The sequence below is a fragment of the Manihot esculenta genome, chromosome 11 (assembly GCF_001659605.2).
Source record: "Manihot esculenta cultivar AM560-2 chromosome 11, M.esculenta_v8, whole genome shotgun sequence".
NCBI classification, from domain to species: Eukaryota; Viridiplantae; Streptophyta; class Magnoliopsida; order Malpighiales; family Euphorbiaceae; genus Manihot; species Manihot esculenta.
Genome location: NC_035171.2, coordinates 29355726 through 29427814, shown reverse-complemented (window position 1 = coordinate 29427814; position 72089 = coordinate 29355726). Strand labels below are relative to the sequence as shown.

General features: G+C 33.5%; 5 protein-coding genes across 7 annotated transcripts; 2 read left to right on the top strand and 3 right to left on the bottom strand.

Annotated features, from left to right (window-relative positions):
• The first annotated feature begins 13171 nt into the window (after positions 1-13171).
• Positions 13172-17821, top strand: LOC110625954 (selenoprotein F). The gene is made up of 4 exons (XM_021771665.2): positions 13172-13418; positions 16162-16220; positions 16624-16805; positions 17521-17821. Exons 1-4 carry the CDS (start codon positions 13214-13216, stop codon positions 17588-17590), a joined length of 516 nt encoding a protein of 171 aa, XP_021627357.1. The 5' UTR covers positions 13172-13213; the 3' UTR covers positions 17591-17821.
• Positions 17822-19874: 2053 nt separating this feature from the next.
• LOC110627210 (transcription factor bHLH153) lies at positions 19875-24683 on the bottom strand. 2 transcript variants are annotated; one of them, XM_021773493.2, is made up of 6 exons: positions 24156-24683; positions 22218-22343; positions 21478-21543; positions 21247-21306; positions 20785-20832; positions 19875-20408 (listed from the first exon to the last, which is right to left on the bottom strand). In XM_021773493.2, the coding sequence occupies exons 2-6, from the start codon at positions 22314-22316 to the stop codon at positions 20268-20270; spliced, it is 414 nt and encodes a 137-aa protein (XP_021629185.1). In that variant the 5' UTR covers positions 22317-22343; positions 24156-24683; the 3' UTR covers positions 19875-20267. The 2 variants fall into 2 exon arrangements, with proteins under 2 accessions (XP_021629185.1, XP_021629184.1); XM_021773492.2 differs by having other exon boundaries at positions 21241-21306; positions 24156-24680.
• Positions 24684-35469: 10786 nt separating this feature from the next.
• On the bottom strand, positions 35470-44208 carry LOC110625854 (transmembrane protein 230). Of its 2 annotated transcripts, XM_021771526.2 has the most exons (3): positions 43748-44208; positions 43428-43591; positions 35470-35964 (listed from the first exon to the last, which is right to left on the bottom strand). In XM_021771526.2, exons 1-2 carry the CDS (start codon positions 43935-43937, stop codon positions 43470-43472), a joined length of 312 nt encoding a protein of 103 aa, XP_021627218.1. In that variant the 5' UTR covers positions 43938-44208; the 3' UTR covers positions 35470-35964; positions 43428-43469. The 2 variants fall into 2 exon arrangements, with proteins under 2 accessions (XP_021627218.1, XP_021627217.1); XM_021771525.2 differs by lacking the exon at positions 35470-35964 and having other exon boundaries at positions 43226-43591; positions 43748-44207.
• Positions 44209-48998: 4790 nt separating this feature from the next.
• LOC122725038 lies at positions 48999-50052 on the top strand. The gene is made up of 2 exons (XM_043961458.1): positions 48999-49520; positions 49606-50052. The coding sequence occupies exons 1-2, from the start codon at positions 48999-49001 to the stop codon at positions 49798-49800; spliced, it is 717 nt and encodes a 238-aa protein (XP_043817393.1). The 3' UTR covers positions 49801-50052.
• A 1296-nt stretch (positions 50053-51348) lies between these two features.
• On the bottom strand, positions 51349-54324 carry LOC110625690 (F-box/FBD/LRR-repeat protein At4g26340). The gene is made up of 4 exons (XM_021771324.2): positions 54176-54324; positions 52943-53835; positions 52675-52818; positions 51349-52007 (listed from the first exon to the last, which is right to left on the bottom strand). Exons 2-4 carry the CDS (start codon positions 53810-53812, stop codon positions 51696-51698), a joined length of 1326 nt encoding a protein of 441 aa, XP_021627016.2. The 5' UTR covers positions 53813-53835; positions 54176-54324; the 3' UTR covers positions 51349-51695.
• Positions 54325-72089: the final 17765 nt, after the last annotated feature.

Sequence of the window (72089 nt, the reverse complement as noted above, 5' to 3'; positions counted from 1 at the left end):
TTAAGTTCTGCTGATTTTCCCATCAATTTGCGCAAATCGCCTCTGCTGGGTTGCCTCCCAGTAGCGCCCTAGTTTAAAGTCGCGGGCTGGACTTTTCTGACTTGATCAAGGCTCAAGTAATGGGGGGAGGAAAAAGGATTCCAACAGAATTAAGTAAGAAGTGCAGCACACCTTTCATTTTGGTTATAACCCATCTTATTTCTTTCATGTACTCATGAAGTAACATGATTAATTTCTCCTCTTTCAAGTGAGGTGAGCCTCTAGCCCCTATGTTTGAATTTTTTAGGTGATTGGGCAGCACTTTGAACTCCAATTCATATTTCTCCATAAAAGATGGCTGCAATCTGGTACTGATCTTGGGCAAATCGAATTCTGGTTGCACTGATGATTTGGGAAAATCAAAGTCTGTCTGCATTGTTGATTTGATTTCTATTTGTTTAAGTGATCTGGGCAAATCAAATTCTGCCTGTACAAGTGATTTGGGCAAATCGCCTCTGGACCAGTCTGTGTAGCATGTTGTCTCTTTCGTTTCTGTTTCTTTCAAAATTTTCCTGTTCTCCTCATCCTCTTGGCTGGTGTCCCTTGGTATTTGTTTGACAGCATCTAGGAGAGGTATATTGATCTCCACTTTGCGAAAGGTTGCAAGTATTTCTTTCTCTTCTTTTTCTTTTTGTGATCTTGCAAATCTCTTTGGGAAGGGAGGAGGTACCTTGAACTTTTCTGCTGGTTGCTGTACTATTTTTTGCCTCTGACTAGATTCTGCCTGGTCTGTTGATTTGGGCAAATCGATTTCTGCCCTTTCTGGTGATTTGGGCAAATCGATTTTTCCTGGCTGTCCTGTCTATCCACTGATTGGGTCTGCGATTTGAGCAAATCGATGCCCCTGATCACTTTCCGGCAGTTTCTCCTCAGCAACCTGTTTTTGTATTTGGGCAGATCGCGGCTCACCCTTGCTGTCTTGAATCTTTTTCCCACTCCTTAGTGTAATGGCATTAACATTCTGCCTTGGATTGATTTTAGTTTGGGAGGGTAGCTTTTCTTGTGATTCAAGCTTACTCATTGAAGTGGTCATTTGCTGCTCAAGGTTTTGCACCGAATTTGCTAAGGATTTCATGATCTCTTCAAGGGGAGTGTTGGATTTTTGAGGTGCTGCTTGGGCTGGATTTCTTTGTTGATAGCTTGGATATTGATTGGCCCTTACATAACTGAAGTTCGGATGGTGCCTCCAACCTGGGTTGTAGGTGTTAGAATAGGGATCATACCTCCTTTGCCCATTAAATCCTCATACTTGCTGGTCCTCTTCTTGAAGGGAGGGACATAGGTCAGTAGGGTGGCTCAAGTTTTCACATATTCCACATGGTTTGGGCTGCTGAATCTGCTGGACTTGTTGGGCTTGAACCACAACAAGGCTACGGACCACATTGGTGAGATCAGAAATTTGGGATGCTAAAGTAGATGTACTCACCTCATTCACCCTTCTTGGTGGCTGTTCTTGGTCTCCAAATTGCTGTGAGGCTGCTGCCATGGTAGAAATTAAATCCCTTATGGCTTGAGGTGACTTGTCTTCAATTGATCCTCCACATGCTGCATCTATGAACTTTCTTTCCGAAGGTAGCAAACCTCCATAGAAGTATTCAATGAGTGACTTATCAGAGATGTCATGTTGAGGGCAGCTTGTGCATAATCGATTGAATCTTTCTCAATATTTACATAGCTCTTCATAATTCTTTTGCTTGATGCAACTGATCTCTCTTCTGATGCCAATAGCTTTTGAGGTTGGGAAGTATTTGCTCAAGAAGACTCTCACCATCCCATCCCATGAAGTGATGGATCCAGGTGGTAAATAGAACAACCAATCTTTGGCAAAATCATCAAGAGAAAAGGGAAAAGCTCTTAATTTAACATGCTCTTCGAAAATACCTTGAGGCCTCATTGTTGAACAAACAATGTAAAATTCTTTAAGGTGCTTGTATGGATCTTCATTTTTCAGACCTCTAAATTTTGGAAGGAGATGAATTAATCCGGTTTTGAGCTCAAAAGAGGCTGCCAAAGGTGGGTAAGTGATGCACCATAGTGCTTGATCATCCAAGGGTGTTGCTAGTTCACGAAGAGTTCTTTCTTGTGCCATTGGAGCTCTTGTCTCAACGTTTTTAGTTTCAAATTCAGCAAGGACAGCAGCTGGTTCAAGAGCAGTAGCTGCTGCATTTTCTACCTCTTTAGGTGTTGTTGTGACTATCTTTATAGTAGCTGGTTCAGCTACTATTTTAGGGGCTGGTTCTGGGATTTTGTTAGCAAAAATTTCTGATTTTTGGGCTAATTCTGGTGCAGTTTTAAGGGCTGGTTTTGAGTGCAGCAGCTTGTGCAGCAACAGATTCAAGAAGTGCAGCAAGTACAGCAGTTTCAGTAATTGGTTCAACAACTTATTCAGCAGGTACAGCAGCGATTTGTGCAGCAGATACATCAGTGATTTGTGCAGTAGATATAGCAAGTGTAGTACGTTCAGCAGCAGGTGTAGCAGCAAGTTCCTCAGTAATCTGTGCAGTAGATTGTATGGCAGTCACCAGATTTGTTGCTATTGCTGATGAAGATGGTTTGGAGGCTTGATTCCTCAAGTTTGCTTGCTTTCTCAAGCTCTTGGCAATACGTTCAATTTCTGGATCGTAAAGAAGAGCTTCTTTACGGTCAGCCCTGGTCATAAAAGGAAGATTCGTTAGTTTAAATCAAATCCTCGGCAACGGCGCCAATTTTTGATAACGGTTGTCAAAGCCATCAAAAATAAATCTATTATTAATCAATAAAATAATTTATAGATAGTGGCAATAGGGTCGAACCACAGGGATTTGACATTACGGATTTTCCTAATAATGACTAAGGTAAATAAATAAAGTAAAAAGAGGGGGGTTTGATTTGATGAATTAAAACTAAATAGCAAAAGAAAGCAATAATTTAAAAAAGATGAGAATTCCAATGGGAGAAGGATTCTAGTTGAAGCATGGATCTATTTCAGTTTGTTTAGAATTGATCATTGACTCTTTAATACTCCTATTTATTTCAATAAATTAGTTTAGGATGTGGAAGACGCTTCTCACAATCCAAATTCCTCCTTAGTTCTAGTTTGATTAGAAAACGTTCACTAATCAAACACTAGTTCACAAGTTGCCAAGGAACGTTCTTGGGGATTTTTACTTTTCAACTGTTAACTGCCTTAAGACTTAGAGAAACCTAATTATATCCTTGCCAACCACGTGGTCAAGTTTAGATTATGCAACCGATTGTACTTGAGTTTAAACAACCTAAGCAATTACGGACCTAAATCATTCAAACAATATATTACTCATGCAATTAAAAGCAACAAGCCTTAATTGATTCTAAAAGCAAAGTAATAATAATAGAAAGATCAAGTTGCATAAATATTGAAAATAAAGAAGAGTTTAATAATAGAGATTTAAATCTCCCAATTCATCACAAACTGAATTTTTCCAACTTTAACTAGAAAAGAAAAGTGTTTAGCCACTCATGGTGGACAAAATACACAAAAAGAAATGAGAAAAAGTAGAAGAAGAGAAGCTGCTGGAATTCTGCAGTGTTGCCGATGAGATTCTGCAGAAGATTTGATGATTTTTTGCTGGTTTGGGGCTGTCTCCTTTTATAGGTGAAGAGTCCTAGTCCAATTAGGATTTGGAATCCTAATTTGACTTGGTCTTTTATAGTCTTTTATTCCTTCTTTGCTTTTGTATTTAATTATAAATGAATTCTTCTTTTTGAGAAAGTCTTTCTTGGGAGTAACTCTTGAAGATGTCCTAGAATTGATCTTGAAGTATTTGAAGTAGGATAGGACTTTAATGCTTTTGAAATTTGAAATTTGCCTCTTTCCCGCACTGCTGTCCGCCTTTGCTTCAGTTTGATTTGGGCAGTTGATTTGCCCAAATCACTTGCCCCAATCGCTCGCGCAAGTCAGTCCCAGTTTTCTGCTTCAGCTCCCTGTGAGTGATTTGGCCAAATCACTTTGACACAATCACTTTTTCAGCTTTTTCTGCACTTTTTCTTCAACTTTTCATTTTCTTTCTTTTCGGCAAAAACATGATAAAAACCATAAATTAAGCTGAAAAATGTGTAATTAAACAGTAATAAAGATAATAAAAATGTGGCTAAATTATGTTTGATCACTGCTCATGAAGCACATCTCGGTAGGGACGATAGAGTGAACTTAGCTTGTGAGCTGATTTATATATACTTATTTAACTAAAATTATTTAGTTTTAAACTTATTAATTTTAAATTAAAACGTATTATACATGTAAATAAATTGAATTGTTTATAAATTATTTGAGACTAAACTTAATAAAAACTTGACTCGTCTCGTCTAAACTTGGTTGCTAAACGAGTTAAGTTTGAATTTATTAATACTATGCACGAGTAAAGTTCGAGTTCGGTTCAAACTCAAAAAAATTTTAACAAATTAAATTTAAACTTTTTAAAATTCGGTTCGACTCGATTCGTTTATATCCCTATTCAAAAGTAACAACTATTGTGACGTCAATTGTATACTCATTATCAAAGGGAAGGGAAAAGGGTGGTGGCATCACCTTACACAAAGAAGCTTGCGAAAAGGTAGTAAATGGAGTTGGTGAGAGTCTTAGAGAATGGAACTATCGACAGAATTGTGGCTAAGGATGTTCAGGCTGCTATAATTGCTAGCTTAGGGCTTGCTAAAACTAATTTGGAACCATTAGTCCACCACCTGGAATTGAGTTGGGGATGATTGTGCCATTTATGACAATGCAGAGGCAATTTGTAGGAGAATATGGTGGAGAGTTTGGTGAGTTCCTTCTTTTAGAGTTGGTTATGCTATTACTCCTAATGCACTTTATGCTCTTTACAGAAGGTGTAAAGTCCTTAGGATCGTCATAAAGTCTTAATGATTTTTTTTTTTTTTTGAAAATGAAAGAAATATTATTAACTCAAAGCGATTAAGGAAACTATATAAGGAGGAGGGATATGAACCCAAACTCCTTGACCTGACTCAGAATGAGCCGATGTTGCTAGAACATGAGCGACATCATTCGCAGACCTGTGAATAAAAGCACATCTTGCTTCCTCATAACTGGATAGAAGCAATTTACAATCTTGAACCAAAAGACCAAAAGGTGATAAATCATCTAATGAAGCATTGTTAATGGACACAATAAGATTTACAAGGCCTTATGCTTAGATTACAAAATTCTTAATGTTGGCCATCGGCTTTAGGGAGCACTAGCATCTCTCATTAGAGTCATATAAGAGTGCGGTAAGAGTCCAAGAAGGATACATGAAAATTTCACTTCTCGTACCATATCGAGATGAATCAGAATAGTGCAAAATTAAAGGATACACAAAAATTTCACTTTTCATTAGTGTTAGTGATACGAAATAATTAATTTTGAATCTTACGATAAATTTAGATCGGATCTAATAAAATTTTTATTATTAACATTCAATGGAAATCCATGATAATTTTTTGGAAAGAAGATTTTTAAACGTATAATTTTTAAAAAATATGACGACAGCCGCAGGTCTGTCACAAAATTTAATATAATTTAGAGAGTTTTTACATTTTAATTATTATTTTAAATATTTTTATAATTTTACATATTAATTTTTTTTATTATAAATAGTCTGCCTTAATTATTTAAGAGCCACTTTTTAATTTTTAAAAAATTTTAATAAAATTTTTTAATTTTTAAATTACCTTTATCTTATATTATTTTAGCTAAATAATATTAATTAAAATATTTGACAAAATTTAAATAGTTTTTTATTAGTTACACAGTAATTTCTCTAAATAATATAAATTTAGCCTAACCAACCATTCTCCTTTGAGAACGATTATGACTCCATGGTCGGTTCCTTCTGCGGGCGGATTAAATCAGGAGCAATGAATCTGTCTAACCGCATATTTAAGTATAGGAGGCAATGACAGCTGCACCCGAGAGCTTCTTTACTTTCCATATTTAATAAAATAACCTACTTCTTTCATTGCTATTACTATTCATTGTTCCTTATTTAATTCATTGTCCCCAATTTCAAAAAAGGTCAATAAAATTATTTATGGGTGTAGGTGTAGAAAACTCAAACTCACATAAATAATATGAATTCCATAATGATTAAATTAAAATTTTATATATTCCATCCTTTAAAATTTTTATAAGAAATATTTCTATTATCTCATAATTTTTATTAATAAATAATTTTTTAATTAAAATTAATAAATAATTTTATATAAAAACTTTTATATTATAATTTATTTTACATATTACTTAATTTATAAGTAAATGAAGGCATTTATGTAATAAAAATATGATTTATCACTATAAGTTAAATTTTAACTTATAAAATTTTTATATAAGATGAAATAAAATTAATAAATAAAATTTAAAATTTTATTTAATCGATTAAATCACTAATATTTAATTCGATTAAAATTTAACAGTCTCCATGCCGAAACGTTACCATCTCCCTCAACCCCATCAGAAGCAACACTCAAGTCACCATAAACCGTTGAATCTTATTTGTGCGTCTGCCTGGAGGCGCGCAGAGAGTTTACCTTTCTTTCTTTCTTTCTTTTCTTTTCCTCAGCCACAAAGCAAAAGCCTTAATTTTATAATTTGCATGAATGGTCTCTGTCCCGTCCTTCTAATTGGGACCATGAGTTGCGAAATATCTCCTTCATTTATGCAATTTGGACTTCAATTTTCTTATTTAAATTATATTCTGATTTGTATTTTAAATAATCTTTACTTTATTAACTTTAATATATAAATTTATTTTAAGCAAAAGATTTATATAATCTTTAGAGTTTAGCTCTATAATAAAAAAATAATATATTGTTTCAATGTTTAAATAAAAAATTTAATAAAATATAATTTTTATTAAAATATATCAGGACGTGATTAGAATTATAAACTTATTATTTTAAAATTTTTTATTTTAATAAAAATTTTTTTACTGTAAATTAACATATTATTCTAATAATAACGACCATTTAGCAACAGACCAAACATTGACCTTTTGATTTTGACCGCTAAATGTTAACGATGAAATTCTTTCTTTAATCACTGTTTTTTTATAATGACATATTGCAGCAAATTATTGTTTTATTCTCATAAATTTAAATTTCATTTATTTGTAAAAAATAATTTATACATAAAAATATTTTTTATAATATTTTTAATAAAATTATAAATATTTTATAAATAAAAGTGTGGTTACTATTAAAAAATAGTTATTATTAATAATAAATATTACTATTAAAATAAATTTTTTTATTTATATTAACATTTTTATTGTTATTATATTTTTTTATATATCATAGTAACTATATATTATTTATATTATTATTGTATCTTAGTTTTCACAAGAGGAAATTTAATCTTGCTGTAAAATTTTTATTAATAGTAAAATTTTAATTTTCATAAGAGGGTTGCATTTGGAGATGAGATATTGATAGAGGAGATTACTGCAATGATCTTAAATGATGAGAAGTTTAAAAAGATAAGTTGTAACAATGAAGGTTCCATTTAAAAAAAAAATGAAGGTAAAACTTTTGTAGCTAATTCCAATTGTAGTAGAACAATTCACATAGAAATAATTCATATGGGTAATTTAAATTCTTTGCCTTACGATCTTTTTAATTATGATAAGAGGCTATAATATTTATTATCGAAAAGTCTTCACTAGAAATATTTTTGATATATTCATGATCATTATCTCTTACTTTAAAAATTTAAAGTCAGTCGTCTCAAACTCGAATAGCTAATTCTTTTTCTTTACATCATTGCTGGCACTGGCATCTATAGTTACGAGTGTTTCACAAAGTCCCATTCTCTCTCTTCAACCCAGCCGTTATATCCTCCGATCCTAGCAATGTTCGGTGTGCCTTGAATATTCTCCCACACAAAAAAGAAAATGATTCCTTGGCAAACTCTAGCTTCCTTTATGGGCTTTTAGTTCAATCGAATCACGATTTTCATATACGTCTCCACTTCCGTCATTAAAGTCTCGATGTCCTCGTCCTTTGAGAGTCAGTCCTCTAATCACGTGATTTCAACCACAAAATCAGATTTTGTGCAAACAAAATTGGCGATACAGAAACGCTCCTGGTCTTTACAGATTAAGAAGAAATGATCACATGCTTGACCATTTCGCTAATGTATTTAATTTCGGCTGTTTTAAAAGTAGTTTCAAAATAGATGACACTAAAATGTATATGGTATAAAAGTAAAATTAAATTTTAAAATTTTTATTTATTTTTAATAAAAAAATAAATAATTTAATTACTAACCGTTTAGTTATATAAAAATATTTTAATAAAATTTTGAAAATAAAAATATTAATTTGTAAATAATAATAATATTTAAAAATTAAATAATAATTTTTTTTTAATAATGATGGGAGGGGGATGAAGCACGTGGAGCGCATAAGAAGATGAAGAGCAAGGTATAGGAAGTTGGAAAATGGAGGGTCAAAGAGACAGCCCACACAAAGGTGAGGTTAGGTTGGGGTTGGGTCGGCATTTGGACATAAAAAAATTTAAAAACAAAGGCAATAAGTAAGTTAGCGTGCAAAGACACAAAAGGTAGTTTTGTCTGTTTATGACAAAAAAAGTAGCTTTTGAAAATTGAGCTCTTTCTTTTCTTTAAGACGCGCTTAGCCGTCTACCTAAAACTATTACCACAACTAGTTGCCTCTAGGGCCTTAGCTGTAAGCTGTGGTTTAGATAACGACACCCTTCACATCATTATAACTTCCCCAATCTCCATAACGCATAAAAGGTAACGCCGTCATTGCCCCCCGCATCTAAACACAGCCCGTTTTTAGAAATTCTCTTTCGTTTCTTCTCCTCTTTCGCCTTTTGATACTTTGAATTTCACCAGCACACTGACCAAATCACCTTCCTTGTTATTATTATTATTAATTTTTTATCATAATTTTTATTTATTTATTTATTTCAAATTATTATTTATTTATAATTAATATAAATCAACTATTACAATTTTATTTAATTTTAATTTATTTTTAAAATAAATTTTATTAATTATTAAAATATATTTAATATTTAATAAAATTTAATGTATTTAAAATGAGTATAAATTAAAAATTAAAAAATAATTATCTTTAAAAAAATAAAATAGATAAAAATTATAAAATAAATAGAGTATTATTATTATTAGGATAAATTATTATTAAATTTTTAAATTCTTATAAAATTAATTAGTTATTTTTATTTTTATTAAATTTTAAAGCACATTCAATATTTTGTCCACTCATCTTTGAATTTAAATTAGTTTTAAAATACTATAGATGATTCATGTCAGTTATCTGTTGAGATTGTAAAATTATTTTAATTTCACTTTTAAATAGTTCTCTGTAATAAAAAGTTTTTAAAATTTAAGGTGTACAAGATTTTTTTAATAAAATTAAGAGTGTGTATATATTTTTTACCTTATTATTATTAGGGTAATTTATGATTTAGTCATTGGATATTGCCATTATTAACAAGTCAGTCCCTGTATTTTCAGAAACCTATTAAAACGTCCTTATGTTTTCTCTCCGTCAACGAAATAGTCCTTCTGTCTATTTTTGCCGTTAAAAATATAGTAAAATACTAAATTGCCCCAAATTATTTTTCTCCTCCTCTTCCTTCCTTTTCTTCTTCATCAATTATTCTTCCTTTTGCTTCTTCTTCTTCTGCTTCTTCTCCTTTTTCTTCTTCTTCTTCTGTTTTTTCTCCTTCTTCTTCTGCTTCTTCTCCTTTTTCTTCTTTTGCTTCTTTTTCTTTTTTTTCTTCTTTATCTTCTTCTTCTTCTTCTCATTCTTCTCCTTCTTCTTCTTCTTTTTCTTCTTTTTCTTCTTTCTCTCCTTCTTTTTCTTCTTCTCCTTCTTCTTCTTCTTCTCCTTCTTCTTCTTTTTCTTCTTCTTCTTCTTCTTCTTTTTCGGAGGAGGAGGAGGAGGAGGAGGAAGAGGAAAGAAAATATAGGGATTATTTCGTTGATAAAAAAAAACAATAAGGATGTTTTAATAGATCTGAGAAAAGATAGAGACTATTTCGTTGACAAAAAGAAACAATAAGGATGTTTTAATAGATCTGAGAAAAGATAGAGACTATTTCGTTGACAAAAAGAAACAATAAGAACGTTTTAATATATTTCTAAAAATATAGGGAGAGACGATTTCGTCGACAGAAAGAAACGATGAGGATGGACTATTTCGTTGACTTAAATAAACGATAAGGATGTTTTAATAGATGTGAGAAAAGATAGGGACTATTTCATTGATGGAAAAAAATAATAAGGACGTTTTAATAGATATGAAAAAAGATAAAAATATTTTAATAGATTTTTGAAAATGTAAGGATTAACTTGTTAATAATTACAATATACAAGGACTAAATAAATGATTTTATTTGAGGGTAAAATTGGATTTTAAAAATTTTCTCTCTCCTCCTTTATCTAATTTTAATGGAAAATAGGACGGAATGACTATTTCGTTGACGGAAATAAAACATAAGGACGTTTTAATAGGTTTCTAAAAATACAGGAACTGACTTGTTAATAATGGCAATATCCAGGGACTAAATCGTAAATTACCCTTATTATTATTTTTATTATGTCATGTTAAATAAAAAAATATACAAAATACTATTAATTATATAAAAAGAATCTCTATTGAATACTTAATAATATGTATGCAAATCAACAAAATCTATTCAATGTCAATAATATTAAATAAAATAATAATATCATATTCTTTAATCTAATATATTTTATTTTATTAACTTTTTTATTTTTTATGGAAAATACAATTTTTCTTTGGTTTTTGATGAAAATAACTAAACTAAACTAAATAACTAAATTGCATACAATCTACCACTAAACTGTATCAATTAGACTGAACAATTTAATCAAGAAAATTTAATTTAGAGGATTTGATTAAAATATATTATAAAAGTAATATAAGGAACTAAAAATAAATTGATACGAGAATTTCTTGACGTAGCTAAAGTGAAATTGTGATACGATTGATTATTCTGCAAAAAAGAAAACGTGAAATAGTTGACGTTTATAGTCTGCAAGAAAGGAAATGTGAAGTAATTGGCGTTTATAGTAATCACTCTCAATTCAGTTAATTGAAGATAAAAGTGAATATAAGAAATCGCTTAGAATTTAAGAGTGTTTATGTAAAAATACATATATTGATCTCTGCTATCATTAATTTTTATACGGTAAGAAAATAGAGTTAATTATTGCATTTTTTAAAAATCTAGTTGATACTGAGATAAATAATTTCGTGATTGTAAGTGTAATGAAAATTTGTTAGATAGTATTTGGAGTCTTGATGAAGAATTGGTATTATGGTGTCTGAATTGTTTTTTAATGGGTGGGATCGTGTATCGACTTATTAGATTATTACCGTATGAGATAATATATTATCTCCTGGTGATACCGCATACTCATTTAGTGATTATTTAGCGATACAATTTAATCACAATAATCTTTTAATTAGTAAAAATTTTAAAGCAATTTCTAGTAAATCTCAGTAAAAATGTTGAATGTATTGCCTCACAATCCCAATCTACTGAAGTAGGACCCTCCACTCTCTCTCTTAAATTCACTTGTTTATTTTCTCATCTTAATATTAAGACTCAATTTGTTTTATAAAAAATATATTTTATATATTTTTTCTAGAAAAAATTTTAAAAATTAATTAACAAAAATTAATATATGTTTGTTTTTCAAATGAAAATAACTTATATTTGCATACTCCATAAAATAACTTAATTTTTTTATTATTTAATTTTAATTTAAAATATAAATGTGTTTATAAAATTCTTAAAATTGTAGAAAATAAAGAAAAGAGAAGGTTATTTTAAAAAATAATTTATTTTTTTAATTTAAAAAATATTTTATATTAATTTATTTTTCTAAATATTTGAAATGTTACTACATCATTTGATGAATGGTATTGGTTCCAATAGTTCGAAAATTTCCATATGAGTTGTAAATAGATGGGCCTTAAGATGCTTGCTAACTTTCAGCCATAGCTTTTCGGCTTTGATCTTCTGGGCCTGCGAGCCTATTAATGTTTCAGCCCTTAATGCAGTGGATTTTATCCTTCCATAAAAGTATTGCTAAAACTTGTAATTTTAAAAGGGACAAATAAGTTTTTATCGGAATTAGGTATATCTAATAAATTGGAGAAATTTTAAATATTAATTAAAAAATATAAAAAATATTATATAATTTTATTTATTTTTATTTTAAAATATATGATTTAATTTATATTAAATTAATTTTTTATTTATATAACTTTTATATTAATATTTTTGATATTTAAAAAATTATTATTATTTTAAATGATGCGATGATATATATATTATTTTAATTTAAATTAAATAATAAAATGAAAAAATAAAAAATCGATAAATTAATGGATTTTTTTTATACTTTTTGGTAATTGTAATTTTGTTACATCATTTTTAATCGGCTATATATTTGTTAGAAATATTTTCTGATTTATTTTTTTTTATCTAAATCAATATAAAACCTTTAGTTTAAGTTTAATTTAGTTTAAAAATAAATAATTGTTTAAATTAATTTTTTATTCTATTATTTAAATTCAATAAAAAGCTAAATGTTTAATTTTAGTCTTAGTTTTTCTTAAATCTTTTATTAAATTGAATTTTAATTATCTGAATTATTCTAAATAAATAAAGTAGATTCAATTAAATTTTAAAGTTAAATTAATAACCATTCATTTAAAATTAATGCCTATTTATTTACGAACAATAATATGTACATATATATATATTATAAAAAGTATTTTGTAAATAAAAACTTATTTTTCACTATTTAATTATAATATTAAAAGATAAAAGAAAAAAAAATATATATATATATATAAGATTATCAAAATTCAGACATGACTCTTTATAGAAAAGAAGAAATATTTTCTGTTAAAAATGATTTAATTTTTTAATTAATTAAAAATGTTTTTAATTAATTTTTTAAATATCCTACATCAACTAAAAAGGTCAACCAGCAGAAAAATGGCGTCGTTTTACATCTCTTAAAACGCAGCTTCTTAGAACCCAAACGGCAGCGTTTTGACCCTGTAAATACAAATAATCCTCTCTCCCCTCGAGAATTCTTCGAACCAGAGACCGAGTCCTGTAGTCGATGCCCGGTGCCTTCTGCGATCTTACGAGAGAGAGGAAGATGGATTGGCATAGATGTTTTTTGGTATTGTTTTGGATTGCTGTTATATTACCAATTGTTTCATCAAAAGAGCAACTGAGCTCAAGGGAATGTGAGGATCTGGGTTTTACAGGCCTTGCTCTTTGCTCTGATTGCAACACTTTAGCTGAGTATGTCAAAAATCTAGGTACCTATCAATCTTTTTTTCCCCTTTATTCTTTGATTGATTTATATTCTATTGAGTGTTCTGTTGATGTTAATTGTCTGTGTAGTATTGAGTTGGGAACTGCAGTTTTTCAAGGTAGCTGTTTTTGGATATGAGATGAGTAGTTGAAACGGATTTTAAGCTGTTAACTTTTTTGGAGAATTATCATCAACCCATGTGAAATCTAGTTTAAGATTATTGAACCAAACCCAAATGTCTAGATCAAGAAGGCAAGATCTATGGGATTCTCGAGTGAGTTTGTTTATTTAGGTTGAAAATAGAGAATTATGTGCTTCTTACATATGTATGAAGGGGTTTAAGATGTTGTTTTAGACTCTATGTGGTTTGATTCTCTGAGTATTTCATTTATAAAGGGAGATCATTTCATTTTAAGTGGGCTGGCATAACATTGCAGCAGTATAGACAAATATTCATGATTTTATATCAAAGGAGATGGATGGAGTTAATACATTAATAAGATGCACGCCTTAGTTTCAACATTCTTTCTTAATGCACTTTTTCAAAATTTTTTGTGCTTCGTAGTAGCCTGTTGATAAATAACCAAAATTTCTGGTGGATTCTTGGGTTGGTCCAACAAGGAGAATCCTTGCATGCCACTTACAGTTTCAATGGTTAGCATGTAGTTGGTAGAGACCAAGACATATAGAGAGGAGAGGCAAGATCTCTTTGCTTATGCTTAACATTATGAACATGATTGGAGTAGGTCGTATTTTCTAATATCATAAACAGGCCCTTTTTGGCCCTGTTCGACTCTATGGGGGCCTCAAGTGCACAAACTCCCCGGCCTCTGCATTCCCCAAACTCTCTCCATATCCGTAAAATATTTAAATTCATCATTTCTGATAAATTTTATTCCTGGAAATGACTTTGAAAGGATACATGTTCTGTCTTACCTATATTTAAGTTCAATGTTACAAACAAGGGCTTACCATTTGTTATGGATGTTGGGTTTGGAACAATCTGATTCTTCCCTGATGATGTCATGAAATTCCTTTTGACCAAACTAAAATGTATATTAACGTTTTGAACTTTAGCCAGAGGATGTAGGAAGAAGCAAACAGGAAAAAAAAAAGGTGATAAATCATAGGATGTCTACATTTGACAATTAGAAGACATTTTCTGTGATTTAAACTCATGACCTTTAGGTCACAGTGAAGGAACCTTACCATTGCTCCAAGGTCACCCTTTAATTGTGATTTCTGACCAATGACTAAGGATGAAAGAACTTAGGATTTTTACTTGATATTATTCTATTTAATCCCCATTTGAATGCTAGAAGTAATGTTAGTCTTCCCTATCTTTAATTCTTGTTGCCATAAGTTAAAAGAATGAAAGTATAACCTGGGACAAAATGCAAATAAAGAGTGAAGAGCACTTCTCTAACACTCTGGTTTCTCATAATAAATTGGTGGATGAAGTTTAAGTGTTTAACCTGCCCTAGTGTTTAGTTTTGGATATGAGACTAATACATTAAAGAGTTGATTTTGTATTAGTTTCTTTGAGGACTTGTTTTTTCAAGATGGCCCCTCTTAAATGTTCTATAACTAAATGTTTCTAACTTATAATTTTCTGTTATAAGCATTCAAATGGTTGTAACTTGGTTTTAGATGTTTCCTCCCAATATTAGAATTGGCAATATTACCAATGACTTCTAGTAGAATCAGTAGTGGGTCTAGAATTTTTTTTTTTAAAAAAAAATCTTCAGTCAATTTTGTGTTGATAGAAATGATTACCAAAAAAATTAATTCCACAGTTTCAATAAACCATGTAGAATAATTTTTAACTTTAACCTTGTTTAGACAAAAATTAAAAAAAAAAAATATTTTACTCCTATTTCATTTTTACTTTTACTAAAAGGTGGGTTCAATAATTCAATTTGTGAGAGCTCATTTTATACATACATACATACATATATATATATATATATATATATATATATATATAAATGGAATTATTTTAATAAAAATTGGGGTCAATTGACCCCTCGTTTTGTGTGGTGCATCCTCCATTGAACTTCATTAACATGATGCCTCAATTCACACTTGCAGACAGATAAACATCTTAATTTTCACGTGTTAACATGGTTTATTTTGGTTGGAAAACTGTAGAACCTTATGGATATGATATATACTCTTGACAAAAAATCTTGTTTGTATATGCATTAATGCTTGCACAAGATATTGAGATCTGTCAACCTTAAGGTTAAGGATGTATACTGCATTTTTAAATAGTATTACACTATGTATGCACAGTATTATCTGTCCTAGATTTGCGAAAAATACAGTGCTTGAGTGCATCCCTTCACATGGTTTATGCATGTTCTTGGACATAAGCACCAGCTAAAGGACAGGGTTGTAAAGACACTGAGATAAAGTAATTATGGGCCACAATCAAGTGTTCTGTTGAGTATCAACAAAATGGCTCTCTTTTCTATATTCTGATGTTTCATCTGTTGTCAGTTTGTCATTACTCTTAATTTGTTGAGTCCTACATGTTGGCTTGAAGTACTGCTACATCCATCAAAAAGGCTTCCTTCTTTTGATTATTTAGCCAGGTTGTAGGCTGTAACTACGCTGACAAAGTTTGAATGAAGTAATACTGGACTCAAACTCTTTGGTGGATATAATTGTTTAAGTAATGTACTTGTTTACCCGACTCATGTTTGATTGTGGACGAATTGTCTAAAAGAAAGTTTTGATTGCAGAGTTAGTATCTGACTGTTTGAAGTGCTGTACTGAGGATTCTGATGACTCCATGAGCAAGGTATTTGTAATGTTGCAGAATAACTTCGATTTTATGAAGCTCAAAATTATTTCTGACTTACATATCATCATTAGTTACACCATATTCCTTGCTTGCATTTCTGGTAACATATATTCTAATTTTCGAACCTGCCCAAAGTTGGACTTTGATGATCAAAAAAACTATTTCATAAACATTGTAATTTTGCATGCTGAATTTTATTCCATCTCTCTATATGTTGTTGCATCCACTATTGGATTGTGATCTGTATGCAGAATACATTTTTAGATATATTTATTTAATCTGTGAAAAGCATGTTTTCTTAATCACAAAATACTAATGAGTTTATATTAAGTTTGTAGATTGATATGAATAGTTTCTGCTCAACATTATCAATAAGGAATTTAAAATTGTGCAAGTGCAGATTACTTATTCTGGTGCAGTACTGGAGGTTTGCATGAGGAAATTAGTGTTCTATCCTGAAATTGTCGGTTTCATTGAAGAGGAGAAGGACAAGTTTCCTACGGTTAAAGTTAAATATGTGTTCAATTCACCACCAAAGTTGATCTTGCTGGATGATGAGGGTAAACAGAAAGAAGCCATCAGGTGGGCTGTGTTTCTGTTATATTTAACTTCTGCTCATGCATAACACTGATCAAGCAGACATGCATTAATTTGGATATAGATAGCATGTTAACCTTGGCTCCTAATATCTGGGTAGAAGCAGTAAACATTTTCTAGATCTAAGTGTCCCATCATATCTTGCTGCTTGCCTTATGCAACCTGAACGATGCTTTTCCCTAGTTGCTAGATTGATGAAAACAGTACACTTGTACATGTGCATCTACACCGTAACGCCACCCATCTTCAGGTTCTAATATGGAAGCCTGTGTTACTATCCCACATCACTAAGGAACAACCGTGGTGAGAGCTTAATAAGCCTGTAGCACCCTCCTCTTCTAAGCCCGTTTTAAGGATGAGTTTTATTACATGGCTTGATCCTCACCCTGCGCGACATTTTAAATCAAGTCGTGTAACCCTTTACCTAGCATGCAACAAAATAGACCTTGTCAATGATGTAGAACAGCTCCAATACCTGATAAACAGGAGATTGTGTTGCAGAGGTAGTTAAGATAAGATGGTCATATAACTGGTGTGCTTATGCTTGAATATAGTGCAATGACACTGCACTTGAGACTTGTTTCGTTTTCTGTAGGAAATAGCAGCTGTCATACTAGAATTGCATCTTTCATGTCTATTCAAGGGTGAATGTTTCATTTGTTTGAAGATGTATTTTAACTGTATTATTTTACCTGTGCAGAATTGACAACTGGAAACGCGAACACGTGTTGCAGTTCCTGCGCGAGAAGGTTAAGTCGGCTTCATCCTAACTGTGTTTTGGTTTTGTTATTCTCTCCTTGAGTTGTCTTTAATTAATTTTTACTCTGTGTTGAACAAACATCAAATTCAAAAAGAATGATGTAGTAGTAAACTCTTTAGACACCAATTACTCTCTTATTTTTCCTCTTCATTATATATGATGACTGAGTCAAGGTTGGGTTAGATTCGATTTAGTTCAAGACTTGAGAAACTCCAGAACTGAATCAAACCTTGGTTCGTTATTTTGTTTTGTTGGTTTTTTCAATTTTTTTTTGAATCGGAACTGAAAGTATTTATATCTAACTTGATTTGGTTCTTAACTTAAAACTGAATCACAATTGAAAATTTTTTAATTTTAATTTCTTAAAAAAATGATTTTAATTTTAAATTTTCAGCTAGTAATCAGACTCAGGAACCGAGCTTACCTCCCCCTGGTTTTGAGAGACTAGCTTTTCATGGAAGTACTTAAACTAGGTTAGGTCTTGATAAGAACATGGTATGATTAATGAATTGCGTAAAAGATCTAACACGAATAAGATGTTTTTTTAACTATTAAGATTAACTATAAGAACGTGCTAACACAAACCATAGTTCAGCAGCAGAAGCTCAGCCCATAACCACAAATTACAATACAGAAAAACATCCCTATCCTAAACAACCTGAAACCGCCTGACCACCGTCAACACCGCCACCGCCACCATCTCCCCCATAAAAGATGACACATGAAATTCATATGGAAAAAAAGATGATCACGGTAAAAAGAAACATGGACCAAACCAGAAAAACAAACAATAAACCAAAGCAACAAATAAACAAGTACACGCATCAATAGAAATCAAATCACACACAAAGGCACCAACAGAAACCAGAACAACCTACTCTCACCACAACTCCAAACCAGAACCTTCTGCAATCTCCCAGCAACCAACATAAAAAAGCTTGAATTGCCGACAAGACAGACCTTGCACAGCAGAAGGCAAAGCGATAGAGCTAATGGGAGTAGTGATCGCCAAACGTAGTAATGCGTCTAAAATTGCCGTCCTCAACATGCAATAAACCTCTCAATGTGTAGAGATGAAATCACCACTGATCAGGGAGAAGACATGGAGAACGAAACCCCCTCACTGAGTAGCAGCCATAAACTACCCACATCTAACCAGATTCAAAAGAAACCTCCACAATCATAACCAAACCCATAAAATCCTAACGAAACTATACACCCGAACGGGAAGAGATACCGAGGCAAATGGCTCTTTCCCTCCAGCAAAACTCGACCGCCTTCATTGAACTCTCGTATTTTTCCTTTTTCTCTCTTTTATCTCTCCCCTTCCTTTTTTGATAAACTCAACCCTTTCATGTTATGTTGTTTTCGTAAATCATGCATAAAGTTATCACACCCTAAGCAAGAACCAGCAAAATTCTGAGCAACAATCTCATCATAAGGGTCATCACCAAAAGGGGTAATTTTTAAAAAATATTTTTTTATTATCTTATAATTTAGGGCTATTTATATGAAAATTTTAAAATTTTTATTATTTTATAATTTAATTCAAAATTTTTAAAATTAATATAATTTAATATCAAACTTCTTAAATTTATTCTAATTTTACTATTAAATTTTTAAAACTCTATTATTATACTTTATTTCTATATATTTAATACAAGAAATCATAACAAAAATTTTTTTTATTTTTTAATTATAATTTTTTTAATTCTTTAAAATTATAATATTTTTTTTACTTTTAATGTAATATTTATACTTGTACCTGTGATGATTTATATTATTGATCAGTAACATAGAATTAATTGCACTAATAACAAATAAATAAAAATTAAAATTATGATTTTTTACGCTAAGTCAAACCAGACCAGAATAAAAAAATAAATTTAAAAATTTTAAACTAAATTATATTAACTTTTAAATATTTAAATTAAAATGTAAAATAATAAAAATAAATAAATATAATAAAATAATTCACGTTCTCTAATTTATATTTTAAATTTAAATATAATTACAATAAAATTTATAATTTTAGATAAATTATCAACTTTCAAATTAAATTATAAAATAATAAAAAAATTGTAAATTTTTTTATTAAATAAGTTATGCCACTCAAACCAAAAGCTAAAGCACAAGTTAACAAAATCTTTTAAAATTCGAGGCAAACTGCCAAATATTCAAGTTCAAAGTTTATTAAAAATTTGAGAAGTTGGTTCTAAACGGTTAACAGTATCCACTAGACTTTCACAAAATGAAATTCTACATATACTGAATCTTTCACAGAAGCAGCAAAATGAATAAACCAAGAACCATCCCCCATATATTCATGAATCCTTTGTTAGGATCTTTATACAAATGAAGTTTACAAAATACATACATATATATATATATATATTTGCCTAATCAGAAGAGAGACGCATACCATACATATACTATAATGCAATAACCCCAATCACTGCCTCAAAACAAGGAGGACAGCAATGAACTGACTGCATTTGAGAGTAGGAAGTCCACTCAAAGATTTCACCACCATACTTGGCAACCCTACTTTGAGTTCATCATCCCAACTCCTACTGCTACAAAGTTGTTTCTGACAAAAATTTTGTTGTGCACTAAATATATTGGTTACCCTTTACTCCACCAAACCTCCTTAACTGACTTTCCTATAAATTTTGCGAGTAGAATACTTAAATAGCCTTCTCAAATTTTGGAGAAGTAGTCTTGATGGGAGCCCAGAGATCTGCACCATTGCTGTGAGCAACTCCAACAGTGCATGATATTGGAACAATACATAAACCTCTGCTTCTCAGACTGTATTCCTCTATTTCCTGCACATGAAAATACAACAAAAATCCAGCCGTAATCCAATCAATCATTCGTTTATGGCACAACCGGGGAAAACATCAAAGGGTTTACTGGTAATGCTTGACATATATAGTTTAAACCGTCTGGCGTTTTCGAGGGACAGTATTAATACTACGAACCAAATATCTTGATCTTGAGAAGATTCAAATGCTAGGAAGGTCAGCATCCTTGGATATAAATTTTACCTTACAATTGTGAGATAAATTTTCATAATGTTTGAATGCCATGAATTCCCTCAAAAGACCAATTTTTTTTCCTAGAAAAACATGTAACTATCGACCATTTCATACTATCGTTTTCCAAATTTATCATGTTATCAAAGATCCAGCTGATATTCACCTGTAGCTCAGCTGCCGGTATACTTTGTAGGTACGGAGCACTCAACACCTGAAACCACCCCAAGAAGGCAAGTATGAGAGATGATCAAGGTTATGACTGTGACATAAATATTCAAATATTTATCGACTTCCAATGCTATCAAAAACTTTTTGATGTGCAGTTATGTGAATCAAACTTCCCAATGATGCAACACTATGGAAAGTCTAAAGTCCACATACTTATGCGACATTGCATATCATTAGATGCTTGCTTCCATATAGATAAGGTTTTGCATCAGAAAGAATAAATAATCAAGCCAAGTAGGATAAGCCAAATTTCCATTAATTAAAAAGAATCCACCTAAGGTTTCCAATTTCACAATTCGCACTCCGGCAAGGACATGTTCCAGGTTTGCAATGCAGTTAACGGGTAGACCACTACGATAATGGAAACATAGCAAGAAAGCAAGGGCCAAACCTTAACTTGTTCATGAAGAAATCTTATGTATTCCATTGCCTCCAGAAGGACAGATGCAGTATCTGTCTGTAAAAAGTAAAATCACGCTATAAAATTGCAGCTTAGTACAATGCAAAATAGCATGCAAGAAACAAGAGTGAATTTCCGAGATCGAATTCCAACAGCTAAGAATTGGTGCGCTCAAGCGATTAAGATGACATAAATTCACATTACAAACTGGTTTCCCATCCATAATACCTTCCCATATGGTGAAACAAGCTGCTGCAGAGCTAAAATCCGTTCGCCTAGCTTCTCTTTCCTCTCCTATACCCAAAACGCAAATAAGAAGAAAAGAGTAAGAAGATAAATCTTCAAATAATATCCAAAGGTGTAATAATTATTAGCTCATACAGGTTTGTTTAACTGGTTTTCATGCAAACAGTTTCCTCCCATTATTCATTAACAGCTTATCAACAGGAAAGCTATAGCATCCAATTTACAGATTTCTAGTTTAAACAGCAACAACCACAAATGTAAAACTCCATTTCATATTCTCTTCCTTGCTTGGAAATTAAAAAATGGGCTCAGAAATCAGATTGGCCCATAGGCCCCATACCCTTGGCCCACAGCTGCAGCGTTAGCTCAGCATAGGTCCTTGGCTGCCTGGTTGAACACAAGGGCTGAGACAAATATTAGTGCAAAGCAACCGAAGGCATGAAACAAAAACAGCTAGGAGGATAAAAATAGAAAAAGATTGCCAAGGACCCAAATGAAGGTGATTGATACAGAAGCACAATGGCAAAGGACACATAATCTTAGTATCTTACTCCATGCATTGGGAACTTATTTAAGCTATGCACCCTAGTTAATATTGATAGTCATCATTGAAATTGTATATTCCGTAAAAAAAAAAAACAAATAAACGAAGAGACAACTTTCTTTTCCAACAGAAGATATGTACATGAAGGGGAAAAGCTGCGGGGGTGCGCAGGGCAAACCTTTGAGGATATAGAAAGATCAGCCTTATGACGTTTAGATGCAAGAGAAGTAAGACTGGCCTGGTCAACAGAGCAGGGGCTTCTTTTGTTTTCCATCATCTTGTTCACCACAATCCCTTATTCTCCCTACATAGAAATGGCAAATAGATTACTATGTGCAGTCAGAGATCAAAGCAACACCTGTGATTAATATTCATATAACAGCAAGTTAAGGTATAAACAAACACCTAAAAGGAGACAAATTGAATCACGGAAATTTTCAGCTGATCTTAACCATTTCACATGAAGAATCAAATAAGAAGTGGCAATCCACCCTAATAGCATGGTGACCAATTGACTGGTAATAATTATACTTCATATTCATCATCTTGCTTTCATTATAATGAGTTATTTAGCCAAGTTGGTTACCTTCAAAATGATATCCGAGATACTAAGAGCTTATATGTCTTACAACAAAATGATCTTGCCTAACTTTTCTTTCCAAACCCATTTCCCTTTTCTCCTGAGATGATTTACAATGAAAATGCGCTACTTTACAGGCTAAAAAACCAGGAAACAAGCAATATAACTATGATCTACCCATATGGAACATATTATCAAAATCAAATCAACAGTTTGACATTTACTAATTTTTATCTAGGTGTACTTGATGACACCATTATCTACTTACTATTGATGCAAGGAAACCCAGATGGATGCTTAATGAATGAAACTCCCAAAACTATAAAGATTGGTTTTGATGGCTAAGGTCTAATTTAAGAGAGTGGTTTCCTTCACCTTGAATGGAGTAGGTAGCTGATCAAAGTTTCCATCAACAAAACCAAAAGATCCTAAGAACTGAGCATTAACAATGATACAAGTAGCAGAACAAAACTCATATGGCAACACCCAAAGGATATATAATTAAAGTTGACCATCCAAACACATTGATTTTGATTAAAGGAAGCATCTAAGGTAGATCACAAATTATGGACCAACTTCTGAGTTGAATGACACTACAACTATAAAATATTCAAATATTATATAAAAGCTCAAGACACCATCAGTAGAGAGAGAGAGAGAGAGAGAGAGAGAGAGAATCAGAGTTCATTTCATAAATAGTAAAACATGCACTTGTTTGGTCAGAGATTAACAGTTCACAAGAGGCTCAACAAAATAATAAGATATTACCTAAGAACATGAACAGAGCTACATAAAGAAAACAATATAAAAATAATTAATTAATTGAATGATCACAAACAGACAGGAGTTCCATGAATCAATGAAACACACAATCACATTGTTGTTTAAAATATTAGCAATAAAAAAAAAGAAAAAGAAAAGATTGCATGGAATCAAACAAATCTCTACCTTCCATCACAATTTTTTTATAAAGAAGCAAGAACCCATCAGTTGATTAGTCATCAGAAAACACAAACAAATCTGACGGCTAAAATTGCAAGAAATATATTTAATTAGCAAAAAATACAGACATAAATGAGCACAGTATTGTCATGATTGTGTAATCGTGATAGAGAAGAAACTCAAATTTAATAGAAGATTTAATTGTGGGCCCAGATTTGATACATGCGTGAACGGAACATTGATGCTTTCAATTTGCTTGTGTATATTCTACTCATCTTCTCTCATTCATCACCAAAACAATATCTTAATTTATACCCACATAACTTTAACTCAACAACTAAATTCCCTTACAGTCTACATGCATTCAGATTAAACAATAATCAAAATTCGTATAACCCAAGAGGGAAAGAACAGCACTTTCTGAGAATTCAAAAACACACACACACAAAAAAAAAAAAAAAGGAATAACCAAACTTAAATTGGTTGGCAGATGAAAGAAACAATAATTGATTTCCCTTTTTTTTTCACTTGGGTAGCTATAAAAAGAAATCTTAAAAACAAAAAAAGGAAGAAAGTGCAAGTTTGAGAACTCACCAAGAATTCAGAGACTGCATTGCCAAAGGAGGAGAAAATGAAATCTCTAGTCTTATAGTGGGAAAACTGAGAAACCCACCTCCGAAATCACTAAAAATTCAACGGAAGTTTGAAAGAAAGCAAACAAAGATGGCTTTAATTGCAGTTTTTGTCAACACATAAAAAACCCAGTAAAATAAAAAGAAAAATAGCCTCTCTCTCTCTCTCTTTCTCTCTCTCCCTCTGTCGACCACCCTGAGATGAAAGAAAAAGCTGAAACTTTAAGCTAAAACTTGTCAGTTCTCGCGTCTTTAAAGCAGAAAACTTTTACGTTCAGTAAGTGAAGTCGTCTTATTAGCGGCAGCAACACTTAACAAAACTCTTTAAATATTTTTTTTTAAAAAAACTAATAAAATCAGGAAGAGGTGAGAGGGAAGATGGGAATTAGAAAAATGGAAGAGAAACGACGCCGTAGAGGAAGGTGGTGCATGGGAGGGAGACGGAAACCGGAGAGAGGGGAGGAGAGGAGAGGAGAGGAGAGGAGAGGGAAGGGAAGATGAGTAGAACTCTTATAATGGGTTTTGGAAAATAAAATAAAATTATGAAAAGAACATTCCTAAAAAAAAAAATAATAAAGAATTGTTTTTAGTGACAGCTAATATCCAACCAAGCGTAGTTTGATTTTGACTCAAGATGAAGTCATTCTTGTAACCATGGTTTAAAATGAACTTATTCACCACACTCACTTTCAGTTTTCCTTGTAAATCTTGGGTTTGGCTTGACTTGGCTTGGCTTTTCACCCTCACCATCTACATTAAAAGAAAAAAAAAAAAAAAAAAAAACTCATTTCATTCTATAAAAATAAATAGGAAAATTTTTTTTAAAAAATCTAGTTTTATGGGATTTTCAGATATATAGTTTAGTTTATGTAAAATAATATTTTGTGATATTTTATTATTAGCAACTAATAAAATATTATTTTATTATTAATTATTTTAAACTAATAAAATTATTTTTTTAATGTATATTAAATATGAGCATATTAGAAAATTAATAGGTGCATTATTATTGAAAAGATAATTTAAAATATATTAAAAAATAAGCCAATTTTTATGAAACATGTCAAATATATAAATATATGTATATGTAGTTGAATTTTCTTTTAAAAAGCAATCTTAACAACTCTTAATATTTCAACTAAGTTACTTTTTAAGAAATATTAAGTAAATTTGATTCACGTTTAAATTTTAATTAAATATAAATTAATTATTGAATTTAAATTTAATTATTTCTAGTTCATCCAAGGATAAATAATATATACTTTTTTAAAATTTGAAAAATTTTATACATAATTACAAATATTTAAAATAGCGATCACTTACAAAATATTTTTTTTAAAAATTTTTTTAGAAACTTTTCAAATTTATTTAGATGCATTTATTATAGATTAAACCTATGAGTGTGATTTAAATTTATTGATTAAATATAAATTACATATTAAAAATGTAAGTTTAAAAGACTATAAATAGGAGGATTGAAAATATATAGATAGAGAAGGAATAATAAATATACTAACCTAATGCATATACCAAAAATCAAGAGAAATAACATGTGAAGCTGAGTATAAGATCAATAACTACTCTATCAAAAACATACATGTTTCTCTCCTATCATATATACTACATAAGGAAAGCAAAGGTTCATCAATATCCTTATTAAAAACTTGCTACAATAGCTTTTCATTATAAAAGAATATTGAGAAAATTAATAAAAATTGGTTTATACTTACATATTCAACAAATAAAATTAATCGAGTATATTGACACTGAAAAAATATATGCTACAAAATTTTTAGTATAAGCGGGCAAACTAGATATACAAGATTTTAGATATTGTCTATTGTTATTTTTATATCAGATGGCATAAAAATATGAAACAAATTAAAAAAAAAGGGCCTATTTGCAATTTTTTATTATTTTACAATTTAATTTAAAATTATAAAAATTATAAATTTATAAAAAATTATAAATTTTGTTATAATTATATTCAAATTTAAAAATTAAGTTGTGGAGAGTGTGTTGCTGACATGATCAAATAATGTAAATTATTTTATTTTATTTTATTCATATGTCGTGTGGATAAATATTATAGATATAAAAAAATAAAAAACTTTAAATATTTTGTAATTTAATTTAAAATTTTAAAAATTAATATAATTTAACTCAAAATACATAAATTTATCTCTTCCACTACTAAATCTTTAAATTATATTATTATACTTTATTTCTATTTGTTTGGTGCAAAAAACTATAATAAAATTTATTTATATTTTTTAGTTATAATTCTCTTAATTTTCTTTAAATTTTAATTATATCTACTATTAATATAATGTCTTTGTTTATATTTCAAATTACTGATTTATCCTATTAAATTATAGTATAAAATTAATAGTATAACCGTAAATAGTAAGTCTATGATTTTTATTTTTTTATTATATTAACATGGATTTTTATAATAAATATAATAAAATTTACTATAATGGACACAATAAAATATTTAAAAAATAAAAAAATTAATAAATATGAGATTTGTTGTAATTTTTTATTGAAATTAATGGTAAATAAAAAGAAATTAAAGTTATTATTGTTTACATTATACCAAATGAGAATAAAAATAAATAAATTTAAAGATTTTAAATTAAATTATATTATTTTTAAAATTTTAAATTAAATTATAAAATAACTAAAAATTTAAATTTTTTTATCAATAGCATCTATTTATATGACATATAAATATAATAAGATATTTAATCCTCATTTTGCCATATTAATTAGATACAGTAAATATAATTATTTTTAAATAATTTTATTCATTTTTGAACTTTTAAATTAAATTATAATATAATGAAAAGTTTGAAAAAAAAAAAAAAAAAAAAAAAAGACCAAAGTGCAGAACCATAACGAATATCTTAGCTTGGTTCATAGGCTCATAAAACTTCAACGCCTACGCTACCATCCGACACCTACTCATACGAGGTTTTGGAAGTAACAGAGCGAGTCCAACTTTGAAACACTCAAAAATAAATAGTGTCAAAATGTTTTACAATTTAGCCGAACTTAAGTCTCTTATTTCAAATTCAATTTTGAATTGGATATTAATAAATTTAATTTCAATTTATAAATTTATTAAATAATTTATAATCAACCTAAATAAATTGGTAATTCAGAAAAAAAAAGGGTAATACTAATAGGTTGAAAATAATAAATTTAAAATTAAATAATTTTAATTAAAAAATATATTTACAAATAAATTCACAAACTTATCAACTAAATAAATTATTGAGTCATAATAAATAAAATATATATATAACTAATTTTTTTATTAAATAAATTTTAAATTAAAATCAAATTTAATTGATTTAAAAAATAAATCAAGCCTAACTTTTTATGAAGTTGAATTTTAAATAACTTAGTTTATTTCAACGTCACGCTTTCTTATCTTCTCAATTTAAAGAAAATATGCTAATATTTTATATTAAAATAAAAATAAAAGTAAAATATTAAAATTATATTTTAAATTATTATAATTCAATTTTAATATTATTTAAAATTATTTATTGATTAGAGATGCTACCATTTTATTCTGATGTTGAATTCAGTAAATTAAAGAGAATGGCACATATAATTTTTAAAATTTAATTAAAATTCATAATTTTATCAATTTTTTAATAAAAAATAATTTAGTTTATAAAATTTTATTTTATTAATAAAATAGTCATTCAATTAAAATTTATAATTAAATTATAATAAGTAATTATTTAAATTTCACATTTTATAATATTTTAATTTTTGTAATTAAAAATATTTATAACAATTTAATTATTATAGTTTTAATATATATAACAATTTAGTACATTTAATTTGTGTTGGCCTTTTCAATTTAACAAAATAATTATTTTATTAATAAAAACTCAAAACCTAAATTATATAATATTAAAAAAGTAAAAATTAAATTACACTGTAAATTACCCCCAAACCATTTCATAAATTTTAATTTTCAATAAATTTATAATATATAGACAATATCTTATAAATAATTTTTTCCATAAATCAAAACAATAATTTAATAATAATGTTCAATTATTGGTAGTAAATCTTTTTTTATTTTTCTCTTTATCATCCTAATTATAAGTTCAATATTTATTTAATAATTTAATTACATGTAGGGAGAAATTATTAATTTTTAGTAATATAAATTATTTAATTTTATATAAAACATATAAATTATTTTTATAGATTCTTAAAATTAATAAGTTTTGAATTAGAATTAAAAAAAAAAAGAGATAAATATTGGAGTCGGATTGTCCAATTGATTTAATAATAATAATAATAATAATAATAAATAAAGGAAGTCGATGGCTTAATTCTGGCTAGAGCCAGCCACCACGTGAACTAAAAGGGAATGCGATTCATCTGCAACTTTCTCATTTATTTATTCTAATTTCTTAATATTTTAATCAGCAAATTATTTTTTTCTTTTATTAAAAAAAAAAACTGTTTTTGGAGGCATATTATTTTGGCGGGAAATCACTGTCAGAGCAGTTTCCATATTCAGGTGGGTGGTTTCTAAAGGTGGGGGCCCATTTGTCCCCTTCTGCTGATATTGTCTGGATCCCCTACCACTCATACAAACTTCCTTTATTCCCTCGCTTCGTCGCCCAACCATTTGTCAATAAACCACGCGTGGCACAGCTTTATTTGGAAAGTGAAACACACGGCATATGTTATAGAGTGGAGACGAGAGTTTGTTAAATGGTTAAAAAAAGAGATTTGGGTAGAATAAGAGGCGGGGCCCAGTGGAAACTGCGACCGTGCGCGCAAAAGTCCACGATGGAAGGGGCGGAAGGGGATTTAGTCATGAGATGGGACCCACGCGGTTTTGCTTTTCTCTGATTCTTGCACAGCTTTTCCTCCCTTTTCATTCTTACAAGAGTTACGACCTGGGGGGCATTTCTGTAATTAAATTTATTTTATTTTATTCTATCATCCTAAATAAGACTTGTAATTCAGCTTTAATTATTATTTTTTACAATAAAATTTATATTTTTTTAATATTCACCTTTAATTAAAAATATTAAAAGTATTTGTAAAAAATATTGAAGTATTAAAAGGATTTTAATTTTTTTTTAATTGTCAATCGGCTTAGGTAAGGAAAATCTGCTGATAATTACTTTTGGGATTTTTTTACTTAATTAGCGATTGTGATGTTTGCAGTTGAGCCAAAGAGCATTTATCTTTTTAATTTGAATTTGGGTAGAGATGATGTGGAGATTTTGCACGTGCCTTATACATTGATCCCATTTCTTAACTTATCATAATTAATTATTTTAAAATCACAATATCTTTTTTAAAATTTAATTAAGTGCTATATTTTTTATTAATTAAATTAAATAATTTAAGCTATTTTTATTATTTAATATTTCACATATAATTTTAGCATCATAACATTTCTTTTATATGAATAAGTATGATGATTGACTATAATTAATGGACTAAATAATAGTAAGTATTCATTTTTTTTCTTTTTTCACCATGACAATTTTTATTTTAAATATATTTAAAACCAATCTGGCTACTTTAATTGAACATAACATTTTTAATTTATATATTCTCTAATTGACCAGCACTAGTTAATAAATATTTTTTTAATTAATTTTTTTATCCATTATTTCTTTTTTTATTATCATTCTATTTATTTAAATTTTATCACTTTATTTGTAATTAGAGTTGTAAAAAAATTTATTGACTAATTTAACTTTTTTCACGGTACCGATCTTTTAGTTAAGAATGTGGTGTATTTTAATAATTATATTTTTAATTTTCAAAACTTTAATATTATAATATAAATATGAATTTATAAAAAAATTTAATTTATTATATTAAATAAAAAAAAGTTGAGATATAAATGTGAAATTATAAAAATATTTAAATTATTTTGTTCAGTAAAAAATATAGTTAATTAAAATAATAAAAAAATTATGTGGAATGATTGATCAAAATTAATTTGAATTTATGAATAAACTCACAATAAATTTTAAAAATTTGAGTTAATTATCCAAAATTTTTTACATTATTTGAATTAGCGTTTAGGAGATAATATAAGGAGTTGTAGTAAACAACCAACAATCAGTCATAAAGTCTCTTTTAGATATGGTATATCATGCCTTTGTGCTCTTGTTTAAGTCATCTTTTCCCCAAGATGTGTTATATTTATTCAAAAATTAGAATTTCATGCAAAGTATTTTTATCTATTTATTTATTTGTTTTTCATAATATATGTATATATACTGGCTAATTTTTAATATATTGGGCAAAACTTTTGTATGCAATGCTAATTATCAAAATCTGAAAACCTTTGTTTTTCTTAATTTCAAGATAAACCAAGTAAAATTAATATTATTATATAAAAATATTATGTTCATTATAATTAGTATGACAATTTAAAATTTAATTCGGCTATATTTTTAACTACATAATATTAGAAAAATACTTGTGCAGATTCCACCCATTATAAACCAAATCAATTATAAAATATAAATTGATAAATCTCTATAAAAAAACTCCAGATATTTATGTATTGAAATTAACCACATCCATGTACGGGTGAGCATTCGGTCGGTTCGGTTTAAAACCGAATCAAAACCGAATAAACTGAAAATTAAAATTTTAATGTTTATGAAAATCGAACCTAATCGATTTTGATCAGAAATCGAATCGAATCGAATCGGTCTGATTCGGTTCGATTCGGTTCGGTTTGATCAATTTCGATTTTTAATAATTTTTTTATTTTTTACACTTTATTTTTAATATTTTAAAATTTAATTAAAATATTTTAATCTTAATATAATTTAATTTTTCTATATTATTATAAAAACATATTATTATCACTAATTGATTCGATTCAATTTTTTTAATTTTTTCAAATCGAATAGAAATAATTGAAATTTCTAAAATTAAAAATCGAATCGAACTGAAATGTATAAAAAATCAAACTAAAATTTTAAATCAATTCAATTCAATTTTTTCGATTTGAACCGAATACTGCTCACCCTAATCGATGTAAGAATTTTCCAATATGTGAATTTAATGTCTCAAGAGCAACGCGTACGCAACTTAGAGAGGGGTTAGGGGTCAATCCGAAACCTTTTAGATTAACTCTTGATATCATTAACCAATCCGATTGGTGGGTAGTTGGCAAACTTAGTCCAATTAATTAGGGAATATTCTGTTCAAAATTCGTGAGAATAAATTAAAAATCGAATTGATTTTATACATAAATAAATTTAAAACGTATTGATTTTATGAATTAAATTATTTTTTTTATTTTTAATATTTTATTTTTAATATTTTAAAATTTAATTTAAATATTTTAATTTTAATTATAGTCTAATATCTCTATATGTGTTCTATCAATTTTTTATAATTGAATTAATTTAAAATTTTAATTTTTATTTTTATTTTTTCTGCTATAAATATAGATTAGGTTTCAATTTAAAGACTAGAAAATTATTGATATTTTTATGGGTATCTTTAATTTGGTGTACCTTAAATAGTTTAATATATTTTTATTTATTATTATTTTTTGAATGTGACTGTGGGATTAATGTTATAGCTAGTCAGTCATCTTTGACCTTTAATAGGGGATGACTGAAGTCTTAGTAATGGACGAATGAAGCCAACGTAAATCATGGCTTAAAACATGGAATCCTAATTTTAATTAAGTCCAATGACTAAGACACCAGATCTTGATTTTTTTATCCATTAAGATTCATTGATAATGAATCTACCTTGCTAATTACTAATATTTAATAATTTTTTTAGTTATTAATTTTCAGCAAAGTTTAAATTTTTAATTTTAGAATACATCTCTTTATTTCATAAAAAATATTTTCAATATTTTAAACCATTTAGAGCATTCAAATAATTAAATTAACAGAAAATATTTATCTGATAAAATAAAAACAAATAAATAAAAAGAAGTAAACACAATGTCTTACTTATTTATTATAATTAGAAATGAAGAAAAATTAATAAATTTAATTTTAATTATTTTTTTAAAATTTGGGTTTTCTAGTCCATGATTTTTGGCATGTTATGCACAAATTTTCAGGCAATTTCGATTCATATCGTTGAAATATAAATGTATACAGATCAACTATAAAGGTCTAAATTCTTCATAAAATATTTTTACATATATGTAAGGAGAGAATTTTTTTTATTACGTTAAATTTTATTAAATAAAATTAATGAAAAAAAGTCTAATGAATAGATTTTTAAAAATATTTTAATATAGTTTTTAAAATAAAAAAAATAATTAATAAATTTTATCGTACAATAAAATTAAATAATAATTTTCTCAATATAATATCCGAATATGCATGCAATACCATCGCAATTTCTTTCGTCGCCTAACTTTAGAATCAAATCTATATATAATTTTTATTGGATAAAAAAATTTACATGATTTAAAAAAGGAAAAATTACTTTGTAATCTCTGAGATTTAACGTAATTAACACTTTTGTCCCTCTATTTTGGCGACTCAACACTTAAGTCCCTCATTTTCTTTTCTGTCCAAATTTATAGTCCTTCCATGCAAAATAGCCGTTTGAGACACGTGAATTGACAAAATTAACCTTCTCCTTCTTCTTCTTCTTCTCTTAAGTGTTAGATCGCCAAAATAGAGGGACAGAAGTGTTAATTACGTTAAACCTCAGGGACTAAAAAGTAATTTTTCCTTTAAAAAAAAATAGCTAAAACAACTATGTTTCACAATATTAATTATAAATGGAGTTGGTTAAATAATGTCAGCATCTACAATTTTGATAGTTCAAATTAAAAGGCAAATCCTTGAAGGTGCAATATCATTTTCAAAGCCACAAGCTTTTTACCTATAATAGCAACCTACCCCTTTTCTTTTCTTTTCCTTGCTTTCTTAATCATTCTCGTTGCCTATGAACCTTCCTCCGCACTCTAAATCCGCCTTTTCATTTTATTTTTTATAAAAATATATATTATTTTATTCGTATCAAATTAATTTATTAAAAAATAAAATGCGCTTAGTAAAAATTTAAAAATTAAACTTTTGACCTTACTTGAGCTGCATTCATCAAAACTTTTTTTATAGCATAAGCGTTATGGAGTGATTTTTTAATGGATCAATTCTAAATTTCACCATGGATGTTTAATTAATGTATTTTCAAATTTTTTTATGTAAATTAAACAGAAATGCTAATTTGAGTTTGATTTAGCTGATACATTTAATTTAATGTATTTTCAATTTTTTTTTTCTAATTCAGGTGGAAATTTTAATTTAATCTCAATCTAATTCAAAATAAGAAAAAGGTATATCCAACCCATACTTAAAACAACACTTGACAAAATTGGCAAATCTCTCTCCCTGTCAGGACAAGATTAGCGGCAACACTATTATGATGCTTTAGTTTGTCGGTAGATTTTTTTAATATATATATATATAAATTTTAAATACTTTTATTATTATTATTATTATTTAGTCTATTCACATTAAAAAATAATTTTTTTTAATTCAATACTTTAAATTTTGATATAATTGAATTGGAGAAGATATATTATCGTGTCAATACGATTTCACACGTTTTTACTATAAATAAAATCATGCATGAATTTATGTAAATTTATTTGAATTCTAGTTTTTTTTAGTATTTTTCTTTAAAATTTTTTTATTATTTTGATTTGATTTTATTTTAATTAAAAAAAATTTATAAAATTAAGCTGAATCAATTAATAAGTAATAATATATATTTTTTAATAATATAAAAAGATTAACGTATAATTAAAATTAAAATATTTTAATTGAATTTTATAACAGTAAAAATAAAATATAAAAAAGTAAGAAATTTATTAATCCAAATACAACGTGAGACTAATTAAAATTCAGAACGATTGATTCATTTTCCTTTCAGTCTCAAGAAGTTTATCCCACTTTCTTGATGCTTGAACAGTGGTTTGTCCGGTTGGCAACTGGGTAAAGCCCAAGTATTATTGGGAGTATTTGAAAAGTTTAAAATTAAAAAAAAAAAAATTAATATTTTATTTCATTATTTTTAAATAAATTATATATATGTTTTTTTTTTATTTTTAACTACCCATTAATAAAATAGTTATTATTGTTAGGCGGTGCCTTAGCATGAGTTGGATTTAATTTTAAGTCATATTTCATTCAAATTCTTTATTTTATAAAAGTTACTTATATGAAAATAAGTAAGTAATTTTTTAAAGTCCAATGGATTAAAAAAAGGTCTCATGTTTGTGTATATTTAAATTTAAATTTAAATTTTTTAATTTTAATTTAATTGGTATAATTTTTTACATATCAATGTAATTTTATTATATAAATTGCTAAATTTAATAGTTTATATGGTAATTTAATGATCAATTAGCATACCATAATAAAAAAAATTTAATATTTACATTATTTTATATTTTAAACTAAATATTTAAATTTTAATTTAATTAGTTTTATATTTGCATTGAAATATAATTTTAATCAAGTTTTAAAAATTAAAATATAAGAGTTTAAATATAATATAAAATGTAATATTTTATTATCTTTTAAATATAAATTAATTCAAAAATAATATTAATTTATATTTCACTATACTCAAATAATATATTTGATTCTAAAATAGTAATACCGACAGTTTTAATAATAAATCTATTTTATTTTATCCTAATAATTATAAAAATTTTATAATAGATATATTATTTTTAATTATTTTATATATACCGTTATTTTAAATTAAATAATATATTTATTATAAAATTTTTATAATTATTACAATAAAATAAAATTTACTATTCAAGGGATAAACTACATAATTAATAATTAGATTATTTATCTTTAATTTCAATTTTAAAAATTAGTCAAAATTACACCCAAACATAAATGTTAAATCAATTTATTTCAAATTTAAAATTTTGAATTAAAATGCAAAATAATAAAAATATTAGACTTTTTTATTAATTGATTAATTAAAAAATAATTATAATAATACACGTGACATGATAGCCAAATAATCAAATTGTCACGTAAATTATTAAATTTAAAAATTTATAAATTGACTAAAATTACTCTAAAATATAAAAATTAAATCAATTAAATCAAAATTAAAAGATTTAAATTAAAATACAAATACATGCAAGTATTATATTTTTTTGAGTCAATTGGTCTAAGATGTTCAGTGACAAAGAGAACGTCAATCGTCTGTTGTGTAGCCTGTTAGTTGCACTTGATTTATATTCTTACAAAACATAATTTGTATTATGCTAGTACATGATTTATGTCTACAAGGCTGAAAAAGAAGATAAAAATAATGCTGAAGAACTCAACTCTTCTCTTTCCATATTTACATTTTCTTAAGGTAAACCCTATTACTAGAACAATTTTTCAAACTAATTTTGGCAACTTTCAACTGCCACAGGCACTACAACTTGCTCGTTGGAAGCAAGAAGCGAACGCGCAGTCCATTGAGTATAAGGAAAAATGACATAAGTTAAAACAGATGAAAGCAAAATTTTACAGATTAAATGCATACATATTTTTGAACATGATTCTTCGGATCACAGCTCAACCGATTCATTTGGACAATTCTCAGCTATGGCTTTCCCAAAACCAACCAACCTCAAATTACATCTCCAACTTTGTAGTTAACCTCATTCATAATTTCTCCACAATGGCACAAAGATATCCAAGTTACCATGCTTAGCTACTGCCTCTGTCAAAACAAGTGTCCTGCATGTTGAGCGGAGAATAAATTCGTTATAGCTGCACTGGTCGGTAAATTGACTGAGTTTGTTAATCATGTTTTAAATATAAATTTATTTATATTTCCACATAAATTAAAACTTATTAATATAATTAAAAATATAAATTTTATTTAATCATGTTTTAATATATTGTTCACTCGTATAATTTCATTAAATTTATTTTACTAAACTATTTTTTAACTAATAAATTTATTTTTTCCAACTACTAAATGAAAGATGTTAAAAAACTGGTAATACATAAAATGATCGGAAAAGAAATTTGAGCCTATAATTGTAAACCAGATGGAATATAAAATTGTTGCACTATTCATTCTCTCATCATATAATCAATTTATTATTCTTTTCGTATCATTATATATATTGGCATCATCATATACATTCACAATATATTGAATGAATTAGGACTAAATTTTGTTCATACTCATCAATCCACCTAAGAAGTTTAGTTTCCTAGGACAATTATTGCCAACACCTTCACTTGTTTGACTCTCCAATTCACTGAAAGACGAATTTAAGCTCTCAATAGTTAATGCTCAGGCAAGAATGGTAACACTACCAAGTCTTGAAAATGTTGCAGGGTCTAAAATGCTCTTTATACTACATGGCATTGCATATGAATGTTTGCTTCTATAAGACAGCTCTGATTACATTAACAAGTAACCAAGGTTGAGCTGTTATATATTATTTGCAACAGACATGAATGTTTGCTTCTATAAGACAGCTCTGATTACATTAACAAGTAACCAAGGTTGAGCTGTTATATATTATTTGCAACAGACTATGAATGTTTGCTTCTATAAGACAGCTCTGATTACATTAACAAGTAACCAAGGTTGAGCTGTTATATATTATTTGCAACAGACGTTTGAAATATATTTAAGTACTCGACTGTCAGTTCAATTCCAAATTGATTTACACATCAAATTGGTACGTATTATATATAGCATTGTAGAATCTTATATTATGAAAGTTAGCAGTGAGCCAATATGCCTTCAATGACCAACGTTGAACAACCAATAATACTAACTAAAATCTCCAATTGTCTTAATCTTAAATAACATCAGACAAAAAAAATACCTAAAGCTTTACTTCCTGATCAACCTAGAAATCAAGAAAAACATTTCTGAAAAGAGCCTGAATGCCAATCACAGTAGAAATGAAAATACCGCTAGGCAACACAAAGGCTGGAGAATCTTAATTTGACATGAAGCCAAACAAAATCTTAGCCCAAAATAACCTTGCTGCCCAAATGCTCTCCATAAAACAGCAAAGCAGAAAAAATATTTAACAAATTGAGCGACCCCATATACAAGTACCAACAATCAAATTGGCTAATGCTCATATGTAAATAGCAAAGCATTAGCATTCCAATGTGATAACAATTATACCCCAAGATTGTGACACGTGTATACGTGAATCGAAATCCTTTTCATCTAGTTGGACCAGACAGTAAAAAATCCAACTTATTGAGTAGAAAGAATTAAACCAACAACACCTTTGAGTTTACTAAAGTCCCAAATAGACAAATTGGACTCCTCAAAGATCGGAGAGGACGGACAGACCGACCTCCTCAAAAGCCCGTATTACAACAAGGCTTTGAATGCTACCATGACCTACATCAGTAAACGGAAGGAGCTTACTAGCTTATTTCTATGTAGGTCGGATAAACCTGACACGACCTAATGAAGTCGGGGTAAAGATGTTGATCTCCTACGAGCTGGTCCCTCCTTAGTACAGCACAAGGATTATAAGTGCACATGCAGAGCGTACAAACTGGCCAGCTCCGCATTTGTTGTCCTATAGCCCATCATTAATGTATTGCTTGAAACACCTACACAAAAGTATCCTTGTCCCGTCAGAAAGGGACACGACACCAGGGGCATCAACTTTATCCAAAGGTATTTATACATCAAACTAACCCTAAAAAAGGATATCTCCTTCTCAGAAAAAAGGATCCATCTCTCTCACACGGAGGGAACCAAAAACCACTACACTCTTCTCTTCTCTATTTTACTCTCCTTAATTCCCAGATCTGACTTGAGCGTCGAAGGGTCTCCACCGGGAACTTCCCCAATGGACCTCTAACCGTCTTCTTCATCTTACTAGTCTCCTTCCTCAAAGCCAATCATGGAGAAAACCAATGGACTAATCACATATCAATGATCAACCCTCCGGATTGAACCGCTGCCAGGTGTTCACATCTAGACACCTCGCTGAATCTCCCTTTATTAAGTGACACCATCTATGAGGAACGAAGGAGACTATCTTGTCGTTGGAGTTTCCAAATAAAACCCATTGAAATCCACATGGCAAATAAAAAAAAAAAACTAATAGCCAAACAACAAAAAAAGACCAAAGGGAAGAGAGATAATGGAAGACCCGAGGATTACCAGCTACATAAAAAAAAAAGAAAAAACATACGGTGAAAATTAGATGGAGGAAGATGCTAATATGAGGAGGAAAAGAGATGGAAAAAAGATCTAAGAATCGCTAACAACATCTAAAAACCATATGATGAAAACCAAAAAAAGGCCGACGCTGATGTGAGAAAGGAATGTGACACAAGGGCAATTTGCCCGACGTGAAAGAGAGGTGATATGCGCGAGTTAACCAAACTATATAGTTATCTCTTTAGTTCAAAATATTTTCCTTCTGAACATATGTTTAGACATGATAGTATTTTAGAAACAGCTTAAAAAGTTTTCATCGGTGATTAATATTGGTACGAATTCCTTAAAAAGAGTATCATTAGCTTAAGCATGTTGCTATGAGAACTAAAAGTTGTAGAATGACTTATACATGAGAAACATTATTTATTAGATTCTTTACAATGATGAGATGATATAGTTGGACAAAATTAATATTTTACATTCAATTAAAATATAAAGCTAAATATCTTGCTGTTCAAATTAACGACGAGCATTCTTGTTACATATACTCTGTGCAAATTTTTATTTTGTAGATAAATTTTAAAAGTAAGAATAAGACTAATAAGACCTCAATGAGGTGAATAGTTGGTCTCGAAAATAAGACATCCGACACCACAAAATCGGTTGAGGAGATGAAGACCTCAATGAGGTGAGTGACCGGTCTCGAAAATAAGACTGCTGGCACCACAAAACCAATTGAGGAAATGAAGACCTCAATGAGGTGGGTGACCGGTCTCGAAAATAAGACTCCCAGCACCACAAAACTAGTTGAGGAAACGAAGCGGAAATAGACTGCCGACACCAACAAGCTGACTTGAGGAAACAAAAAAGTTCAACGAGGCAGGTGACTGATCTCGGAAATTGACCTCCGACACCAATCAACGGAGTTGAGGACAAAGAAATACGGAAGCAGTCTAGCAAGTTAAAGAGCTCGGACGACAAAGAGCAAAAGCGCTCGGATGACACTCGGATGACAAAGAGCAAAAGCGCTCAGATGAGATCCACTGCCAAGTACCAAAAAGTTCCCTCCAAAAAGAGCACGAATTGACAACATACAATGACAAGGCCATCATGGCTAAAACAAGTCACAAATGGCCTGCCGACCTAACAAGAAATTAAGATTTCATACAAACAACAGGGCTGATCATGCCCCACAAAAAAATACAAGGAAAAGTCCAAAATGCTCGGACTAAGGTCTGGGGCAAATAGCCCAGAATCTCCTTAAGAGCAAATAGCCCGGAATGAAGAATCAGGGCTTTGAAGCCCAAAATGCTTAAGGGCAGATAGCCATGAGGAGCAAAAACGCTCGGAAAAAACTTGAGGGCAAATAGCCCGAAAAGCGAATAAGGGCAAGAATAGCCTGAAAAACGCTTCAGGGCAAAAATATCCAGAAGTTACAAAGAGTCAAAGAGCTCGAAAGAAAGAAATAGTGATAAAAAGCTTGGAGTATCATATAGAGAGCCAAAAGAGCTCGGGCAAACAATCAAGGTTAAAGAGCCTGGAAAAGAGCTAAAATGTTTGTAAAAATAGTCAGGGCTAAAGAGTCTGGAATGACATAGAAAATCAAAGAGCTCAGACGAACATTCAGGGCTAGAGAGACCAGCAAAGAGCCAAACTGCTCGAGAAATCAATAAGCTCAAATGCTTATTAAAAGACCCAGGGCTTAGAGCTCGAAAAATATCTCATAGTAAAATGCTCAGAAGAAGACCCAAAAGGGCAGACCGTTCAGGTTAGGTCAAAAAGACAAGGCTGGAAGGGCAGAGCACCCAAGTTGGACATTCCAAAAGAAAAAACTACCAAGGTCAAACTTTCCATGAAGAAGACTACCAAGATCAGATCTCCCGAATAGAAGATTATCGAGATATAAAATTTGCTCTCTTGATTCGGTCTATGCTAAGTTGACCAATTCCATTGATCTCACTTCTTTTCGAAATGCGGCGTCAGAATAGCATGTCGGTTCCCTTCTCCAATGTACATAAATAACCATCAGAAAAACGAAAGGACAACTAATAACGTATAATAAATAGTCGAAAGCCTTTTCATCTGGTCGAACCGGGCAGTAAGAAGCCCAACCTATTGAGTACCAAGAATCGGACCAGCAACACCCCTCAGTTTACCAAAGCCCGAAATGGACAAATCGACCTCCTCAAAAGTTTGTACTACAACAAGGCTTTGAATGCCGACATGACCTACCTGAGTAGCCGGAAAGAGCTCATTTCTATATAGGTTGACTGAACCCGGCACGACGTGATGAAGCCATGGTACAGATGCCGACCTCCTATGAGCTAGTCGCCTCCTTGGTACAACACATAAGTGCGCATGCAGAGGGTACGAATCGATTGGCCAGCTCTGCATTTATTGTCCTGTCTGACATGCCTGCACAAAAGTATCCCTGCCCCGTCAGAAGGGGACACGACACCAGAGGCATCAATTTTATTAAAAGGTATTTATACACCGAACTAACCCTAAAAAAGGAATCTCTCCTTCTCGAAAAAAAGGATCTACCTCTCTCTCCCTGTCACACGGAGGGAACCAAAACCACTACTCTCTTCTATGTTTTACTTTCTTTAACTCCACTAAGTTTCCAGATCTAAGTTGAGCGTTGGAGGGTCTCCACCGGAAACTTTCCCCGTAAATCCCTGACCGTCTTCTTCATCTTACAAGTCCCCTTCCTCAAAGCCAAGCATGGAGAGATCCAATGGACCGATCACAGATCGATGATCAACCCTCCGGATCGAACCGCTGCTAAGTGTTCACATCTAGACATCCCGATGGATCTCCCTTTATCACAATGCAAGGCAAAAAATCAAGACATCTAAAGGAAGGAAAACAAAAGCACATCAAGTACGGCTTCAATCCACGCAAGAATTTTTGCACAGGATATTCACTATCCATGGGACCCACATAAACTCTAAAAGGAATTATGTCCTGAACTGAAATTTAAATTGAAAACAAAAGCTACAGCAACAGAGTACAGTAAATGATTATAGTAGTAACGGTTTTGTTCAAGAAATACAAATAGTTCAGACCACAAGGCTTACGTCCAAATGACATGGTTCTGTGTAACACATGGTCAAATATAGAATATAGCTGTCACAGACATATATGACACCAATATGCATATGATTTTTTTTTTTTTGGGGGGGGGGGGGGGCTAGGGTGGAGGGGGGCGTGCCAAATGTCGTCTGGGGAGTACAAAGCTCATCCCATGATAAGTGTAGGAAGCCTGTTCACTGATAGTCTTATTAATTCTGTCATTAGTTTGTTTAATGGATAAATATTATGAGATAAGGAGATAAGAGCAAGCGTTTATGTTGCACATGTTTCATTCTCAATACAATTTAAAGCAGCAAAACAAACATCTATACCCCAATTGTCACACCCAATCCCCAAACTGTAGAGACTGATATGACCCGGAAAACTGACAAAACTTCCCCTGATATTTATACATATAAAAACATGTAACTGCAAATTTTGAGAGATAAACAACTATATGCTAAATTGAGCAAATGTGAGTTCTGGCTTGATCGGGTGGCTTTCTTGGGACATGTTATCTCAGCAGATGGAGTTTTGGTTGATCCTAAGAAGATTGAAGCAGTAGTCAATTGGGATTCTCCAACTAATGTTACAGAGGTTAGAAGTTTTCTGGGCTTAGCAGGGTATTATCGTCGCTTTGTTCAGGATTTCTCCATCATTGCAGCACCATTGACTAAACTCCTTCGAAAGAATGCAAAGTTTGAATGGACAGATGAATGTCAAGAGAGTTTTGAGAAGCTTAAAACGTGTCTCACATCAGCCCCAGTTCTTACCTTACCCTCAGGTACAAATGGATTTGTGGTGTATAGTGATGCTTCTCACAAGGGTTTAGGCTGTGTACTCATGCAACATGGGAAGGTGATAGCTTATGCTTCTAGACAGCTTAGACCACATGAATTAAATTATCCCACCCATGATCTGGAATTAGCTGCAGTTGTGTTTGCATTAAAGACATGGAGGCATTATCTTTATGGCGTAACTTGCCAGATTTTTACAGATCATAAGGTGTGACACCATCACAGGGTGTACCTGCGGCACAAGTTAGGGCTGGCACAAGCAGAGCCAGTGGAGCTACTTCATCTTCTCAGTCTAGATCAACGATGCAACCTGGCAGACCTCGCACTCGGGCCAGAGTTTTTGCTGTGACACAGCAAGTTAATTATTTTCGATAAAGATGCACACATTCTTATAGATCCTGGTTCCACTCACTCTTTCGTATCTCAATCATTCTCTAAGCATATTAAAACCTTTAGACTGTGGGTACTCCAGTTGGGGATTCTGTAGTATGTGAACATGTGTATAGGTTTAATCAGGATCTAGCTGAAGGATCTTAGAAGTTTGTGGGTTGATTGGGTTGAGGGGGTGGAGATTTTGGTTTCGGGAATGTTTCGGGACATTCCCGAAACCACCAGAGCTTTAATGCTCTATATATATATATTTTTTTTATAGGCCTGGGCCTGGGCCTGATACCAATCATTAGATGAAAGTTTAGGTGAAAATTTTAGGTACACGGATATATTTGTCAAATCAAATGTTTATCAATTGCACTATATTGTCAATGAATATGAATTTTGACATCCACATCTTGTATGCTCACGATTCTACTAAATAATAAATGGAAAATCAGCATTGTACAAGCCGAGGAACTGATTGTTTATGGTTATACTCTTTTAAGGATAATGTGCTGAAAATATCATGCCTAATCAGTGCTGAATCTTAAAAACATAGCCATTTTAGGAAGCAAAACACAGAACAAAGAGGGAAGTTGAAATAAACTATATTATTAACTAAGATCAGGAAGCTAGAGTTATCTCATCAACGGAGTAACTGTATAAGACACAATTCCACTATATAGCAACAAAAACCAGTTGTTAAGAACAATTAAAAAATACAAAATTATTAAAATAAAGAAAGAACCCCAAGTGCATTAAAGAAAGAGCCAGAACTTGAGAAAGATATGTACACAAGTAGGTGGGCGCATACTGAAGCTTCAACTAATCAACAACTAGACGGGAGGTATGTTGGCGAAAGAGAAGCCTTTGTATCCCTTATAAGCATAGTAAGCAATCCTTGTATAATAAAATCCCGGTATAAACAGTACCATTCCCAGAATTGCAAAGAAAAGCCCTAATTCAACAAATCAAACAGAAAAATACTCAAAATCAGCAAACTTCAGCTGTTATTCGCAGACAGAACCCTAATTCCTCTAGTCAGTAAGCAAAATAACATTATTTTTTTTAAAAAAAAGTTGAACTCAAGCACATGAAAACAGGAAAGGCATACCATGAGCATGGTCACCGCCGATTTTGTTGGAAGCCAAAAAAATGCCCAAAACGATACCTACAACGCCGAAAACGAGGAGAGAGACGGCGAGAGCGATCTCCTTGATGGGTGGGCGATTATTGACAACGTATGATGTCTCTATCATTAAGTCGTCGTCTGTTATTGAGAAGGCATGGTCTACGTACGCCATTTCAAAGAAGAAGAGGGAGAGATTGGGATATTGATTTCCAGTTTTATACTCTTCTTCTTCTCTTTCCTTTCTGGGTTCTTCTTGCAGCTAGATTTAAGATGGTGGATTCTGAGACGGTGGATTCAGGTGATGGGATTCAAAGCTTGTTAGGTCTTTGAGCAATTGGGATTTCGATGGGTTTTTTTTCTGGTCGAAGTGATGGGTTGGTGGTTTAAGTTGGAAGAGACTTTTCAATGAGAAAGGTGAATTCTTTTTCTTCTTTGCTCTTCTCCTGTGCCGTGCCGCCACGCAGGCAAACCTAATGAAGATTTGACCTTGCAATTAAGGTAAACGGAAAATTATTTGGTTGTCAATTTTAAAAAAATGTATTTGAGTGGTTTAAAAATAATTAATTAGTAAATTTTTTTATATTATAAAAATTAAATAATAATTTTTTAAATTTAATCGGAATAAAAAAAATTTTAATGATATATATTAAAATGTTTTAAAAATAAGATATCAATATTGTTTAGAAAAAGTTAAAAAAAAAAATTTGAATAAAGAGTTAATAGTCTTCAATTTAGTGTATATATATAAGTTGAACTAATGGTGATAAAAAAGGGTTGATATGAGTGATAAATTGTAAATAAAATTTTTAATAATTATATTTGAATTAAACATGATAGTATTTGAGTTAATTTTATGAAAGATAAAATCTTTAGGAATGTGACATTTGGTAAAACATATCGTAGAAGAAAAATGGGTCAAACATGCAAAGATGTCCAAAGAAACCCTAGACTCAACAATCCTGAACGACTCGACTTTCTAACCCGGCGAAATCAACCATTCGCTGCTTTGTTTTCCGAAAATCAAAATATCACCAATGATAAAAAGGGTGAGGACCCTTTGAGGCAAAGAGAAAAATGGAAAGAAACTACCAGCCATGGATGGATGTCTCCGCAACCCTAGAATTAACAGACAACAAAGATAAATAAACTCATACATCAAATCGAGTGGAGAAGATATTCTAGACGCTTCAGAAAGGGAAGAAATTCCTCAATTATACCAAGTCAATCCTCTTCATAGCCAAGTTAGCTTATAGATCGACAATAGCGATTCTGAAAAATGAAGGAAAGCACCATAATCAAAAAAAGGTTCGCGCCTCTTTGATGCTCTACTAGTGAAAGAAAAATCTAAAAAGGCTAAAACCTGCAAAAGTAACAAAAAAACTATATGTAAACTACAACCAGACAAGAGCAAAGAAAGCACTCCCAACCATAAGTATAGCCTGTCAACATGTCTGGGCAACACAGTTTGGTGGAAGGGACAAAGCATGCCCCATGTCTGGGAGAGGGAAGGGGAGGAGCTACATGATAATCAGTGGTTAACACCTCCTCAAGGCATTGTGGAATCGTATTCCAACTATGAAAATTTGGAAAAAAATGAGCATTAGAAGCTAAGATATGGGCAACACAGTTTGTATGTCTACTAGACTACTACTCCAGGAGAGCGAAACTGTGACCAATTGCTGCAATGGTATCCTAATCTCAGCAATAATTGGAGCCCAGTCAGAGAAAGTTTCATAGGACACGTTAACGGCATGAACCAGTCTTGCACAGTCACTCACAACAATAACATTCCTATAAAAGAACCTTGAATCCAGGAAAGAACTTTGCGAAGACCTACTGCCTCAACCGCATGTGAAAGGAGAGAGCACCAGACCCATACCCAGAAAAAGCGCTGACAAACAGACCTTCTTCATTTCTAATCACCCCCGCTAGCAGATGTCGCGCTTGCCTGACAGGAGGGCAAAGTCCATCTGCTACGATCAACACATCTACCAGCATCAGGCCGGAACACTTTCAAACCCCGCTGTGCAGAAGCCCATTCCCGGAGAGAGCTAATGTTATGGGTGCTTTTTGTGGATAGAGTGTATAGACGCTGTACTAAGCAGGCTGCAAGTGTTGAAACTGTACAGGGTGCTGCTGAAACAGAGTATGATTGATGAATTCAAATTTCAAATTTCATGCAATTCGCATTTTATCAGCAAGACTTTGTTTAAATTTATTTGTTAATATCAACAAGATTTAGTTTGTTAGTTTTGAGATTGGTTGTTATTTTATAATTTTTAAATTTATAGATAAGTGCTTGAAATTCAAATTCTTGATGTAAATCTGAATGTAGCCTTCACTATATAAGATATTGATTCATGAAATAAAGTATTGAGAAAAAATATTACCAGTAACTCATGAGATTTGAAAACTCTCTCTAATGAGTTGAGCGTCAACAAAGGAAAAGGAAAATCAGAGGATTTTTCAAGTTCATAGACTCGTGATGAGATCCTATTCCTGGACTAATAACAATTTGATATCAGAGCTTGATGTCATGGGAGAACCAACCAATTTGAAGGAAAAATTAAACACTTAGTACAAAACACTGAAAGCTCGATTCGGTGAATTGGCTCGATAAATATCTCAGGTTGTTAGAATTGTCAACAAAGAAACAAATCAGGATGGCACAAGTAGCAGTCAACAAAATTTCGTTCCCCAACCTAATGAATGAAATGAAGGGCGAACAGTGCCTAGATGTGCGAAGCTGGATTTCCAGTCTTTCAATGGGTCTGAAGATCCATTGGGATGGGTTAATAGTTGTGAGCAATTCTTTCTCAACCAGCGAGCTGCAGAGGAAGACAAGGTTAGCCTAGTAGCCTTTCACATGACAGGAGAGGCTCAAGTTTGGTTCGATCGGCTGGAGAAAGAGGAGCCCCGAATGACATGGACGCAATTCAAAGAATTTTGCAATTTGCATTTTGGGCTCCCTTTACACAACAATTTTTTGGGTGAATTAATCAACCTCAAACAGACAACAACAATAGAAGAGTACCAGAAAAAATTTCAAGAAACCTTAGCAAGCACCTTTGAGAAGAAACAACAGCCGGTTGGCCTTGAGAAACGCTTTCCAACAAACAGTACACCCTAGAGATCATTAACAGGTGTAGAAGGGGCAGTCATGGCTTTCAAGGGGTTGACTATTGCAGGATCAAAAACAACATCCAGTGTGGGATCCTGTTGGCCTCCTGCAGCCTTTAGACATTCCCCACCATATATGGACAAACATCTCCATGGACTTCATTGATGGCCTACCTAAATCATATAGTTTTTACTAGTCATTTTTTGAAAGAGCTATTTCCTTTATGTGATGCTCGACTTCTTTTTCTTCTACTTATCATTCATAAATGGATGGGTAAACTGAGATCGTAAATCCACCTTACCTATATCTCCACCCGGGGAGAGAGGCAAATCCATGCAAAGAAGGTTTCTCTCCTCCTAGAGAGTAAAGGAAAACTTCCAAATGAGGCAAAAAAAACCGGCTAAATCCGGAGCAGTGGAAGTCTAAAACCTCATAAACTCTCTCTTCAGGAAGAGATAGTAGCTGTTTTTTGGATTGGTATTTTCCTCATCGACTTATTGTCGAACTTGAACAAGAATTTGTTTAATTATGATTTATTACGGTAATGCTGAGAGGGAAAGAGAAAGATGATAACATCTTATGAGATAAATTGTACACATAAAATAAATATTTATTTTCATTTTTAGTCGTTATTTACAAATATTAATTTGCAAATAAATCAACTCATTCTTAAATTCCGTGGAAATTTTTTAAAAATATGTTAATTTATGATAAAATTATTAACATGCATATCAATTTATGTATAAATTAAAGATATGTTTGGAATTAGGTTGTGAGAAAAAAATCTATTGGAAAAGCAATCTAAAAAAGTTTTTTTTTTCTCATTTTAGTGTTTTTATGAATAATTTATATAAAAAAAATTTTAAATTTATTTTTTTTATATTTTTAACTAATATATTTAAGAAAATATTTTGTTCAACGGCTGCTTCAACAATAGTATTAAACAGAATCTAAGAAATCAAATAATTTTTTTATTATTAATTTCTCCTTCAATATATATAACATAAAAAATGTAACTATTTATTATAAGTATTGTTAAAAGCTTTTTGTTAAAAGGAATTACAGATTTTTGTCACATAATTAAACAGTTCTAATTTGAAAGATTCTTTATGTAGGGGTGATAAAATTATAAAAAAAATTAAAAAATTATATTATATTAACGCAAATTTTATAAATTAGTTGTACTTAAAAAATTATATGCTCATAAGACATGACCAATCACTTTTTCTTTTTAATTTCCACTAGAGAGAAGGCCAATCACTTTTTCTTTATTTCCCGCTTCTTTTAATCAGCACATATAAAAAGGGAAACCCCCGAATTTGCTCTCCCCATCGTTCACAGTAACAGCTCTAACTCTAAACTTGCACACATTCAAGAAACAGAGGAATTAGGGATCTGATTCAGGTACTCTTTCTCTTTCCATGAACTTGTAAAAGTTTTATAGTCATCATGATATTATCTGTTGAAATTAACTAATTAATCTTAGAAATCTTAGGGTTACCTATTGTAATCTAGATTTTGTTTACATTGTATGTATTGTTTCTCAGATATATTAATTACTGCACTTTTGACTCGTCGAGTAGTTTATGTTTGTTTTCTTTTCTTCTTGGAAATTAAGTAATCTTGACTTTCTCTTTCATTTCATATTTTTGTGTTTAAGTAATTAGTAATGCGATATTAATAAGATAATTGAGGAGTTTCTAGTTATATTTCATTTCGTTTTCATCAATATCTCTGTGTATAAATTATGTGGTTAATTGATTATTTCATAGCAGAAAGATATTATATCTTGAATGTAGCACATGATTAATTTGGAAAAGGATTTGCTAGAACTCTTTTCTTGTTGTTTCAATAAGCATGATGGTTCTGTTTTCCAGCTTTAGATTCAGGTGTTGTTTTTTTAGAGGAAGCCTCATCAACTATCTTTTCATGAACAATTCAATTGGATCAATTGATCATTTGACATCCAAGTAATATACGGAAGAAATGAAAATCTGTTTGTTTCTTTCATATTTGCATCATTTGAATATAGAATATCATTTATGTTGTTACTATGATATTTCTAATAAAAATTGAAAAAATACCCTAGTTTTTTAACGTCTCCTCATGTAGATGGAGGACTTATTCGAAAGGATTTACGATGACATTTTCTACTGCTCTGTGGACTGGAAAACAGATACCTTCTATTTGCAACTAGAGATATTGACACAATTCGCAGAGCTGAAGCCCTTGCTTCAAAAACTGAAAGCAAATGGCAACAAATTGAAATCAAAGCGGAAACAACTGAGAAGGATTTATAAGCCTCCCAAACTACATCACAAGTGCTTTAAAAAATTGGATCCCAATTACCAAAGGCGACGTCACGTCCACAACAAGATAGATGATGTGGATACCTTAGTCTGCGAACGTGATGAACTATCATACACTATTGATTTAGGCGTTGAAAACCTGCTGGACCTTATGGTGAAGTATTCAATGCCACCTGTTCTGCTGGTGAATGATAAGGAGGACTACTCTCTAATTCGGGTCATGAGGGATATCTGTGGGTTTGAAGGTTATCTTTTGGTGGACCCAGAGCTCAAAGGCCTTGTAAGGCGTATCCGGAAGGACCGGTTTAAATTTGCTGATCCTGAGGTAATCCATTCTTCATTTTGTATACAATCAAAACATATTACATTAATATGATGGAAAGTGATATATGCTTCTGGTTTGTTTTCAGGATTGTGCGAGGAGGATAGCAAATGAGAAATTGTTTTTGCCCTTGGAGGACAAAACAGATTTGATATATCTACAACTGGAGATGAACTTGGTGCTTGAATATGAGATAATGCCCCTCATACCAGAATTTACTATGATAGAACGGATGCTGAAACCGGTATTGAGACTGGCAACTATCCCTGGTTTTAGATTCTAGAATCGCGTAAAAGTTCAAGTTTTGAAGAAACACTTTTCTGCTTCCAGGTATAAGAAAATATGGTGGACTTACCAATATTTGAAAGCAAGGGTAGAAAAGTTGATAGAGGAACATTATGACCTGATGACTGAATTGGATTACAAACTTGAGGAGCTATACAATCTCATGATCAATGCTTCAAAGCATCCCTTTGTTTTCGTAAGAGACAAGTCTGAATACTTTTTGATATGTGTCATGAAGGAAATTTGTGGATTTGACGGATACGTTTGGATAAGGTCAGATCTTGATGATCTCATCGAACATTCTCGTAAAGCTAATTGGAAGTTGATCGATGAGGAGTATGAGGTATGCATGGCTTAGATTAACAATGATTATGATTTATGCTTGGGATTACTTATAAACTATATGGCAATATTTAATTACTTATAAACCATGTGAAACAGGCATGCGTACAGACACACACGTACGGTCACATGGTGCCATTGTTCATTATGAAAGGAATGGCTTTCTTGAATTGGCGAATAGTACCCCCAAGCTTGGAAGAAAGGAGCAGGAACATGAGGAAAGCTAGAGAGGAGAAAGAAAGCTGAAGAGAAAAGAAAGGGGAGGGGGAGAGATATGTAGGCATCAAAAAATGTGAACAAATATTATACAGGATAATAAGCAATATATTCATAGCTTACTCCCTTAGGTTTCATTGAAGATACTTTGACTGTCTAGTGCATATGCTGATAGCTTTGACATGTCTACATTGGAAGCTTGGCTAATGAGAAAAGGGCCCTGTTTGAATAGAGTTTTAACATGGAGGCTTTGGGTGATTGTCCATGCAATTTCATTGAAGCCTTCTTCCCCACGACACTGAAAATGTACTCGTGCAAAACAGACGCACAGGTCTGTCTCCATGCTATCAACCTGAGAATGGAGAGCCTAGTCTCTATGGCTTTAGAGAATTACAGTGCCTCCAAATTTCATAATTAATTCATTACATTAATCTCCCTTTTATATAATCAACTTCAACCCACTTGATGGAATAGCTGCATTGTATCCTTTGTTAGAAGGGGAAAATTTTATTCCTCAATAACAGCTGCATAAAAGAAGTGGGTCTTTCATATATTGTAAAACCCATCCTAGCCCAGTCCCAACAAATTCTTTTGTTTTTTTTTTCGGGCTCCGACAGCAGTTCAAATGAGAGGTTATGATTCCAATACCATGGCCCAAAGCCCATTGACAATCCCAGCAGAATTTTGAGCATGAGACTTCCTGATAAACATTTACTTGAATAAAAAAAAAAAAAACACATGAACAGACCACAGCTGAGCACATTATGAGATATTAATACTGTTTTGCTGAAGACAAGGACGTTATACAATAGAAAGTTTCTATGGATGTTGTTTCAGCGGCGTTTAAGCCATAATGCCTCTCTATTAGTGGAAGGATGAGACATCCGAGATCTCTATAATGAACAAGCCATTGAAAAATTTTACATTTTACTCAACAGTTATACCAAATATGCGATTGTCAACTTCAAGATCAAGGGGGAGGGATGTAGAACAATATCTTCCCTTCAATGGGAATGCTTTAAAATGTGTATTATAAGAAGCTATCATAGACCAGAAAATAAGCTCACACCCTTTCAAATGGAAAGGGTTATAAGCCCTTAAACTAATTTTGTAAATCTCGCAAACAATTTCCACACCAAGCAATAAACACCAATAATAAGTTGTGTTCTACTTCTATATTAAGATGGCAGCATCTGCCCGCGCAAACATCTGAAAATGAAGTTCTCTTGGCAACAAGAGACTCTTAGCACGCTCAATTCCCACTTGGTAGCATTTTCTACCAACGAAGCACCGCCTACCTCCAAAATCAGCACTAGTTTTAGATCACTTCAAAGGTCAGAGAATCACAAGTTCAGCCTTAGGCGGTAAACTTGTTTCTAGATGCTTAGCTCGAGCTCTTGCTGCTAACATTTTCTCCAGATTTTTACATTCTTCTTCATATTTCATTGAAGCTACACGAGGGTCAATAATCAATTTCTCAAGCGACACAGCCCTTTTAAGTAAATGCTCTGCAAGTTTCCAATTAATTGCTGAACCAAGAAAACCACCCAGTTCAATCATCTTCAGGTAGTGGTGTGGCTTCGCTTTCTGCACCTTCATCTTTCTTCCTATGCCCAAACCCGTTAGCCAACGGGTTAATACTACAATCTGTCCAAGAAAAGTCTTAATATCAGCAATGACCACCAACAAAAGGCTACTTCTAAAAGAGTTCAGAGTTTTTTTTTTTTTTCCCAAGTTTTCCATGAAAACTTTGCTTCAACCACCAAAAAATGACATCATAGGAAACCAAACAAAATTATTTTCACGCAACATTTATTCATCAATTATAACTCAGCAAAATCAATATTCAGTAGAAATCAATGGGTATTACCACTTTAAAAATAAAGAAGAAAGAAGGCATACTAACAAATCAAGAATGAAAGTTGTGCTTTTCAGTTTCTTTTCGTATGAAGGCCAATGTGAGAACTGAACAATGCAAAGCTATCATCATGATTCTACTGGTAGTATTGAAGATTAGAATAGATGGGATGCAGAACTTAGGAATCCTTACAATAGCTTTTTGATTAATCCGAATTGGGAACTACATTAGCATTTAACTAGTCACCAGGAGTTTGTTGATTGAACCCAAATCATATATAGAAACATAAATACATAAATAAAGAACTAGAAATGCAATTACACAAGACTCTGCTGAAGTTATGGTAAAAAAAATGCAATATAGGAGGCTTAAACTACCCGTGTCAAGCATCTCAAAACAGTGCTAGTATAGAATCCATCAGTCTAAAAGTACAAAATATGTGATTAGAATTGTCACCTTCATCTTTAATCCATGCAAAAAGGGACACATCATCAGGAATGAAGTGCAGCAAAGAAGGTCGTAAGCATCATAAGCATCAATCACCAGGTCCAAGTGCTTGAGATCACTGAACATTGGAAATTTGGGGTAACTTCTAATTATCTAGCAATTGAATACAAAACCAAAGAAGAAACATCAATAAAGACAGAGTATATCTTCATAAAAATATGCTTGTGTGCATGAGGGGGCGGGAGATAAATCAGACTGAATAATTTCACATGCATACCTTGATTGACCTTAAGTCCATTTTAAATGTTTGTAATCGAGAGAGAGAGTCTGAGAACACGGTCATATATTTGAGGAAATAGAAAGCACAATTATCGCCGATAGAGGCCTCAACAAGTCGAGGAGCATCATTAACAATTATGTATGCACATGGTCCATAATACTTAAATGACACAAGATCTTTTGCAGAAATTTCCACAGATTTCACATTGCGACAGAACAAAATCTCTAAGTGCTTCAGAGGGCCAAAAACTTTAAGATGAGAAAGAGTAGCTGAGCTACGAAGACTTAAAACTTCAAGAAAGGGACAAAGGCGCAAAATGAGATCAACAACATCATCAGCAACGCTAACTTGATTGAAACGTATAACAGTAATGGAATCAAGCTTATTATTATGAAGAAAATGAGGTGAAAAAGTATATCTACAATTCATAGATTGAAAATTCAAATGGAGCTTTTTAACTCTTCTTTCTAATGCATAAGTGAGCCAAGAATCAATATGATCTTTACAGTCTCTATCAAAGGAGAGAGTGAATTCATCTAACATTACAGCCTGATGTGATTGCAAGACACCATTAATAGAGTCAATTAACCTAGACCTAGAAATCAAAGACAACCTCCTTGCCTCTGAATGATATTCAGCCAAGCCGTAAAAGAACCCATAACTATAATTTAAAGAAGGCAAAGGCATCTTTGGCTTCAAATTATTTTTAATCTTGGTTATATCAAAGTCTAATCTACTTGTAAATCTCCATAAACCTCTCCATCTATGGGATAAAACACTAGTTGTTATTGCCTCTTTCAAACTCAAATGAGAAATAATTAAAATAAGAATGTCATCAACCAATGGACTTATCAAATCCTCCTCCATTATTATAAATGTGTCCAATTGCACTGCAAAAGTAAATCAAACAAAGAAGTTAGAATTTGTATGTAACATAATCACATGCAACAATCCAATCAAACAAAGTTGAATTTTAACGACCGTACAAAGCAAAGAACTCAAGGATTACTTTATGTAAGAGAATGAAAATTTGCACACAACTAAACCCGTTTATTTTGCAGAATCTCAAAGTTGAAAAATTCAAGGGAAGCCTTTGAATTCAAAAAGTGTGGAACCATTAATGTGATATCTATAGATTTTAACAAATTAAGCAGAGAATTAACGGAAAGTTGCGATGAAACAAAAAAATAATAATTATGAATTGCTGGGATGGGGATTTGGAAACAATACCCTCCCTTTCTTCAAAGAAAAGCTTCAATATTCGACCTTTACTCCTTTTTTCTGCAAAAACTGGGAGGAGGGAAGCTGGAAGGAGGGAGCAAACAAAAACCCTACTTCACACAGAAAAGTTTCAATTTTTAATCTATATATAGTCAACAGAAAAGTCCGAACCGTAGTTTTAAGATAACCGAATCAAACCGATAAATTCTGATTCGATTTGACTTAATCGATTTTGGGTCAATAATGAAAAACTGTCCTGATAAACTGTGATTCGGCAGCAGGGTAGATGCTGGGAGCCGGCAAATATTCAGATAGACATCGGCGAACCCACGTGTGGCCCAACGGGCCATGGCCTCTCTAAATTTTTTAAAAATTTTATAAGAATATTTATATAATTTTTATTAATTTTAAGTAAATAAAAACAATATCATTCAGTCTTTAAATATTTAAAAAAATTCATTAATTTATTTCGTTTAAAAATTATTTAATTAAAATATTTTTATATTTTATAAAATAATTTTTTTAATTTTTATAAATTTATTAAAATATCTTGAATATTTATATAATTTAATTCATATAATTTTAATTATATGTATTATTTAGTTATATATTTAAATATTTATACTATTTTTTTTACTAAAATTAAAATGAGTTAATTAACACTTATTTTAATAAACACATTAAATAATTTAATTTTATAAAATATATAAATGTTTTAATTGAGTGATTTTGATGAAAATGAAATTAGTAAAATTTTTAAAAATTCAGAAATTTAATAATAATTTTATTTTAAATTAATAAAATATGAAAAATTTAAATCACAATTAACACACTATTTTTAGTGTAAATATATATTAACTTGAAGTTATTTTCATTTATATATATTTACGTGATTAAATTTATATATTAAATTATTTAAATTTAAAAAATAAAATTTAATTTTATAAAAAAAATAGTTTTAAGATTAACGGTTAATATTTAAATTTTTAAAAATTAAAATAAAAAAACTAATTTAATAGAAAAATTTTTAAGTATAAAAAAATATTAAATTTAAATAGTATTTTAACATGTAATAATTTAAATAATTCATATTAAAAAATTTAAAAATTTATATTTAATATTCAATTATGCAATTTGGACTCTCACTCACTGCCTTACACAGTGGGTGACTGCGGTGGACTCTCTCACTGCCTTACATTCTCTTTCTTATAAAAACATTAAGTAATAATATAAATATTTTTTGACAATAATAAATTATAAATATTATATAAAAATGATATAAGTGATATTATTATAAATATTTTTTTATTTTTTAATATTTAATTTTTTCTTTTTATTTTTAAAATTTTAAAATATTAAATAATTATATATATTGTTAGTCCATATCTTCTCTTTTGATTGAGTAACTATACTATTAGTCTATATATTTCTTTTGCCACTATATCTGATGATCTGAGATCCAATAGAATAGGGTTTTACAAGGGTTCTTGTATTACAGAATCAAACTTAAACTTTCTGGGAAGGAGATTCCCCTTTTATCCATTTCCTATGCTTGCTGGTGACGTGTAAAGGCCTCTCCATGATTAGGACACGCGTCTCTGACATACAGATTCGGGCGTACGAGGGTATCAGCCGCCTGCTCCATGCGTAACGGCCTCTGATTCTCCTCGTGCGTACGTTCGAACGGATCTGCTAGGCTGTCTGAGTATGGCTCTGGATACTGGACTGGGCCGAGAGTCGGGCCGGACGCTGAGCCTGAGAGGAGAGGGCCTGCTGGTCGCGGACTGGGCCGATCTGAGTGAAGAAGCTTGGTTGAGCCCGACCTTGAAGGTTGAATGAGCCAGGCTTATTGTGCATATCAGGTACGTGGGCCTCTACGTTATGGGCCTTTGGCTGTGGTCAAGCCCCTGGTCCGGGGTGAAGAAATCCAGCGGTCATCAATTACCCCTTCACCTTCTCGGTAGTTATTGCTCCAACTGCCGAGGGGGTGAATATCAAGAACCATTATGACCGCGCCTGTTCGTGTTCAGGTGCCTTAATAACATCCTTTCATCTTTCTGTCGTTGTGCAGTTTTCGAATCCTATCTGCTCTTTCCCCTTTCTGGCTTTTCTCCATTCTTCGTGTTCTTTGCTGTCTTTGCTTTCCTGTCATCATTATCTGGACATGTCCTTTCTTTCCTTTTCCATGAACATCTTTTAAAATTCTGACACCGTTAGCTTAGAGTCTAGCATAGCTCTGCCCCGTGCTAAGGCCTCAGGCTCCGGGTATATATCAACGCTAACTTTTCTTCATTCTCAAGTCCTCTGCTGGAACAAGAGGTTCTTCCTTTCCGTTTCTCTGTCTGCTTCTTTCCTCCAGCGAGATTGTTCTGTTCTATCTGCAAAGGATCCATTTGACGCCTTCTTCAAACGGAATGAGGTGAGCTTGAGTTTGTATTGCTTTGTTGCCCCAGAGGTTTGTTTTAATCTTGATGGAGGATTGTTTCTGACTTGTCTCTGTTTTGAAACTTTTTGCAGTACCTGAGATAAGAATGGGTCAGTTCAAAATTCTTGAAAATTTGATGTTACCTCTAAGGAGTCTGGACGGTGCTTTGGAGATCCTTCTGGTAGGGCGGCCGATGGGTGGGACTATTCGGCAAGCTGCTGAGACTGCTTTACCTAGGTCGTCTGGCCGGCCTCCTCCTCTGCTTGTTGTCCGGGCTCCAAAGAGGTTCTGGGTTGTTGAGGAGTTTGCTCTAACTTTGCCTTCCCTCAAGAGGGAGAAAGAAATTTCTCCGATGCCCCTGTTATCTTCCTTTGATATAAATGGAAGTGGCGAGAAAGATCAGCTTATTGTTTCCTTTGGTGTGAAGTACCAGTATTATGCGAGACTGAGATCTGCTGCACTCAGTCAAGCTTCTGGCGATGCCTTCGAATGTATGTTCTGCGACCTCCTCGGTGCCGTAACTCGAAGACTTATGTTTTTCAAGTGTGGTGCACGGCCGACATATAATATCCGAGCTTGTCCGCATGTACCGTGCATCACACTTGGGCAACCGAACGTTTGCCTAGGGGAACTGTGAGAAATGCTTATGGGAATCAACTTATTCAGTTCCTCTATAATACCGAGACAGATCTTGGCCTTCCTGCTAAATTTATTTTTCGAGCTGCGAGAATTTCTCCGATCCGAAGACTAGGGTAGTGGGGTAGATGATAATGATGTAAACGTAGATGATGTATCTGGTCATGTAAATCCTCTAAGGATAGCTTTTCCATTCTGTAATGTAGGCCTTTGTAACGTGCTGTAATGTACTTTTCTTTTAATGAAATTCTTGTCTTTCACTCATACTCAAACTGTTCTTCATAAAGTGTTTGGACTATTTGCTTCGTAATTTCCCCCGCAGGATCCACTGTATTGTTTTTCCTTTCTCGCTCCTTGCTCCTTAGTTGATCTGGGCTAGAACCCATTTAGCTGACTGATCTTTTCGATTTACTTGAACTAGCCGAGCTGTGAGCTCTGTTTTTACTTAACGGATTGAGCCTTAAGTCTCCTTAGCTGACTGAACTCTCGAGTTGTGTTTCCCGAGCAGGGCTAACCGACCTGTGAGCTCTTGCTTTTAGTCGATGAGCCGAGCTCCGGGCCTACTTAACTAACTGGGCGGTCGGTTTGCTTTTCCGAACTGGACTAACCGTCCTGTGAGCTCGGTCTTTACTTGATGGATTGAGCTTTGAGCCTCCCTTAGCCGACCGAGCTCTCAAGTTATGTTTTCCGAGCTAGATTAATCCGACCTGTGAGCTCGGTCTTTAATCCTTGAGTTGATTTCTGAGCTCTCAGCTCTGTATGATTCCGAGGTGCCTTTATTGCCTCCGATCTCGCAGCATTTGTTAAATAACAATCGAATCAAATCTTATAACTTTTTAAGTGATAAGCAGGTCTGACCTTTATCATGCTCCCGTCTGTTTGTACTTTTGAGTCTTTTCATGACTTGCCCCTTTATTGATAAAGTGGTAAATCTTTGTAGGCTAAGTTGCTCTGACTGACGAGTTGGGCTTGTAGATGGTAAATGGGCTCTTGAGTGATGGGCTGTCGTTGTGGACCTGGCCCTTGATGGTTATGGAGAAGCCCAGCGATCATCCTTTTGCCCCTTTACCTTCTCGCCGGTTATTACCTAACCGTTGAGAGGGTAAACTTCGAGAGTAATTAATGATCGCGCCGCTCCAAGACAAAACTGTTCAGATCAACGTTCCGTCTCATTATTGCCTTTTATCTCAAATTCCTTCTGTCTTCTGAAGAAACTAGCTCTTTTCTGCTCTCTGTCTTCCTGCAACTCCTTCTGCATTTTTCACCCCATTGTGTTCTCAGGTACGCTTCCTTGTTCTTCCATGGCCAGTTTAAAGCTTCCTGATGTTGTTAACCTTGAGTCGCATATTACACCCTCCAACATAACTAAGTATATTTCCCAGAGACTTTTAGATGCTCCGTTGTATTTCATTCGAGCACCTCTTTCAAATGAAAGGATAGTCCTTCCTTACCCTCCCCCTCCGGGTTTGGTGGATCCCCAAGAGGGTCGTCGTATAGTGTTTTTCTTGAAGCAGAGAGAATTCGGTCTACCGTTTCCTTTTACCCCTTTCTTTATTGAGGTCTTTGAATACTTCGGGGTAACTCCTCGAATGTTATCCCCAAACTCCATTTTGTTCATGTCCTGTTTTGAGTCTATCTGCCTGAGTTGAGGTTTTACACCCACGGCCTGTCTGTTTGTCACTTTTTTCCGTCTGGTTAGGGCGGTTCAAAATTTCTATTACTTTTCCCCCCATATTGGGTTATCTCTTTTTACGGGGTACAAGGACTCCATAAAGGGATGGGTGGAGAACTTCCTTGTGGCGGAGTTAAAATTAGGGTCCGCCCGAACGTGGGAGGTGGATCTAAGTTGGGGGGAGATCTTTCCGGGTTGCAATGAGCTGCCCCAATTGAGTCTCATTGAGCAGGTCGGACTGCTTCGACTGACTTCCGTTGAGAGGAAGTATGACGTCGAGAGGTGTATGTTCGCGTCCAATCTTAGGGATATCCGGGACACGGGTATAATGCCTTGTCCGACTATTGTGTTTCTTCTTTGCTCATAATATCGGAAAGTATGCTGATGCTTTATAATTTCGTTTCTTTTGCAGCTTCTGAGGTAAAAATGGATGACATCAAGTTCCCCAAGAACTTTGTCCTGTCTCGGGATAATATGCATGCCATTTTCGACGCCTTTGGGGATGGGCGTTCAGTGACTGAGATTGCTGTGGGGATGGTTCAAGCTGCTCCCTCCAAGAAGGTTAGCCGACCTCCCGCTAAAGCTTCTTCTAGGGCTTCAAAGCTGAGCTCTCGCAGCACCAAGTCATCTCGGCTATCTAGCCGGGGTGGATCGAGCTCAACGTCGAAGCCTGCTGAAGGGTCTAGATCTTCTCCATCCTCCTCGGAGGTCGTGAGGGAAGCCTCCCTAGCTATTATGGAGCAGACCCAAGGTGCTGAACAAGTGGAGCAGGGTATTGCCCATTCTCCTGGAGGGGTGTCAGGGGGAAAATCTAAGTCCCCTGCTACTGAAGACAAGGAGGCCTCTGGGACAGGGATGGAGATCATCCTCCTAGACGACCAAATCGCAGAGGTTTCTGCTCAAGATGCCCCTGCCCCTTTGAGGACTGGGCCTGAGGGATCTGAGGGCGTTCCACCAAAGACCGGGGATAAGCGCCCAGCCCCATCCGGAACATCTGCCCCATCTCCTGCTCGGAAAAAATCCAGGGCTGCCACAGGACTTTCTCCAGCTCTTCCTTCCATTGGGAAGGAGAAAGGTGTTCCTGCTGTGCCTTCGTTGTCTCCTTCTGGCAACGTTCTGGACACATCGGACATTACCTCCAAGTCTTCGGCCAGTGCTATCGCCGAACTTCTCAGAGAGCGAATGTTCGATGGAATTACAGAGGCTTCGGATCCTCATCTTCTTGCCCTCACTGGTCTTTTGGCCAGTTCTACCAAGGAGCAAGCATCCTTTCGATCTCGCTCTCGTGAGGAGCTTGGATCCACGATCAGGGAAATGCTTCTGATGGTAAATTATTTTTTTCACTTCTCTTTAAGTTTGCTTCATTTCCTTCTTCTGACAGTTGTTCTTCCCTTTTAGGTGACGGGCCTCTTTATGGAGGTGGATGTTCGTGATCGCTCCCTCCAGGAGTCTGTAGACCACCGGATTGAAGAGGCGCGTCTGGAGGAGAATTTATCTGCAACCAGTGACGCGAGGGGTAATCTGGTAGCTGCTCGGGAGCAAATCCAGTCCCTCCAGGCGAAGTTGCATTCTGCACTGGAGGCCCTTAGAAAGGCTGATGAAAAGGCGGCTGAGACAGCAGGGCATACCAAGTCTTTAGAAGCAAAGCTGTCTCAGACTCGCGAGGTTCTCAAAGCATCTGATGAGAGGGCAGCTGCAGTGGAGGTTCGTTGTAAAGAAGTTTTGAAGCAGCTGTCCTCTATGACGGAGGCCCTTAGCGAAAGGGATGAGGCCGTGAGGCAAAAAGCTGAGGTCCAGCAACAATATGAGCCCTTAAAGGCTGATTTTGAAGAGCTTCAAGCTCAGCTGAAGGAAGTGAAGGCTCAGAAGGAAATGGCCCTAGCTCGGGTGAAGGTCCTTGAGCAGGAATTGAGTACGAGCTCTGATCATATCAGAGACCAGGCTTCATCGGCTGACGAGCTCAAGCTTCGCCATCAACAGCTCAACCATGAAGTCAGGACCCTAGAAAGTAAGTGTTTAGCCCTGCTCAAGGTGGTAAAACATGTTGAGGACAAGGCTTCGCTGGTGCGCGAACAATATATAGCGGAGTATCAGGAGTCTGATGAGCTGAAAAGGAAGATTGAGCAGGCCTGTGAGGCTCACCTTCAGGACTACAAGGACTCTTCTGAGTTTAAGGAATTTGTAGCTGAGGCCTGTGAAGCGCATCTCGATGAATATAAGGCTTCTGGTGAAATGAAAGCGGCTATTCTTAAGAAAGCCTTCCGTATGTATGTGACCGGCTACAATCGCGGTTTAAGAGAAGCCAGACACGCTCCTGATACTCCTTTGGCCGAGCTTCGCAAGTATGAAGTGGACTCAGATGGCGAGCCAATGCTATATGGGGAGGATGATTTCCCTATGCCCCGAGGAGATTGCCGAAGGAACACATGCCGGCCAGCTGGGTCTCCCTCAGAGGGATTCGAGCTTGAGGGGGAGGACGTGGAAGTCCTTGGGTCAGAGGAAGATGACCCTGACTCTGAGAAGGAGGACCTCCACCTTGGGTCAGAGGTTGCCCCTGTTGCTAATGTTGAGAGCTCTGATCCAAAGGATACCGAGCTTCCTTCAGATGTGGCTGTAAATAGAAATAATGTAGGCGAGGATGTTCCTACTAATGTAAGTCCTTTAAGGACTATTTATCCTCCCTCCTCGCCAGAGAGATAAATTGTAATAGCTATGATGATGAAATATCAGCTTTCTTTCTTTTTAAACTGCTTTTACTTTTCATATATCTTGGAATTTACTTCTACTTTTCATATTTGTAATGTATATTATATGTCCTCATTCATAAGCTCCGAATTGATCTTAAGTTGCGAGCTCAGCTCTTAGCTAATAGTCTGAGAGGTCAAATCTCATACCTTTTAATGGCGACTAGCATGTCTGTGTTTTTGCTTGTAGCCTTTTCTTCTTGGTTGTGAATTTGGATGTTTGTTCCAGATAAACTGATTTGGGCTTCTTTTGAGGATACAAATCTATCCGAGCAGGGAGTACGGCCTTTTGCCCTATAATCAGGCTTTTAGCGTTAGCATCTATTCGAGATCGGCGCTTCTTTAGCTATTATGCCTCAAGCCTCTTTAGCAGGTCGGAACCTGACTATCCGAGCTGAAAGCTCGGCCTTGTCCTGGGAGCTCGGATTTTTTTTTTTTTTTTGAGAGAGAGGGAGCTCGGCCTTTTGTTTTGGCCTTCATACCTTAGGCTTTTGAGGATGCAAGTCTATCCGAGCTGGGAGCTCGACCCTGAATTTTTTGAGGATACAAGTCTATCCGAGCTGGGAGCTCGGCATTTTGCCCGATAGCCAAACTTTTAGCATTAGCGTCTGTTTCGAGGTTGGCACTTCTTGGCTATTGTGCCCCGAACCTCTTCAGGAGGTCGGAACCTGACTTTGCCTTGGTAGCTCTGGGCTCCTTTCTTTTTTGTGAGGCCGGAACTGTATTTTACAAGTTGTCCCTGCATGTGATATGGGAAACTTTTATTTTGGGAGGCTCTTAAGTCCTTCTCCGACCATTTTTGTTTTCAGGAGGTCTTACGAGACCCTGGCTGTTTTTGTTCCGGGGTGACCTCAGGGCCCTGCCGGCTGTTTTTTGATTTGTTTTCCCGGGAGTTCTAGGGGATCTCGGTCTTCATGCTCCGGGAGGCATCTTTAAGATCCTCGCCGGCCGTTCCGGGGTGACCTCGGGGCCCGCCGGCAGTTTTTTGTTTTGTTTTCCCGGGAGTTCTAGGGGATCCCGGTCTTCATGCTCCGGGAGGCATCTTTAAGATCCTCTCCGGCCGTTCCGGGGTGACCTCGGGGCCCCGCCGGCAGTTTTTTGTTTTGTTTTCCCGGGAGTTCTAGGGGATCCCGGTCTTCATGCTCCGGGAGGCATCTTTAAGATCCTCTCCGGCCGTTCCGGGGTGACCTCGGGGCCCCGCCGGCAGTTTTTTGTTTTGTTTTCCCGGGAGTTCTAGGGGATCCCGGTCTTCATGCTCCGGGAGGCATCTTTAAGATCCTCTCCGGCCATTCCGGGGTGACCTCGGGGCCCTGCCGGCTGTTTTTGATACCTTCTTTGAGGTTTTGCACAAGATTCAGGCTCATTGGCCTTACTGTCGCTTCGTCATTTCAGTTGGTTTTGTACCTAACTGAGGTCTTGTTTCAAGGGATCTTTCTGAGCCCTGTTCTTTCTTTTTTATGGAGGAGTATTATTCATAAAGATAATCACATTGTATAAACAATTTTTATTTACTCACATTTGTCAAAATACAATGTTTTTCTTTTACAAATATTTCAAGGGAAATACCTCTTTAGGTGCTGGATGTTCCAAGCGTGGGGCTCGGGGTTTCCTTGCATATCTTCGATTCGGTATACCCCTGGCTTAACCACTTTTGTCACTTTAAAAGGACCTTCCCAGGTCGGTGCTAGCTTGCCTGCTGCTGCTCTTTTTCCTGTAGCTTCCAGGTTTCTTAAGGCCAGGTCTCCCACCTTTAAGCTTCTTTCTCTGACCTTTTGGTTGTAATATCTCGCTGCTCGTTGTTGATAAGCGGCAGTTCGGACTTGGGCTTCTTCCCTGACTTCCTCAAGAGCATCCAGGTTGCTTCTTAATTTATCCCCATTAGTGTTCTCACTAACGAATTGGACTCGATGAGTGGGAATCTGCAATTCAACTGGGACTACGGCCTCTGTGCCATAAGCAAGTGCAAAAGGTGTTTCTTTAGTGGATGCTCTGGGAGTAGTTCGGAGTGCCCATAGGATACTGTTGAGTTCTTCAGCCCAGTTTTCTTTTGCGCCATCCAGCCGTTTCTTTAATCCTTGGAGGATAGCTCTGTTGGTGACTTCTGTTTGGCCATTAGTCTGAGGATGAGCTACAGAAGAGAATTTGTGCCATATGCCCATGTTCGTCGTGAAAGCTCTGAAGGTACTGCAGTCAAATTGTCTGCCATTGTTTGAGATAAGCACTCTAGGTACGCCGAATCTACAGATGATATGCCCCCATACAAAATCTATCATCTTACGAGCTGTGATTGTGGCTATTGCTTCTGCCTCTGGCCATTTCGAGAAATATTCTACAGCCACCACTACGAATTTCCTTTGCCCCGTAGTCTTGGGGAAAGGTCCCAGGATGTCGATTCCCCATTGTGAGAAAGGCCATGGACTGGATATGCTTGCTTGAGGAGTGGCAGGGGTCCTGATGGCGTTAGCAAATCTCTGACATACGTCGCACCTCCGGACAAACTCTTCTGCTTCTCTTTTAACAGTGGGCCAGTAGTACCCTTGCCTGAATATTTTGTTGGCTAATGTCCCTGCTCCCTCGTGAGCCCCACATAGGCCTCTATGTATTTCCTCCATTACCTTTGCAGCTTCTTCCGGACTCACACACCGGAGCCATGGGCTGGACTTCCCTTTTCTGTATAAGGTTCCCCTTATTGCTTGGTAGTTGGCAGAACGAGTTGCTATCTTTCTGGCTTCATCTTTATCTTCGGGGAGCTCGCCCTCCTCCAAGTATCTCAGGTATGGGGTCATCCAAGTTGGGCTCTGTTCTACCTGCAGCACCGTGTTTGTCTTTTTAAAAGCAGGTGTACGGACATGCTGTATATATACTTCATCGGGAAGCTGTTCTAACTCCTCTTTGGTCAATCGACTGAGCAGGTCTGCTTCCTCATTTTCATCCCGAGGTATTCTTTGAAATCTGACGATGACTCCCCGACCCGTGAGCTCGGCTTCTATAGTCTTTACTTTATCAAGATAGTTCTGCATGATGGGGTCCCTAGCCTGATATATTCCCGTCACCTGGTTGATCACCAACTGAGAGTCGCTATTCACCTCGAGGTCGGTTACCCCTACCTCCGAAGCTACCAACATTCCATTTACCAAGGCTTCGTATTCGGCCATATTGTTAGAAGCCGTAAATTCTAGACGCATGGCATAACATACTTTGAAACCTTCTGGCCCCTTAAGCATTATCCCAGCGCCACTACCCTCAGCACCTGATGCTCCGTCTACATATAGCTTCCAGCTAAATTCTTGGGAGGGCTCTCTTTCTTCCCCCTTTCTTGATATCTCCGAGGATGATCCTCCCTTTTCCTCATTGAATGCGCATTCCGCTATGAAGTCAGCCAGAGCTTGGGATTTTATGGCTGTTCGAGGTCGGTACTCTAGACAGTAAGGGCTAATTTCTACAGACCATGCCAACATCTGCCCTGAAGTTTCCGGCCTACGTAGAATCTTCTTTAAGGGTTGATCTGTCATCATGACTCCTTGGTGGCCTTCTAGATAAACTCTGAATTTTCGGACTGCTAGCAATAAGGCGTAAGCCAATTTTTCAATGTTCGAATATCTGACCTCAGTGTCTCTGAGTACCTTGCTAACGTAGAAAACAGGTTTCTGTTCTCCTTCTTCCACCCTTACTAGCACTGCGCTGACTGCTTGTTCTGAGGCCGCCAGATATATCAGAAGTTCTTCTCCTTTTATGGGACTGCTGAGCACATGAGGCGAGCTAAGATACTTCTTAAGCTCTATGAAGGCCTTTTGGCAATCTTCTGTCCATTCAAAATTCGGCACTTTCCTCAACTTTTTGAAGAATGGCAAGCACTTTTCTGCCGACCTCGACATGAATCGGTTAAGCGCTACTACTCTCCCGGTTAGTCTCTGAACATCTCTTACGCAGGTCGGTTCTGGCATATTCAGTATGGCTTCCACTTTCTCTGGATTAGGCTCAATGCCTTTACCGCTCACCATGTACCCCAAGAATTTTCCTCCCCTAATGAAGAAGGCACATTTTGCTGGGTTCAACTTCATTCTGTATTGATCTAACACCCCAAATATCTCCTTCAAATCTGCTATGTGTTGTTGGAAAGTTGAACTTTTGACCACCATATCGTCCACATACACTTCCACATTTCTACCGATCTGGTTTTTAAAGATTTTATTCATCAACCTCTGATAAGTTGCCCCGGCATTTCTCAATCCAAAGGGCATAGCCCTATAACAGTAAGTTCCATCTTCAGTTATAAATGAGGTCTTTTCCTCATCCGACCTTTCCATTGGGATTTGATGATAACCAGACATTGCATCCAAAGAAGACATATAATCAAAACCGGCCGTTGAGTCGACCATCTTATTAATATCAGGGAGGGGGTAACAATCTTTAGGGCAGACCTTATTTAGGTCGGTAAAATCTATACACATCCTGTATTTGCCATTGGCTTTTTTGACTAACACAGGATTTGCTAACCACTGTGGGTACATAACTTCCCTAATAAAGCCTGCCTCTTCTAGCTTCTGCACTTCTTCCCGGGTGGCCTGCTGCTTCTCTCTTCCCACTACTCTCTTCTTTTGCTTCACTGGTCTGGCCTCGGGGAGGACATTCAATCGGTGTGTCATCACTTTGGGGTCAATTCCCGGCATGTCTGAAGGCTTCCATGCGAAGGTTGGCACGTGACTTCGGATCAGGGCCACGACTTCACCTTTTTGTTCTTTGGTGAGGCTGGCATTGAGACTGAAGACCTTGTTTGCATCTGCTTCTGATAAGGGGAAGGTCTCCAACTCTACAACTGGCTCTGTCCGGGCTTCTTTTGTTTCATCTCTGACCTCCAGAACTTCCGAGTCGAGTGCTTCTCCAGTTGAGCTCGGCTCTGTTACTGTGGCCAAGTATACTGCCCTTGCTTCTTCCTGGCTACCTCGAACCATTCCTACTCCTTCCTCTGTCGGGAACTTGAGTGCTAAATACCTGATGCTGGTGACAACTTCGAAGTTGAACAGCGCAGGCCTCCCCAAAATCGCATTGTAGCTCAATGGGAGCTTGACCACCAAAAATACCTCATGATGGGTGCGAACTCTAGGTGCTTCTCCCAAGGTGAGAGCCAGCTTCACCTTTCCTTCTACGAGCACCGGTGCTCCTCCGATCCCCTTGATCGGTGACTGGTCCCGAACCAGCTGTTCTTCTGGGATTCTCATCTGCTGGAAAACCCGATATGGCAGCAAGTTGACTTTACTCCTGTCATCTACCAGAACCTTCTTTACTCGAAAATTATTAATGACAGCCTCAATGACGAGCGCATCATCATGGGGCATCTGAATGCCTTGTGCATCTTCCGGAGAGAAAGCGATAGTCATGGGAGAGTGCTCAACGATCTGCATGACTTCACCATTACTGGTCTCCCCTTCCCGGTTTCTCTTCTTTCCTCGACGGCTCATCCGTCCTCCCGTTCCTCCCCAATCATATTGATGGTTCCACTGGACCCATCATTCGCTGGTCCAGCTCCTGTTTTCCTAGGCGTCTGAGTTGCCGGACCTGGCTGAAGCCTCTGTCCCTCCGGCCTCTTCACGAAATTCTTGAGGTGCCCTCTTTTTATCAATCTTTCAATCTCCACAATCAACTGGAAACAGTTATTTGTATCGTGACCATGCGTCCGGTGGTACTGACAATACTTGTCAGGGTTCCTTTGATCTGCCTCCGACTTCATGGGTTTTGGCCATTGGAGAAACTCCTTATCCTGGACTGCCTTGAGCACTTCGGCTCTGGAGGCGTTGAGGGGAGTTGGCTTCTCAGGAACCCAGGGAGGGAGCACTCTTGGTTCAAGAACCCGAGGAGGAGGGGGAGGTCTTTGATCCCTTCTCTCCCAGGCCTGCTTATACGGTTCAGGTCTCTTCCCATGTTTTTTCTCGTGTCTCTCCGGCCTCCTCTCCTCTGGGGCTTTCTCTTTTCCTGCTACTTCTTTGGCAAATCGACTCGTTACCAAGGCATCATCCTGCCTTATATACTTCTCCGCCCTCCTCATGAACTCAGCTAATGAGGTCGGAGGCTTCCTGCTTAGGGAGCCAAAGAACTCGGCAGAGGTTGTCCCCTTCTGCATGGCCTCCACCGCCCTTCCTTCATCAAGCTCGGGAATCTGCAGGGCCTCCGTATTGAAGCGGGCGACATATTCTCTGAGCGATTCACCCGTTTTCTGTCTCACTATTTCCAGATAGCTCGTCTTCCTGTCTGCTGGCACTCCAGCTATGAATCGGCTGATGAAACGGGTGGTAAGATCTCCAAAACTTTTAATGCTTCCGGCCTCCAGGCTGTTGAACCACGCCCGTGCTGGTCCCAAGAGTGTTGTTGGAAACACCTTACACATTAAGGCATCTGACAGAGTTTGCAACTCCATGAAGGTCTTATAGTTCATGATGTGCTCCCTCGGGTTACCAGCTCCGTCATAGGCCGCCATCGACGGCATCATAAACTTTTTAGGAACAGTCTCCTGCTGCACTATTTTTGAGAAAGGGGAAGAAGTGGGCAAAGAGGTTTGGCTCTGGTCTTTCTTACCTAGCTCGGCTAAGAGCTGCTCCTTCAACCTTTTCAGCTTTTGGTCCATTTTCTCGTCTTCTGAACCGGATCTTCCCTCCAAGCTGCATTCCTCTTCTTCTGTTGCAGTTCCCGTTTCTTTGGTTGTTTCGGCAGAATAGTTGTCCGCCCCCTCATTTTCTATCATCTCTCTTGCCCTCCTCCCATGGATTCGGGCCTCCGGTTCTTCCTCTTCCCCGGTATCACGGCTGTTAGTTTGGGGGCGGTCAAAGGTAGGTCGGTGCTCATTGGTTCTGGGTTCCTCCACTACTGGGAGTGCATTTACTGGGGTGCTAAGGCCCCTCTGTTGCATTATCTACCCCAACCAGTGAGCGGTAGTCTGTAGCTGGAGGGCCATGGTTTGAAGGTCTTGGTTGGATAAGGTAGCGATGGGAGCATTCCCTGCCAAGCTCGGCGAGGGATTCAGGGGAACGAGTGTTTGGTTGTTTAGTGTTGTGGGGCTAGAGAAAGAAAACTGCTGCCCTTCTTGGGCAGAGTTCAGGTCATTGGGGACGTTAAGGCTACTTTCTTGGTGATTAGCCATCGTGGATCTCAGTGGGTTTTGTTAAGAGTGAAAACTCCGGTGATGAAAAGATCTCCGTTGTTTCCCACAGACGGCGCCAATTGATGATCTGAGATCCAATAGAATAGGGTTTTACAAGGGTTCTTGTATTACAGAATCAAACTTAAACTTTCTAGGAAGGGGATTCCCCTTTTATCCATTTCGCTATGCTTGCTGGTGACGTGTAAAGGCCTCTCCATGATTAGGACACGCGTCTCTGACATACAGATTCGGGCGTACGAGGGTATCAGCCGCCTGCTCCATGCGTAACGGCCTCTGATTCTCCTCGTGCGTACGTTCGAACGGATCTGCTAGGCTGTCTGAGTATGGCTCTGGATACTGGGCTGGGCCGAGAATCGGGCCGGACGCTGAGCCTGAGAGGAGAGGGCCTGCTGGTCGCGGACTGGGCCGATCTGAGTGAAGAAGCTTGGTTGAGCCCGGCCTTGAAGGTTGAATGAGCCAGGCTTATTGTACATATCAGGTACGTGGGCCTCTACGTTATGGGCTTTTGGCTGTGGTCAAGCCCCTGGTCCGGGGTGAAGAAATCCAGCGGTCATCAATATCTTTTCAAGTAGATACTATTTTTGTACACTTAAAAAATATCTCTCATAAATTTTCATAATCGACTATTATTATTGTATATATGTATTTGTGTGTGCCACTTTTATAATCATTTTCATTAGTAATATTATTTTAATTTATTATTTACATTAATTTTAAAAATTAAATTATTAATATAATATAATAATATCGATATAGTCTAATATAATATTATATAATTGTGTAATTAAGTTGATTATACTTGTATTAATATAATCATTTCATATAATAGTTTATATTTATATTATAATAACAATTTTTATATTGTATATAATAATTTAATATAAATAATGTATTTGGATTAAAATTAAAAAAAAATATTATTAATAATATATTATATTAATAAATTTAATATAAAAATATTTTTTGATACTAACAGTAAAATTACGTAATTTTAATTAACGTAATTTAAATAGAAACTATTTATATATAAATTTATACATTACTGTATATATTTTAATTAAATTTTGCACATTGATTAAATGATTATTGAAGATCATTATTATATAATATCGAATTTATACTAAACTTTATATAATTAATTGAAGATTTCATAATTAGAAGTTGAATTAACAAATATTAATATTTAAAGTTATAAATAATAATAAAAATTAAAATTTTTAAAATTTTTAATATATAATTTTTTTAATTAATTAATAAGAAAATAAAAAAAAATAATTGAAAACAAAGTTAGTTTGTTAGGATCAAACTCAAGACTTAAAAGAAATTAAGTGTTGCATCACTTGTCCAACAATGATTAAAAAATCACGTTTTCATTATATAGACAAAGAGCGTGGAAGTGTACATGTACCAACACCAATACCGAGTGAAAGAGGGATACGAAAAATTGTGACTTTCATATAAAAACATAACTTTTTAATTTTTTATTATTAGTTTTAAGTTGAGAAATTTTAGTTAAATAGAAAATTTTAATTTAAGTCTTTTAATCATTTTATAATTAAAATTTTATTTTTAATTTAAATTTATTCATAATTTAAATGAGTTTGAATTATATTGAGGTTGTTTATAATATAATCGAGTTTAAATTTGAATGTAAATAAGTTTAAATTTAAATTTTTTGAGTGAAATTTAAGTTTACTCGTTAATTCGATAAATGATATTATTACAAATCGAGATTAATATTTATTTTATGAGTCGAGCTCGAATTCAAACCTTTAAATTATTTTCTAATCGAACTTATATTTATCAAAACTCGATTTGGTTCAATTTGATTACAGCCATAATTTTAAACTAAATATTGTTTGCTCAACCATGATACCTTAAATTATAACTGAAAAACATGTTAAACCGAAAGACTTTTCCTATAATTTGAAATTAATCCATTTGATAAAAGAAATTATTACGAATCGAATTCGAACCGATATCAATATTTATTTCATGAGTCGAGCTCAAGTTCAAACTTTTAAATTATTTTCTAATCAAGCTTGAATTTATCAAAATTTAATTAAGTTCAGTTCGATTACAGCCATAATTTTAAACTAAATATTATTTGCTTAACCATGAGACCTTAAATTATAACCGAAAAACATGTTATTAAACCGAAAGACTTTTCTTGAAATTAATCCATTTGATACTTGAACTAAAATTATAATCTATAAACACTTAAAATATAAATTAATATTATTGATATCTTGTAAAAAACAAGTCAGAAATAATATTATTTTATTGCTAACTGGATTCTAAATTTTATTAATTATGATCTAAATTTTCATAAAAAAAATTATTATCTAACTTTATTAATTTAAAAATTTAAAACATGATATAATTAATAATATATGTGATCAAATTTAATATTTTTTTAATAATGGTTAATTTATGTTTAATTGTTATAATTTTTATAATTTCAGATATTAAATAAATTATTTTAGTTCAATATTTAATGGGTTAATTTCAATTAATGTGTGTTTAAGTATATATTAATCCAAACGAGTGAATAACTAAACGAATATTTTTGAAAAAAAAATAAAGTAAAATGAGCGGAGTTGAAATTTCAAAATTAAAAGTAAATTTTGTAAATTAAAAGAAAATAAAAAGGAAAAGTGATATACAGGTAAGGATATGGCTGCTATAAAAATAGCTTTGAGTTGAAATTTATTTATGAAAAAATTATTATCAGATTTTTTGAGTATTTAAAAAATTTATTAATTTACCTCTTTAGTAAAATCACTCAAATTTTTAAGTTTATATATTTTATAAAATTAAATTTTTTTAATCAATTTATGACAAAAACCTTAGCTAACTTATTTTACTTTTTATTAAAGAGATTAAATAATATGAGTATATAAATTTACTAATTTTATTTAAAATATGTTACACGTTTTTATTCTAGTTAATACTTGAAGTTTTATTTATATATTTATATTATAAATTTAAATTATGATAAAATTTTAAAGATATCATGAATTTAAATAATTATTATTTTCTAATAATATTATATTATCAATTCTACTTTTTAATATTATTTAATATTTCATTATGTTATTTTAATAATTTTATACCATAAATTTTAACTTCTTAGTATTATATATATATATAAATTTAAATTTTTATTAATTTTAAATTAATTTAAATAATAAAATAATTATCTAACTCTAAAAACTTTTATTCAATTATAAAATCATTACTCTTGTAAATTTGAATATACAGAGAATTCAAATTTTATTAATTATAAATTA

What these genes read in the sequence shown, in the direction of transcription:
- LOC110627210 (XM_021773492.2), bottom strand. Translation starts at nt 22,316, where the DNA reads ATGATGGAAAACAAAAGAAGCCCCTGCTCTGTTGACCAGGCCAGTCTT. An exon ending in TTCTTCATGAACAAGTTAAG is followed by an intron (nt 20,833 to 21,240) that starts GTTTGGCCCTTG and finishes GGGTGGTTTCAG; the next exon opens with GTGTTGAGTGCTCCGTACCT. An exon ending in TACCGGCAGCTGAGCTACAG is followed by an intron (nt 20,409 to 20,784) that starts GTGAATATCAGC and finishes TTTCATGTGCAG; the next exon opens with GAAATAGAGGAATACAGTCT.
- LOC110625690 (XM_021771324.2), bottom strand. Translation starts at nt 53,812, where the DNA reads ATGGAGGAGGATTTGATAAGTCCATTGGTTGATGACATTCTTATTTTA. An exon ending in TGGACTTAAGGTCAATCAAG is followed by an intron (nt 52,819 to 52,942) that starts GTATGCATGTGA and finishes TTCAATTGCTAG; the next exon opens with ATAATTAGAAGTTACCCCAA. An exon ending in TGCATGGATTAAAGATGAAG is followed by an intron (nt 52,008 to 52,674) that starts GTGACAATTCTA and finishes TTTCTTGGACAG; the next exon opens with ATTGTAGTATTAACCCGTTG.
- LOC122725038 (XM_043961458.1), top strand. Translation starts at nt 48,999, where the DNA reads ATGGAGGACTTATTCGAAAGGATTTACGATGACATTTTCTACTGCTCT. An exon ending in TTAAATTTGCTGATCCTGAG is followed by an intron (nt 49,521 to 49,605) that starts GTAATCCATTCT and finishes GTTTGTTTTCAG; the next exon opens with GATTGTGCGAGGAGGATAGC.
- LOC110625854 (XM_021771526.2), bottom strand. Translation starts at nt 43,937, where the DNA reads ATGGCGTACGTAGACCATGCCTTCTCAATAACAGACGACGACTTAATG. An exon ending in CGGCGGTGACCATGCTCATG is followed by an intron (nt 43,592 to 43,747) that starts GTATGCCTTTCC and finishes TTGTTGAATTAG; the next exon opens with GGCTTTTCTTTGCAATTCTG.
- LOC110625954 (XM_021771665.2), top strand. Translation starts at nt 13,214, where the DNA reads ATGCCCGGTGCCTTCTGCGATCTTACGAGAGAGAGGAAGATGGATTGG. An exon ending in CTGATGACTCCATGAGCAAG is followed by an intron (nt 16,221 to 16,623) that starts GTATTTGTAATG and finishes GTGCAAGTGCAG; the next exon opens with ATTACTTATTCTGGTGCAGT. An exon ending in AAACAGAAAGAAGCCATCAG is followed by an intron (nt 16,806 to 17,520) that starts GTGGGCTGTGTT and finishes TTACCTGTGCAG; the next exon opens with AATTGACAACTGGAAACGCG.